The sequence below is a fragment of the Neofelis nebulosa genome, chromosome 5 (genome assembly GCF_028018385.1).
Source record: "Neofelis nebulosa isolate mNeoNeb1 chromosome 5, mNeoNeb1.pri, whole genome shotgun sequence".
NCBI lineage: Eukaryota > Metazoa > Chordata > Mammalia > Carnivora > Felidae > Neofelis > Neofelis nebulosa.
In genome coordinates, this window is record NC_080786.1 from 96,281,366 (window position 1) to 96,353,454 (window position 72,089).

General features: G+C 37.3%; 1 protein-coding gene across 1 annotated transcript in view; it reads left to right on the forward strand.

Moving 5' to 3' along the window:
- The window catches only part of LOC131512516 (dnaJ homolog subfamily A member 1-like), a 1,409-nt gene extending 1,240 nt beyond the window's left edge, over nucleotides 1-169 (forward strand). Inside the window, exon 1 of the mRNA XM_058731338.1 lies at nucleotides 1-169. This exon is cut by the window's left edge and continues 1,240 nt beyond it. Coding sequence (XP_058587321.1) covers nucleotides 1-15 — 15 coding nt within the window. The 3' untranslated portion in view covers nucleotides 16-169.
- Nucleotides 170-72,089: the final 71,920 nt, after the last annotated feature.

Sequence of the window (72,089 nt, forward strand, 5' to 3'; positions counted from 1 at the left end):
TGTCAGACCTCTTAATGGGGCCAGTGAAGAACACTGCTGGCATTTTATATGCAGTAGTGAACGAATGAAGGACTATAATCATAGCTCACTACTTGCTATTATTGTTTTTGTTTTAATATTCAACTATAGTAGTGTTTTAAAAGTTAAATGAAGAATAAAAAATATAAAAGCTCAAAAAAAAATAAATAAAAAATAAAGTCTACCTTACTTATCTACAGTTTCCAAACTCAGTCATTTTAATAATGCAATTGCTGATGGAGGATTAACAACCCTAAATCTCGTGAAGTTGGTGAGCTGTCATGTGGCAAAAGGCTAATTAGAAGAGCCTTGATAGACTTCAGAGGGAAGTGTGGTCACACTTGTAATACCTCTGTGGCAGATCTTGAGTTCCAACCGCCTTAGAGATATTCTGAAATGTTTTGCCATTTGGGAAATTAAAATTTACAGTGACAAAATGGCATATGTTTAAAAAAAGCCAAACAAAACCAAAAGAATGACTTCAATTAATGGGTCAGCCTAGGGAAATGGATTTTTTATTTGTTAAGAACCAAGGGACTGAATAAAGATCCATCAATATACAGTACCAGGTAATTCTAATTAACTACTGTAAGCAAGGAGTTTGTCTCACTTAGTTCAGGAGCCACATGGGAAAATAGCACTTCCTTCTTAATGCACAGGCATTATCTAACATTCCACAAAGGAGAGAATCTTGTCTTCCCTGGAAATCTTTGGTGTTTCTTCTCCAGCTTTTATATATATATATATATATATATATACATATATATATATATATATACATATGTGTATATATATATATACATATGTATATATATACACACACACATATAATATATGTATATGTACATATAATATATGTATGTATATATGTATGTATATGTATATATACATATATGTATATATACATATATGTGTGTGTATATCTATAAAATTTTATTAATCAGTATTTGACTAGGTATTTTCACTTTCAAAATACTTTAAATATTAGATTTTTATAATAAAAACTTTCTTGATCATTATCACTTTCTTCTTAACAAAGTCTGAAAAACATAGAAGGAAGCCAGATCTTGGGAGTGTAAAGGAATTGGCATGAGGTCAATTTGGAGCTTCACATTTTGTGGGCATGTAAAGAAAACTGTGTCACCTGGTTGCCAGTTTCATCTACCTAATGTATTCTGCCAACTTTGGATCTTTTGTGACTTTTTATTGAAATGGCAATTAATTGAAAACTAAGTTTTGAAAATTTAATAAAATAATCATTTAAGTTTAAAAACTGCCCATCTACCTTTTCATTCCCAGACATATTTTTACATGCCCCAAAAGATGACATGACTATTAGCATCTATTTTGTAAGTTTCACTGACCATACCATATATTCTTCCATTTGTCTGAATGCTGATCAGTTTATTGGCTATATCTTATTTTAGCATGTGTTAACATACTATAATTTATTAAATTCTTCATTAATGTGAAATACTCAGATAGTTTCTAGCTCCCCCCCCATGTTATCAGTAACACATCAATGACCATCTTTATTTGCATGCTAAATTATTTCCTTAAGATAATTTCTAGAAGTGAAATTATTGTGTCAAAAGATATAACTGTCCTTGTGCCTTTTTGCTACATATTTTTATTTTTATTTACATAAGAAATGATCACTTTATAATGCCCATAGCAACGAATTAATATATCATATTCACCACAATCTTGCTCACGGTAAGAGTTCTGTAAATATATATGTATATATATATATATACACACACACACACATATACATATATACATATATATACATATATACATATATATACATATATATTCTGTACATATATATATACATACATTTATATATTTATTTAAATACAATATAATGTTTCAAGTTTACTTAAATTTCCATTTTGTTGACAATTAAAGAGTGATAGTAAAGCTAATTAAAGCCACTGGAATCATTAAAGCTATATGGGTTATTATTAGGTTTTGATTCTTTAAGTTTAAAATTTATATGACTGAGTATAAAATTAAGTTTTAGGAATCCATGAATACAACTTGTTATACAGTGGCATATCACTAAATAAAATTATTTATAAGGTTGAACTGCCTCAGTCTCATATAAAAAGTACCAAAAGAACCTTGTTAAAAGAATGATCTCATTCTAAAAAGGCTTGAAATAAATTCATTAGAATCAGGCATGAACCCCAAGGACATGACTGCAGTATTTTCAGTTTTATTTGTCTTTGACTGAAAACTTGATTTATTAATAGCATTTCACTGATTATTTTATCTGTGTGCATGGGATAATTCATTTTCTTCTTTCTTTCAAAAAGGCCACTGGAATAAAAGCTTATTTGTTTTATCTTTCCTTGGTTTCAGAATTTGTTATTGATCTCTATAAGAAATTAAAGAAAAACAGTGTAAATAATTACTAGGAGGTCAACTCTGTCATAGGTACTTTAAGGCAGAGCTGGAAACTGGGAGTTGGGTCACATATTTTTTAGCAGTGATATCTTACAGTTTTGAAGGGACCATTGAATCACTAATGGGACCAAGGATTCAATCCCCTCTGAAGTATTTTTGTTCAGTGGCCACAGAACCCATGCAGAAACATCTGTGTGAAGTAGGGCTCATTGTCCTTTGGTAGTTTTTCTCTAGATTCTTTGTACACTCAACTTCATTTCATCTATGCAGTCATCCTCATTTTAAAAAATAAATGAGAGTCAGAAATGCTGCACAAGCACACTACAGGTATGTATTCACATTAGGATGGTGTTTTGGGTAATATTTGACCCTAATACCTAATCAGTTGAATCCATGTCGTACTGTTTCTTGTCTTTGACGACATATATTACAAATTAAAACACACTTTCTCGTAACAGATTCTCATATATTTGAAGGCATCCATGCTGTCTCCCGTGAACCTCATCACCTGTAAGGTGAAATATTACCATGCTTTTCATCTCTGCCTCATCTGACATTCTTTCAAATCTTGTTTCTACCTTGATTTCACATCACTTTGCTATTTAGCCTCTTAAATAATATGTAACGAAATAAAAGTAGGTTCTTACTAATTGCAAACTATGTGTAGTGTTAAGTGCTTTAAGTGTGATATAAATATTTTATATTTATTTTATAGACAAAGAAGCTGAGACATAGGGATTTTAAAATACACAGTATTATAGTATAGGAATTGGCACACCTGTGATTCTGTCTAGCTCAAAGCTCAAGTTTTTAACTTCTGTCTATTTTGAAAGCTTCTGGGTCTGGTGTTAGCAGTGCAGAGTAAAGTGAGGCAATCAACCCTTTATTATAGATACTATTATCTTATTGTGACATCCAAAATTTCCTTCAGAATTTTTTACAGTTGCATTATTTGTAGGTCCATGTTAGACTCACTATTGCCTGAATTTGCCAAATCCTATCTGTTTGGTGTTATTTCCTACATTTTCCCCATTAAACTAAGTCCTCTACACTTGCTATCTGACACAAGTGAAAGATTTCTCCCTTATCTCATTTTATATATGAAAGTATCTGGGGTTAATACAATTAAAGACACCCAGAGACTTTTACTAAGCTTGAAATCAGATACAAAAACCTCGGGACACTCCTGTCATGGAGAAGATGAAAGGTTTTAAATATATTTTCCAATAAATTGAAATCCTTGGCTGAAATCAAAGTGTGGATAAATATGCACTTTCCCTTGTCAGCAGTGGAGATTGATCAGCTGCCTAGTTTCTTAGGTACCATGATGATTAGTATTGAAAAATATAGTATTAAACACAGGATTTTGTAGCACATAAGTGAAAATCAAAAAAAGAGTGAAAATCAAAACATGATGCTTTATGTTTATTAAGGAAAATCTGATGTTTACAAATAGCTTCAATTTTATTATTGTTCAAGTTGTTGCTTTGTGTACTTGGGTCTTTCCTCACCTTCCATTTTTCTGAGTCTTTTGATAGCAATACTAACTACATGTTTTTCATATGCAACTCCTTCACAAGTTGAAAGAGCATATATGACACCGTGTGCCACATGGCAGCATAAGCACCAGCAATGGGGCTAGTCAGGTAATATTATAGGAAGTGGAAATAATAGTGAGTATCTTGTGATTCCATCAGTAATTCACAGAGGTTCCAGTTCACACCTTCCAGAGTTCAGAAGCAGAAGATGTGGTCACTGTTTCTACCATCTTTTCCTCTCTCCCTTAACCCTCTGGACCAAAGCTTTTTTTCTCAAAACCACACCACCTTAATTCTCCACGTAGATTAGATGAGTTTATAGTGTTTTGCTTTATTTGTGTGTTTGTCTGTCTTTGTTTTGTAGATGAGTTGCTGAGAGTGAGGAGGGTAGGAGTTGGACTTGGGCTAAACAAAAGCTGTGAAAAAATTATAAAATGCACTAGAGTGTGTCAGTTAGGGTTATGTAGAAAAACTGGGAATAGACAATGAGTTACAACTCATACTCAGAGCCAAAAGGCACAGTGGCACACATCTGGATGGCTACATGATTTTCTTTAGCGGGATTTAGCAGCTCTGATGTAGAAATAGAACGTTGTGTGTGTGTGTGTGGAATTGGTACATAAGTGGGAATTTACGTAGAGGTACAAATTGTGGGGCAAGGCACATAAAGTGCTCCAAGGAATGAATACAGGCTGGTGGCGGAGGGGATTGAAATTGGGTGAGAGCTGATAGAAAGAAAATTGAGGTATCAGAAGATTAGAAGTCTCAGTGAGGTCAAATAGTAGATCTGGGTAGACTAAGGAAAAGGCTGGGGGTGGGTAAAAAACTAGGAGCTTGTGATTGGAACAAGTCAGTGAGATGTGTGACTTTGAAATGGAGTGAGAAAGTACATGGAAATCTTGAGAAAGCCCCAAGTGAAGCTCTGAGAGCATTTTGTTAAGATAGAAAGGACTGGAAGATACTCAGATACCCCGGACGCCATGCTATTGAACAAAGAGAGATGGGAAATAGAGTGTTACCTGAGTAGAAAATGGCAAAGTCTAGATATGAAGGCAAGGAAATGCAAGGATTTAGGGATGGCCAGAAAAGAGAAGACACATAGGTAATTTAATTGAAACGGGCAATTTTTGTAAATAAATTTTGCACAATCTTATCCTCCTCTTCCTCTTTCCTCCCCCTCACTTCTCCTCCCTCTTCTTCCTCCTCCCTCTTCTTTTCTTCTAAATCCTTTGATTGTAAGTTGTATGAGAAAATAGCAATTCTGACTTTAAGGCTAGATAAGGCTCATGAATTTGCAGTGCAGCTTTCTAAACAAAGACAAAGCAGGTTAAACTAGAGGGCTGAGTATTGCTATTATTGTTCCAAAAATGACATTGTATGATTGGTTGTATACATTCCCCAAAGTCACTTTGTACAGAGAATACTTAATGGAAAAATGATTCAAAGAATAGTTTATCTATTGCCTTTCTTCCCATTTGGGCAATATAGTAAAGCTCCAGATTTGTAATTTTAGTAGATTACAAAGAAAAATAATAATTTCTAATATGTTGATCTGATGCTCTTCCCATGATGTTTCTAAACAAATATAAACATATCAAGTGACAACTGATGTTTGTTCTCCATGGCCATAGAAAAGAAGAAAATTTATTTATTTGTTATTATTTTTTTATTTTTTTAATGTTTATTTTTGAGAGACAGAGACAGAGCATGAGCAGGGAAGGGGAAGAGAAAGAGAGGGAGATACAGAAGCAGTCTCCAGGCTCTAAGCAGTCCGCACAGAGCCCAACATGCGGCTCGACCTCACGAACCGTGAGATCATGACTTGAGCTGAAGTCCGATGCTTAACCGAACAAGACACTCAGGCTCCCCAGAAAGATAGAAAATTTAGATAATTCACCAGATACCCCTTCTTGTTTTATTCTCATATCTATACATTTATCTATGTCTATATAGCTATCTATGATTTCTAAAATATACTTTAATATAAATAGCAGCTGTTAATCACATGGAATATAGATATATTTATATTATATAAAATATATATAATATATATTGCTGATAGAATTTTGGCTAGATTACTGCATCTTTGGCCAGCATCACTGCATCTTCCCAGATCTGCCAGATATGGCATGTTAGATTTTATTTTAGATATAATTTTCTTGAAGTTTCAAATTATTAATTTTGTTCTGTCTTTTAGTTATCTTCAGGAATAGCAGAGCTCATTTCTTCCCTTAGGAACAGAATAAACTACAGAAATGTTCAAATCTACCCCCCTCCCACCCGCAGCATCATACATGCATACATATGTACATGCATACGTACATGCATACATATAAGCTTTGAGATTCCAATTCACCCCTGGAAGTCCACAACAAGGATGGTTCTCTGAAATCTGAATTGGCATTTCAATTTGGCCCACTTTCACCCTACGGTTAACAAGTCTGTGCTCACATTTCAAAAAGGTTTAAGGTAAGGCTGGAGATGGAGTCTGATAAGCAAATTTTAGGATAGTTCTTCTTGCTCTCTCATTTTTCTTTTTCTCCTTTCATTTTATTTATTTATTTATTTTTTTTTTTTTAATTTTTTTAACGTTTATTTATTTTTGAGACAGAGATAGAGCATGAACGGGGGAGGGTCAGAGAGAGGGAGACACAGAATCTGAAACAGGCTCCAGGCTCTGAGCAGTCAGCACAGAGCCCGACGCGGGGCTCGAACTCACGGACCGCGAGATCATGACCTGAGCCGAAGTCGGATGCTCAACCGACTGAGCCACCCAGGCGCCCCTCTCCTTTCATTTTAAATAATGAAGGAGGTAAGGCTGGAAAGGTCAACTATTTTAGGTTTTGTCAGGCAGTTTGGGATTTCTCCAGTGAAGAATACATCCCAATTCCCTGGAATGTCAAATCAGCAGCTTAGTCGGTCACTAGAACCAGGACAGATGGGATTTCCCAGGAGGCTCGGCCCACTTCCCTTCTTAACTCACACAATTAAAATTTGAAACCATAGATTTATTTGACCTCACATTTGGTTAAAAAGAAAAAAAAATTCTTTTCCACCTTCGAGTGAGTTCAAGCCAAAGACTTGAAAACTCTTCCCCTAGAGAAAGATCAAGAAGGGAAGCAGATGAAGCAGAAGTGGAAGATTGTATTTTTATACAGGTTATTTAATTCAGAAGTTACAAGTACATGCCCATTGTATAAAAAATTGCATGTGGTTGATCATTAATGCTATTGCTTACTTGGGGGGATAATGATTGACCTGAAAAATGTGGCTTGGATGCCTTAGGCTAGTACCCTGACTTGCTATAGGATTTGTTTGCACTGAAAATTTTCACAAGCCTTAGTGTCTTTTTCTTCTATAAATTGTGAATATAGGGACACCTGGGTGGCTCAGTTGGTTAAGCACCTGACTGGTTCAGGTCATGATCTCGTGGTTTGTGAGTTTGAGCCCCACATCTGGCTCCCTGCTGTCAGCACAGAGCTGGCCTTGGATCCTCTGCCCCCCCCCCCGCCCCTCCCCTGCTTGCACTTTCTCTCTCTCAAAAATAAATAAATACTTAAAAAATATATTTAAAAGGTGGAGATAGATAGGACTATAGCATGATTTTAGAAATAGCTTGTGAAGACAGGGTTCTTGTCTAATTGGCTCACAGCAGTGCCCAGCATCATATTTGACACATAGTAGGTTCCAGGTAAGTGCTTATTAAACAGAGGAATTAATGGAGAGTTGATTTTTGGTTAGAACTCTCCAGGTTTGTCATAGACAAGCCAAATGGGTTTGTCCAAATTATTTAATTCCTTTTGTGTAGTTGCTTCTTAAAGTTTCTGTGGATATTAGGAAGATTGATGAGGTATTGATCCAAAGAATGTTAAGAACAGAGTATTTTAATCATGTTAATATTATTTGTGCATGTATTACCATTATTGATAATTTTTGGAGCCCTGACTCTGTCTATCACACTGCCATCTCCGTTTTCAACCAAGACATCTCAACACAGAACTTTTTGAAAAATGTTCTAATAATAGTATCATTTGTATTGCTGTAGCTGTTGTATTATGGTGCAAAGTCATGATATATATGACATATATGTTGTGTGTGTGTATATATATATATATATATATATGTATATATATATATATATATATATATATATATATATATATGAAACACATATATTTCTATGAGCATAAAAATTATTCAAGTCCAAAGTATGTATTGAATATCTACAGCATGTTAATTACTGTTTGGGTCACTGTGGATATAACAATAAACCATTGACAAGATCCCTGAATTTACATTCTAGTTGGGGATGGTGGTGAGTAAAAAATAATAAGGAAGTGAAAAAAAAAGAAAAAATATAAAAGTACATGCTTAGAAGAAGATGGACTGTGAGTACCTCGGTGTGTCTCTAAAGGTGAGAATATGTCTTCTTATCCATGCTTGGTTGTCTTAAAATACTGCGAGGAAGGGGTAAAAGTAAATACATTTCACATGAAAGCAAAGGAAATGGAGTTGAAATTCATATATAACATTAAACATTAGCTCAAATAATAAGTAAATCTAAAATGTGATTTCTAGTAGGCATTTACATTGTTCATTATGAAAATTTCAAAACATGTACATTAGCAAGAAAAAATAGTGTCATGAATCTGTATGTGTCCATCACCTTCTTCAACATTTGTCAGTGTTTCTCCTATATTGTTTACCTAACCCTCATCCAATTTTTGTCAGAATACTGTAAAACAAATCCTAGTTATGACATTGTCTCACACATATACTTCATTATGCTTCAACATGCTTTAACCCACAAGGGCATACTTTTAAAAATGTCACCACAATGGCATTATCACATCTAACAAAAGTAAAGACATTTTAGTCACGTCATTTAATAACCATGCCATATTCAACTCCCTAATCATCTTAGGTATGTCTTTTTATAGTTGATTGGTTCAAACCAAGATAAAAAAAAAAACCCACACACTGAATTGGGTTGTAGTCTCCCGTAAATCTCTAGGGAGATTTAACATAATAGCCCCTCTTCTCCAAATTTTCATTTGTTTAGGAAATTGGACCATTTGTCTTGTGAAATATCCCATATTATGGATTTCTTTGATTGTTTCTTTATGCTGCTATTGAAATTGTTTCTCTGTTGTACATATTTTCCCTAATTAGAGCTTGATTAGACTCAATGTATAATTTTTTTCAAGAATATTTTATAGTAGTAATTAGCATATCTGTATCACATGTGAAGGCAAGCATCAAATAACTGGTTGTCACACTTTTAGTGGTGCTAAGATCACTACTGCCAGCCTGGTCCCATCTAATATAAAGCTTCACATCAATATTTCAATATTTTATCTAATAGTCTTTTTTTTTTTAATTTTTTTTAACGTTTATTTTTGAGACAGAGAGAGACAGAGCATGAACGGGGGAGGGTCAGAGAGAGAGGGAGACACAGAATCTGAAACAGGCTCCAGGCTCTGAGCGGTCAGCACAGAGCCCGACGCAGGGCTCGAACTCACGGACCGCGAGATCATGACCTGAGCCAAAGTCGGTCGCTTAACCGACTGAGCCACCCAGGCGCCCCTATCTAATAGTTTTAATATCCACAGATGAGCATTGTCTAGGCCATCATTTCATTAAAAGGTTATAAAATAGAGGTTTTAAGTTGTATGTATCTAGTGTCCATCTAGAATTCTCCTTCCTATAAACAAAAAAATTTCCTCATCAACTATTTAGTTACCATGAATTGTATGGTAAATTATCATTCACGGAGTAAAGCAAGCCAACTGAGCAGTGCAGTAGATACAAAATGGTGATCTATCCATCTACTTATTTTAAGATGCCACCTCTGCCTGAGAACTTAGGGAAGATTTAGAGAAGCTGGTGTTTGAGTTGACTTTTCTTCCTCTTTCCTCCTCCTTTCTTCTTTCTTTTCTTTCTTTCTTTCTTTCTTTCTTTCTTTCTTTCTTTCTTTCTTTCTTTCTTTCTTTCTTTCTTTCTCTTTCTTTTTTTCTCTCTTTCTTTCTTTTCCTTCCTTCCCTCCCTCTTTCCTTCCTTCCTTCCTTCCTTCCTTCCTTCCTTCCTTTCCTTCCTCCCTCCCTCCCTTCCTCCTTCCCTCCCTCCTTGCCTCCCTTTCTCTCTCTCTCTCTCTGGCCCCTCCCTTCCACCCTCCCTCCTTCCCTTCCACCCTTCCTCTCTCACTGGTATTTATTTATTTTTTTTTTTTTTAATTTTTTTTTCAACGTTTTTTATTTATTTTTGGGACAGAGAGAGACAGAGCATGAACGGGGAGAGGCAAAGAGAGAGCGAGGCACAGAATCGGAAACAGGCTCCAGGCTCCGAGCCATCAGCCCAGAGCCTGACGCGGGGCTCGAACTCACGGACCGCGAGATCGTGACCTGGCTGAAGTCAGACACTTAACCGATTACGCCACCCAGGCGCCCCTCTCACTGGTATTTAGAATAGCCAGATGTGGGGGCTCCTGGGTGACTAAGTCGGTTAAGTGTCAGACTTCAGCTCAGGTCATGATCTCACAGTTTGTGAGTTCAAGCCGTGCTTTGGACTCTGTGCAGACAGCTCAGAGCCTGGAGACTGGAGCCTGCTTTGGATTCTGTGTCTGCCTCTCTCTCTGTCCCTACCCCCACCTCAAAAATAAGTAAACATTAAAAAAAATTAGAATATCCAGGTATTTTGTGATGATGGTGACTATTTTTAAATTTTGACATTTCTAGTGTTTATATAGGGGACATCTTGTGTTTTTAATTCTTGTTTTTTCAGTGGCTAATGGTGTTAAGCATCATTACATGTGCTTGTAGCCATTCATATCTTTTCAACTATTTTATTCATTTTCTTGCTGAATTGTTTGCCTTTTTATAATTGACTTCAAAAAGTCTTTTTTTTATTCTAGACATAATTTCTTTGATATATATGAATATATTCTACCAATCTGTGACTTGCTTTCTGTTTACTCAATGTGTCTTTGCAAATCAGAAACTTTTAAAGTTGATAAAATTTAATTTATCATTTTTTTTTTTTTAATTTCTTGTATGGCTCATGCTATTATGTTCTGAGAAATTTTGACTACTCCACAATCACAAAGATTTTCTCCTAGGGGTTTTATAGTTTTATGTTTTACATTGAAAACTGTAATCCAATTTGAAATAATTTTTGTGTGTGGTGTGAAGTAAGGTAGATGTTCATACTTTTCTGTACAGGTATTTGTTGAAAAGTCTTTTCTTTTCTCATTGAATTACCTTGGTGTCTTTGTCAAAAATCAATTCATATATGTATTTATCTATTTCTGGACTCTCTTTTCTGTTCTATTGATCTATGTCTATCTTTTTGAAAGTACTCAAACTATCTTGATTACTATAGTTTTGTATGTTATAGTAAGTCTTAAAATAAGGTAGAGCAATTCTTTTAATTTTGTTCTTTTTTAAAATGGCTTTGATTAGGGGCGCCTGGGTGGCGCAGTCGGTTAAGCGTCCGACTTCAGCCAGGTCACGATCTCGCGGTCCGTGAGTTCGAGCCCCGCGTCAGGCTCTGGGCTGATGGCTCGGAGCCTGGAGCCTGTTTCCGATTCTGTGTCTCCCTCTCTCTCTGCCCCTCCCCCGTTCATGCTCTGTCTCTCTCTGTCCCAAAAATAAATAAAAAAACGTTGAAAAAAAAAATTTAAAAAAAAAAAATAAAAAAAAAAATAAAATGGCTTTGATTATTCTAGATTATTTGCATTTCTGTACAGATTTTAAAATCAACTTATCAATTTCTACTAAAAAAAAAACTGATAGAATTTTGATTAGGATTATGTTGAATCCATACCCCAATTTGGGAAAAATTGCTGTATTAGTAGTGATATTGAGTCTTGTCAGTTAATTATTGTTAAAAATACATATTAATTAAATGGGAAAAAGAAAGTATTTTTAACCAATCATTCCAGAACAACTATATACTCACAATGGGAGAAAATAACTTCTATATCTACCTAATTCCATGCCCCCAAATCAATTTGAAATGATACCTTTAAACATGAAACCTAGAACTATAAATTTCTTAAAGAAAATATAAGCAAATGTTTGTTACCTTGTAGAAGGAAAGATTTCTTAGATAGAACCCAAAAAGTACAAACTATAATAGGGACTAAAAATCTTGATAAATTAGAGATCATCAAAATTAAAAACATCTGCTCATCAAAAGACATCATTAAGAAAATGAATAAGCAAGCCACAGCCTAGAAGAAAATATTCAAAATGCATTTCACACAAATAAATTGTATCAAGAATGTAGAAAGGACTCCTAAAAATCAATAATAAAAAGATAAACCATCTAATTAAAAATGAGCAGAAGTATTGAACAGACAATTTACAATGGAAGATATATGAATGACCAGTAAGCATGTGATAGGTGCTTAACATCATTAGTCATGCTGGAAATGCAAATTGAAAACCCAATGAAGAATGCAAATTGAAACTCCAAGGAAATACCATTTCACACCTGCTAGAGAGTTAAAATCATAGAAAAATAAGAAAATATGAAATCACATGGAGGGCGTGGAGTAACTTTATGTGCTGGAAACGTGTAAAATGGCACAAGCATTTCTTGAGAACAGTTTTTTTATAAAGTGAAATATACCTCTATCCTGGAGTGTAATTTTAATTCTTATCTCTGCCTGTTGGTAAGAGAGGCAGCCCAGGGCCTTGACATTGTTCCAGGCTACACATAAACCTGGCTGCATCTTTTATTACTAGGAGCTGATTAACGTGCCTCTCTTTTCTCACAGTTCTAGGGCTTCAGTTAAGATTGGGGAGTGGGAGACATTAGTATCCACCTAGAATATTATGCCAAAATATGCTTAGTTTCTACCTAATTGCACCTCCTGGGACAGAGAAGATTCTCAATATGTGATGTGGACTGAATCCCAGGTCATTTCTTAGTTGTAACTCAGGATGACTCTTGTTCTTTATTTACTACTTTTGCCATGAAGCTCTGGACTAACCAGGTTACTGCTGTAGACAGCAGGAGACCTGAAACAAGTTGAAGAAAGCAAGGGTTGAAGAAGGAGAATTGGAGAGGAGAGAAATGAGAAAAAAGGAATAAGAAGGGTAAAGGGAAGAGAGGACCACATGTCTTGGTAAGCAAGGATTCATGCATTTAATATATTTAAAGAATAAAATAAAAGGAAAAGAAAAGGCTATGTTTAATTAGTACTTGGCCTGGGGCCCCTGGGTGGCTTAGTTGGTTAAGCATCTAACTTCACCTCAGGTCATGGTCTCATGGTTTGTGAGTTCAAGCCCCACGTCAGGCTCTGTGCTGATAGCTCAGAGCCTGGAGCTTGCTTCAAGTTCTATTTCTCCCTCTCTCTGCCCCTCCCTCACTCACACTCTCTCTCTCTCTCTCTCTCTCTCTCAAAAATAAATAAGCATTAAAAAAAATTAGTACTTGGCCTAATTAATGGCTTATAGTATTATCTGTTTATTTGAATACAGGACATTTTCCTGTAAAATTCCTATTTCTACAGTTGTGCCACTTTTTTTTTTTTTAATCATGATTTCCACTAGTTCCTGTTAAGCTTCATTTTGTTGATTTCTGATTATTTCTTCAATTTAACAATGCCATTTTGAATTCCAATACCATCCTCTGGAGTGCTACCCTCCTTGAACTTTCCTAGGTTTCATTTGCAAGTTTGGGAATAAACTCCATTACCATTTCATGGTTGGAAATATTAAATATGCAGCTTGAAATGCATAATAAAATTCCCTAAACTATTTCAAGGCTTCACAAACATTAAGAATGATCAAATCCATAGTGTCCTCATGATTTAAGGCATAGAATTTTTATTTTGTACTAAAACACCAGACTCTGATATTGTATAAATTGTTATTTACACAAAGCTAGAGGAATTCTGGAACTCAGTGTCATTCCAATCTAAATCTCACATTAGGGAGTCAGCCTCACTTGATAATTAGGGAATATGAGTAGAGCTATACCTCAAAATCAAATTTATGCAGAGATGTTTGCTAAATAACAAATCAAAACTGCCAAGCTGAAGATTTTACCTTTTTGCAAAATGTAAACAGTTTTTTTAGTGAATTACACTCTATTTGAAATATGCGAAACATTTTAGTTCACATCTGATGTTTAAAATATTTTCTCAGTGAGGAACAGGTGTCCATGCACTTAAGCTAGCAGCTCCATTTGTTCAATATGACAAGAGTTTTAAATAAAAAGGGAAATTGTCTTATTTACCTCAAATTTTATAATGATATGCTGAGAGTCTTCTCCCAGTCTTGCTTCATCTGCTATTAAGACACATAATACTTTCCCACTCTCCCCATCCCTGTCTCCAATTCGGGGCCTTTTCAAGGACTCCTGGTAGAAGAAGCAAGTCATGAGATGGCAGGATTGCTGGTTATTTCAATTGGCCAAATGAATGTATAACTTGTTCAGATTAAAATATCTGAACAATGTTTAAAAAAAATCAGTTGTGCTAAACACTTTCTAAATTTTCTTCTCATGAACTACATTTCTTGATTCATTAATCATTACCCTGATTTTCAAAAATGCAATGGAGTATTATTCCTTCCTACACAAAGCACTACTAGAATATTACTCAATACCAATAAAGACACTCCTGATGACGACGATGATGATGATGATATGATGGTACAATAGCTAAGATTTACTGAATGTTACATACTTGCCAGTGCTCTAAGTAACATGCATATTCATTCGGTCCTCACGCAATCTCATTTAAAGAACAGTGAGATGAGCAGAGAGGTTAAATACCTGTGTAAGTAAGGAGGTGACACCATCTGAAGCTGGAGTTCATGGGCTTAACCAATATACACCTTACGTCTGGCTGATATGGACTGTGGGTCCTAAATTGGTGAAGGTACTTCCTGGTATCTTAAAGTTGAGAGACCAAGGAGCCTAAGTTCAGTAAAAATCTTTCATATCACTTGAGTCTAAAAGGTGTAGGTACCACATCAGCATTTGTGAAGGAAGGTGGGTGGATTGGAGGAAGGACTGACAGGAAGTATCTAGGGAGGGCTATTTATACCTATTTCCTTATGATGCATACAATTATTATGTGGCAAATGGAAGTAAGTATGAAGTTAGATTTCATAATTCTAGTAAGTTACATCTGGATTACATAAATATCTGTATGATCTTGTAGCTACAGTGAAAAGTGCAAAACAAATGGGGCCCCTGGGTGTTTTAGTTAATTAAGTGTCCGACTTTTGATTTCGGCTCAGGTCATGATTTCATGGTTCATGAGTTGGAGCCCTGAATCCAAATCTGTGCGCTCTCTCTCTCTCTCTCACTCTCACTCTTGCTCTCGCTCTCTCTGTCTCTCATAAATAAACATTTTAAAAAGTGCATAAAATGAGAGAAAATGAAAGAAAAATGACGTTCTTTATAAAAATGTGGGAACGCATGCTCTTCTGTTATTTTTGTTAAAATATAATTTGAATTAGCTATAGTGTTCTATTGAACAGATATACCATAACTAAGCAATGGTATTTCTGTAGAATGTTTAGGTCCTTCTAATATTTCACTATTATAAATGATCGCTATAATGAACATTTTTGTATATGGATCTTAATCTTTTTTTGGAGTTATAGAAATGGATTTGGTTGGTCAAAGTTTGTAACACTTCCTAAGGCTCTTAATACATTTTATCAGATGCACTTTGTTATTTTCCTGCAGGAAATAAAATAGTGGCAGTTGTTAAAGTATTAGTTAGCAGGCTAGGTTCAGGAATCTTATGATGCCTGTCAGATGTTATTTGGCATAAGAAAGTTATCTTGCTCTGTCCTTTCGAGGTGAGATTCAATGACCAGGCTTCTTGTGTTCTTGCCAGGAAAGATTACCTGGGGAAATCCAATACAAAACTTTAAACAAATATCTGAGAAACCTATTACTCTTGTCTAGCCACTGGCATTGTATCTTCTCATAGATAGTTGGATATAGTAATTACTTATGCTCTTTCTTTAGATATCTACTTGAAATTTGTCCAATAATTGTACAGCTTCTGGGTAAATACAAAAAGTAATTTGTGTCAATACTGCCCCAAATTCTTTTTGACCCTTATAGGAACTTCAGCTATTGAAAATAATATCGTATCATATGATGTCAGCATTTATAATTAGATAAAGTTATGCCATTTTATACTTTATAAATAATATAATAATTTGAATTAATACAAATGTCATTTATTTATATTTTATTATAAAGATAATAGATTTTGAAAGTATCTTATAAGTTAAAAATAATATAATATCCCTGAAAAGTTTGATTGTTTTATGCCCCTCTTTTACCTGTATGTGGGACTGAGTTTTCTGTGACTAAGTGACTTGCCCAGAGTGCACCAAGTTCTACCAGACTTAGGCATTTGGTTTGGCTGATATTTATACCTACTCATGTATCTCAGAAGCTTCCTTATTTTATGACTACATGTGACTAGCTAAATTTAATTTCATGTTCCAAAGAGAAGTGCAATATTTTTTGAACATAAGAAACCCTTTTAAGAGAGAAGATAGTTTAGTTTCTTTGAGTCATCTTTGTGTTGTTGCAAAGCAGGAAGTTAAACTTGTGTTAAAAGTCAAAACAACTCCTCCTTTCCAAATTAAAATACAGCACTGACATAAAAATGAGTTCAGAGACCAAAGAGAAGTTACATTATTAGATTTAGACTTGAACTTTCAAGATTTATAAAGTAGAGCACATTGGTTTTAAGAACTTGAAAATAAACATGTGAAAAATTGAGATTGACAAATATTGGTAAAATGGTATTTTCAAACTAGATCTATTGGTTTATTTAAATAGGGAAGAATGCCTCAGTTACACCATAAAAGTGCATATCAGAGGTGTTATGGACTGAATGTTTGTGCCCCCTCCCCCACAATTCCCATGCTGAAGCCCTAAGCCCAGTGTACATGTATTTGGAGATGGTGTCCCTAGGGAAGTTATTAAAGTTAAATGATATCATAAGTATGAGGTCCTCATCCAATTGGATTAGTGTTCTTAAAAGAAGAGACACCACAAAGCTTGCACTCTCTCTCCTGTGCACACCAAGGAAAGGACATGTGAGGACAAATCAAGAAGGTGGCCATCTACAAGAAAGGAAGAGTTTTTAGTTCCTTTGAGTCATCTTTATGTTGTTGCAAAGCAGGAAGTTAAACCTACCCTAAAAGTCAAAACAAATGAGCTGCATCCTTGATCATGAACCTCCAGAACTGTAAGGAAGCAAATTTCTGTTTTTTAAGCCACCGAGTGTATTATATTTTGTTAAGGCAACACAAAGAGACAAATACAGGAGGTTCCACAGCAGAGGCAAGAGTCTACAGTTTGGGTTAGAGCTGTGGGATTCTTAAAGTAGGTGAGTTATATTCTATTAGTGCATCCTTGTATCCTTGTGTATTGTTGATAGGTTTGTGTTATTGTCTAATTATGGTAAGAGCACCTTTTTTTGTTTCCTCCTGAGTAGTCCGTGAGAATAAAAGAAAATAAATTAACAATTATGGAAAACTTAACATGTACCAGGCACCATTTCACATGTGTTTTCTCATTTAATCCTTGGAAACAACTTGCAACTTAAGTATTATTATTACAATAATTATAGTTAAAGAGATGAAATTACTTGCCCCACAATCACTTATCTAGTTATTGGCCAGTTTGGGGATCCAATCTTGTCATTTTCCCCTATGATGTCATAGTTTTTACATTACATAATATTCAGGATCCAGTGAGAAAATAGGAACCACTTTGGTATTTCAAATGGAGGGGATTTGAATGCATTGGGATTAGAAGAGTTGAAAGTCCAAATAGAAGATGGTGAAACAACCCAGAGAGTAACACAAGCCAGGCATGACTGCTTCTACTCATGAGCTGGAGGATCTAGGGGGTTAGGTGGTACTATTGGAGCCCTGGAGCTTCCTAGCGGACACTGGAAGATCTACTGGTGTAGATTTTCATTTTACACATTGCAAAACCATGGTCTAAAGAAAGTAAGTTTATTTAGGGAAATTCAGATGGCAAGTAAATAGCAAAGCCAGAGACAAATCCAGTAATTCTAAAACCAAGTCCAGTTTCTCCCCCATTTCACCATGAAGTGCTCAATAAGCACTTGTCAAGTTGAACTGAATTGAATGGACTCAACTGAAGTAATTATGGTGGAAAGGAAATCACAAACTTCCAAAAACACAGCCATGTGTTGCCAATACAGTACTATAAAGACACTGTATAGATAAAGAATATTCCTGGTGAAACCATCATGTTAAACCTTTCTTTAAATTACTGCTCATCTCTTGGGTATTTTTTTCTCTATATAGTTTTAGTCTTTCTTGCAATCAGTGGAAACACAATATTATCTGTATTTTGATTGCTGCCTGATTTGCTTAAATATACCTACTCTAAAGCTGGTGACCCTCAAAACATTATATAAAATGAGAGACACTCCATAAACCAACCACATGTAGAACACGTTTTTTGTCCTTTTTTTTTTCTTAAATGAGTATGATTTGAGCATTGTCCTTGGCTAATCACATCTGAGACTAATCTCCCCTTCTCCTAGCCTCCCAAAATTTAGAGGTCATAACACCCTCCAAAAAGTCCCCTTAACCCAAAGGATAAATATATTTATTTCACCTCATAAAAATTCATAGTAATTTCTTCTCAGCATTCTTGTTATATTTCTCAGTAAATAAGGAGGAGGGGGGTTATATTTGTGTTTTCTGAGAACTGGCTCTAGCAAAGGAAAAGAAAAATGTAAGTTTATTTTGTACCCTTTCTTTGTGTTCTCCTAGCTCATGAGCCCATAATTTCCCAAATCACAGAACATTAGTTATCTCAGGTATGGAACTCTAAAACTCTAAATAGTTTTTTTGTGTACTGCAACTGGTGTATTAAAATAAACCTCAACCTAAGATTTCCAACTTCCTCTTTCTCTCTTTCTGCTCTTTCTGGTGAGAAAACACAGATATATTGCTATCAATTCTGTCCTCAAATTATAGTTTGGGAAACAGTCATGCTGGGTCTATTATGTAACTCTAGGCAAGGTGCCAATATCTTTTCCCTGCCCTCAGACTCTCCTATATCTCATGAGCTCTTCTCTTCATTTCTTTGTGACAGTACAGCGTCGCCCCTGTTGTCCTTCACAGAGGGCTAGTATTCTTTCTATTGTCCGTGGATTTAGGAATATCAGCCTTCTGACTCACTCCCCACCATCATATATACACACACAATTCTTCAGGTCTCCGTCACATTAAATAGTGCTACAGTCCATTTTTATGCAGAGACAGAAATATTTAACTGGAGAGAGTAAGTCTACTGGTTCTCCATACTTCACATTCAAGGGATCACCAGTCATAGAATGGTCCAGGTTGAACTGCAGCCCCATGGAGTTTTGCAATGCACACTGGTTTACACAGACTACAATGAAAATGTTTACTCCCGGGAGTTGTGCCAAAGGGTATCTATTTGTGGGTATAAGTGGTCTTAGGCAATTAAGTGGGATGTAGACAAAATCAATAATGTTTTGTTTGGAATACAGGATATTTCTCATTTTTGTTCTTTTTCTTTTTGGTTTGTTTGTTTTGAGAGAGAGAGAGCACACATGAAAGGGGGAGAGACAGAGGGAGAGAGACAGAGAATCTTAAGCAGGCTCCACACCCAGTGCAGAGCCTAACGTGGAGCTCAATCTCACAAGAATGAAGTCATGACCTGAGGTGAAATCAAGAGTTCAGCGCTTAACCAACTGAGCCACCCAGGTGCCCTGATTACAGGATATTTCTAACTGAGATCCCTAAGTCTATATATATCCTGATGTCTAATTTCCAAGTTCTGCCTAAGGTCCAGATCCTGTTTCCAAGCATCTTGAAAGTCCGTTTTCTCTTTGCATCCAATTTCTCTCTCTTGTTTTATTCAAGATGTATTTCCGTTTTGTAGCTAGTCCTAAGCTTGACTCCTCCTTGTTCTCTGTCCTCCACCTCCCACCAAGCTACCTGAGTTCATGTTCCAACCATTACTCCCACCACATGGAAATATATATTATATCCAGAAAGAAACAAAGGCCTTTATTGCTTACCAGTTATCTATTAACCATTGCTCATATAAGTAATTACATGACAGTAAAGTGCTTATCCCAAATATACATATATATATAATTTATTTGCATATATTTCATATATTATATATATATGAATATATGAGGCCTAGACCTTGATGATTCTGATTTCCCATAACATTATATCATTTACCTTTCTAAAATAGATGTAAACTAAAAAATATCCCTTTCATTTTCTTGACCTGACAAAATCCAATAGAGATCATGATCATAATGATCATAACACATTTTTTCTTCTATTTTGGGGTCTTCATCAACCAGTACTTAATGGGTGGACTATGGGTCAACCTGTGGAATCAGAAACAGTTCTGCTTAGTAAACCTACTCACCTTTCTGTAATCTTCCTGATAACAATGATCAACTGAAGTGTCCTACCATAACATCACTTCTTTAGTTTTTGAGCAACAACTGAAGCATTCTGTATGAATGTCCATACAGAATACTTGTTATGGTCTATCCTATAAACATTTTACATTGTGGTTGGACACTAACACTATCTCAGATACTTTCATCTTTTCTTCCCGCATATTCATGAGAAGCTTTGTTGTTTTTGTTTTATGTTTTTGGAGGAATGGGTAAAGTGAGACCGTTTTCATAATGAAGGGATTTCTTTTTTTAAGGCTTCAGTAGAGAACCACTAAAGTGGCTTCAATAAAGATGCTCAGCAGTCAACTAGGTTCACTTACTGACCATGCAATTTGCTACTGTTGATCAGTTTATGCCACAGTTGTATAGCTTAGCAATATTAAAACATTTTATACATCAATCTCCTGCTCATTTGTGAATTGCCAAAACTGCAAATGTTAAATTCATAAATGCTTAAAGTTTATTGGTTTTGAGCAGGTTTCAAACATATCTTGCATTTATCCTAAATGACCACATCTAGCCTTTTCCTCATTACCTTTTTAGTGTCTCCAAGGCAAGTAACTCTTAACTCCAGGCCTACATTCTACTCATGCTATTTATGACACAGAGCAACAAGACAAAAATTCTTCCTTCCCAGCATTAGCTGTTCTTCCTTGTTCTGGGGTCCTTAAAAAAAAAGTAAACAAACAAAAAATAGAAAGAAAAAAAAAGAAAGAAAGAAGCCTACAGTAGGGAAGCCTGAAGCTGCAACACAAATAATGATTATTCCTGTCAAGGTTTAGCTGTGGTTGCTAAGTTACTGGACTGTTCTGAAAAACCTTGAAGTATGGGACACATTAGGAGCTCGTTAGGTCCCGGTGACTCGCGGTAAATGTACAATTTGTCTCTGTGCTAAACACACTTCAAAAATAACAATAAAGAAACCCACGTGGCTTAAAATTTGTGACCTTTCTTTTTCTTGTTTCATTTCTCCTCTTCCTCTCCCAACATCTCATAGTCTTGTGTTCTTACAAAAGGAGCATTACCGGAAAAGTAAACAGAAGCGTTTTGCAATGGATGGGAGCAAGATATATTAGCTTAAAGCCTTTGGCGTTTAATGAAGGTGTTCACAGAGAGACTCTTTCGAAGGGTTGAGAAAAACTTAATGTAGATTCCGTAATAATTGCTTACAATGCAAACTGCAGGTCTATCAGCGCACCTTCAGAGAGTAACTATGGTGTGTGTAAACCCGGATGCAAAACCTTTTGGGACTGTAAAGCACTTTACTGTATTATCTTATACTTGTATCCACTTTCTGTTTATCCCATTAACGTTTTTCCTATTCATAGATCTTGGAGTAAACCTAGAAACTTCTATTTGCAACTCAAAATTATGATATGTGGGGGATATCGCATTCTTTGTAGCCCAAAATTGATTATAGTTTTGATTCACTAAACATTTTTCATGGGTGGTTGGGCTTCCTCTTCTGGCTTTAGTTACTGCATCCATGTTTCCACTTTCACTATTAGTGTTTCGACAAGATAGTGTTATGAGGACAAACTAATGGAAGGAGAGCAGTTGGGGGAAATGGGTAAAAGAGAACAGTACTGGGAGGATGTGAATCTGGTTAATAGCCACCATCGTGGAGAAAGCCTTCTACTACAGCATAAAGCCCAAAAGAGACAAACAGTAATAAAAGGCAGGCAGCGTGACTCCTGACAGCACAAGATCAAGATTCCAGAACCCGAAGTCCTGATCCCACCAACTCTCTGTCCTGGTTCATCAGTTTCCCCACTCCATATTCTCACTAGCATAGAGGTAGAATATAGTACCCTTAATCTTAAAAAAGAGGTGGGGGGGACTAATTTCATACCATCTCTAACCATTAGCTTATTTTCTTGCATACTCTTCCAAAAAGTTGTCTATAACCACTGACTCCAATTCTACCTATCGCCTTTCTTCTTCTTCCTTTTTTTTAAATGTTTATTTATTTTGAGAGAAAGAGAGAGAGAGAATTGGGGAGAGTCAGAGAGAGAAGGAGACACAGAATCTGAAGCAGACTCCAGGCTCTGAGCTGTCGGCGCAGAGCCCAATGCGGAGCTTGAAATCACGAACTGTGAGATCATGACCTGAGCTGAAGTCCAAAGCTTAACCAACTGAGCCACCCAGGCACCCTTCCCCTTTCTTCTTTTAAAGCTTTAATTATGTTATCCTTGGTTAATTGAGAAGACTATATAAAACACATCTTACATTATGAAGCAGGATAATCCAACTTAAGAAATACAACATTACCAATTCTATTTCATGTGCCCCTGCATTCCTTCATATCCCATTCCATTGCCTCCATTAACTTTCTTCCTAGAGAAAATGTTACCACTGTCTTAAATTTTGTGTATGAAATTCCTGTTTCATTAACAACTTCATCCATATAGTTTCCCATAAACAACAGACTATCTCCCTTGAACGATTCATCAGGCTTTTGTATTTATCTTTTCACTGATACTGCTGTAGACTGATCACCAGTCATCTCCACATTGCCAAATCCAAAAGTAAGCCCTCAGCTATGATTATCTTCACCCATTATCTTGACCCATTATCTTGAGCTCTCAACATGCTTTCTTGTTCCTTCTCTGTTTAATATTTGTTTTGATTTCTCAGGAGGCACCCCTGTATGGTTGTCTACTTGCCTCATTGAGTAATCCTCCTCAGTCTCTTTTGCTGGATGCTCCCCATTTTTCTAACCTCACTGTTAGAATCCTAGGGCTCAGACTTTTATTTTTCTATACTCGTTTCCTGGATGATCTCATCCAGGCCATACCTATAGAGCTGATGACTTCAAAATGTATGTCTTCAGTTGTAAAGTCTTCCCTAAATTATAGGTTTGTTTATCCAACTGACTACTCTGTCTCACTGGGAAGTTCAGGACCATATCAGATTTATTATGTATAAAGTCAAGCTCTTTAGCTCCTCATTCTTCCTCTGCCATTCCATTTCAGTAGAGGGTAACTTCATTTTTTTTCAGTGCTCAATAAAATCTCTGAATCAAACTTGACACCTCTCTTTTCTTCACATTTACACCACACACGCTAACCATTAGCAAATCCTATTTTCTCTGCCTCAGGTATATCCAAAATCCAACCTCTTTCTACCACTCTATTGTTACCACTCTGGTGCAAATTATCATCTTTCTCCCGTTTTACTCAGGATTCTCCATAGAAACAGAGCCAATAGAATGTAGATAGAGATAATATAGCTGTAGACATAGACATAGATGTATATATGAGGAGATTTATTATAGGAATTGGTTCTTGCAGTTGTAGAGGTTGAGAATACCTATGATCTGCCATCTGCAAGCTAAAGACATAGGAGAGCTAGTGGTGTAATTCAGCCTGAGTCCAAAGGCCTGAGAAAAGGGATAGGGGACAGTTGGTATAAGTCCCAACGTGAGTCCAAAAGCCCAAGGGCCAGGAACACCAATGTCCAATGGCAGAAGAAGATGTATATTTCAGCTCAAGCAGAGAGAGATAATTCACTCTTCTTCTACCTTTTTGTTCTATTCAGGCCCTCGAGGGGTTGGATAATGCTCACCTGCATTGATGATGGCAATCTTCTTTACTCGGACTACTGATTCCAATGCCAGTGTCTTCTGGAGACATACTCGTGCACACACAACACCCAGAAACAATGTTTACCAGACATAATGTTTACAGACACCGTATCTCCCTTGTACTATTGTAATAACCTAACTCTTGATATTCTCTTTGCCACTGTCTATAGTCTTTTCTCCACATAGTAAAACAGAGTGATATTTTAAAAATGTAAGTCATCCCATATGTCTTCTCAGCTCAAAACCACTGCTTGCCATCTTGCTCAGAGAAGAAATTAAAATCCTTAACACACCCTAGTATCTGATTCCATTTCTATAATTGACTTTGTCTCCTGCACTTCTGCTTATATCACTGCTCCAGTTATTAAGACTTTTGTACTATTTCTCAAACATACCAAACCTATTCCTGTCTCATGACCCTGGTACATGCCCTCTTATTATTCCTCCTGCATGACGCAGGCTACCTCTGTACTGCTTCATCACTCTCTGCCTCACTTCATTCATATATCTGTTCTTATGTGGAAACTCAAAAGAGTCATTCTTCCTTCTATTCCTATCCTGCATTATTTCCATTATAGCACTTATCAACTTTGAGTATTTCTGTCTCTTTCTCTTTCTCTCTCTCTCTCTCTCTTTACCTATATCCATATCTATATCATCTATATATAATTTGTTTATTTCTAATACAAATTCTTAGTCAAGGCACTATTGACATATTGGCCTGAATAATTCTCATGGTGGCTATTTATTTATGCATTATAGGTGTTTAGCAGTATCCCTGAGTATATTCACTGGATGCTAGTAGCACCAGTTGTGAGAACCAGAGATGTCTCCAGTCATTGCCAAATATCCTTTGGGGTATAAAGTCACCCCAGCTGATTACCACTATTCACACCCAAGTGCGTATAAGCTTCAAGAAAGCAAAGACTTGGTATCTGTATTATTAATTGCTATATGACCAAGATATAACAAGTGCTCAAAAATATTAAGTGAATGAAAATATGGATTCCATGAGTTATCTCAGTATTCTTTCCATTAATATAAGCCAACAAATGACTTTTTGCTTAACTTTGTTCGAAATGATTTTTGTCTTATGCAACTGAAAGATTTGTCAGAATATTTAGAAAATATAGAAAGAAAACACATGACAGTGTAAGGGAGTAAATTTTCAAGATGACAAAGATCAATTGTTTAAAATAGCCAGATTTGTTGGGGCACTTGGGTGGTTCAGTCTGTTAAATATCTGACTCTGTCTCTACTCAGCTCATGATGTCATGGTTCTTGAGTTCAAGCCCCATGTTGGCTATGCATTGATATGGTGGTAGCTGCTTGGGATTTTCTCTCTCCACCTTTCTGTCTATCCCTCCCCCACTCACACACTGTCTCCCAAAGTAAATAAATTAGAAAAAATAGCCAGATTTGTATGTTAATGCACTGGGATTAACATGGTCTTGGGAAATAAGCTTCAAAGGAACAAATTATCTATAGTTAAAATAGTTGGTTCTCCAATGTATATTGTGCTGTAACTCAGAAATGTGACTCATTACACTTCTCTTAGTAAATTTCTTTTGGTAACCTAACAATCAGATGCTTCTCTGGGCATTACCATGTTGTAAAAAAGTCCATCTTTCATTCATTCTCTAATCCTATGTTAACTACTTATAGTACAGTTCTGCTAAAGTATCCTTGATCACTGAGTAATATTCAATTGTGTGTGTGTGTGTGTGTGTGTGTGTGTGTGTGTGTGTGTGTGTTTGTACAAACATACACTCATCTTTGTCCATCTTCTTTATCCATTCAACAGTCAATGAACATTTGGGTTCTTTCCATAATTTGGCTACTGTTGATAGTAGTATTACCCAGTGAAAAAATGAAATCTTGCCATTTGCAACAACGTGGATGGAACTAGAATATATTACTCTAAGTGAAATAAGTCAGTCAGAGAAAGACAAATTTCATATGATTTTCAAAACTGATGAACAGATGAAGCATCAAAACAGATGAACATAGGCAAAGGGAAGGAAAAATAAGATAAAAACAGAGAGGAAGGCAAACCATAAAAGACTCTTAAATACAGAGAACAAACTGCGGGTTGCTGGAGCAGGGTTGGGTGAGGGGCTGGGCCAAATGGGTGATGGGCATTAAGGAGGGCACTTGTTGGGATGAGCACTGGGTATTATATGTAAGTGATAATCACTAAATTCTACTCCTGAAACCATTATTACACTGTATGTTAACTAACTTAGATTTAAATTAAAAAAAATTTTTTTACGTATCCTTGGAATACATACGTGACTAAGTCAACAGCTTGGCTTTTGATTGTTCATAGTTTACTGATGGAGATACACGTGTAAACAAATAGTTAAAATCAACTGTTGGAGATGTTTCACTGAAGATGTGTGTTTATATCTGTATATCTGTATCTACATTTATATTCCTATGTCTAAATGCAAGTTCAGAGGACAACGCTGTTAACTGTAGCTGGGAAGCTGGGCAGGCATGTTCAGAGAGGAGGAATTTGCCCTGGGGTTTTGCACAATGAATAGGTAATTGATGAAAATATGTTCACCTGGCAAATAAAGGAAGTAGACTATTCCTGACAGAACAGCATGTAAAAAGGATTGCAGGTGTGATAGAATTTGATACGTAAAGAGAATCCTGAGTGATTATGTGTAGCAGGAGTTATAATGTGTAAGGGGGAGGCCTGAGAAAAGAAAAAGGTTAGATGAAGTAGGGCAATTCATAAAGGGCCTTATAAGTATCATTAACGTGTAAGGACTTGATCCTAGAGATGAGTTGTATCCATTCCACATTTGTGAGGAAGGGAGTCATATGTTAAGACATGTATTTCTGGAAGACCAATCTTCATCTCTGTGGTTAGTATGTGGTGGGAGAATACACAACAGGAAGGATGTCCAATTAAAACCTTCCATGATCTTCCAAGGAAGGAAAATAAAGAGTCAAACTAAACCAGGAGCAATCAGGATTGAGAGATGAGGGTGGATTTGAGTAATTTTTATACGTGTGAACTTCCTCAGTCTAGGTGATTGACTGAGATATGAAAGAGAAGAGAAAGTAAAAGCTGTCCCTGAGGATCCTATCTTGGGCAATTTGAGACTGAAGTTATTGTGGCAGTGATCACATGGAGAAAAAGAAAGACAACATGCCCATAATCTCTTTGTGATCAGAGCTATGCTTGGTGTTCCTAGTTGCTATGAATGCTGATCACTGTTATTCAAATGGGAAATTCAGATGGAGCAGGAAATAATATTAAACATCTGGGGTGTCTCTGTACCAGTGTCATATTTTAAAAAGACAGTTTGGCTTTGAAAACTTGATGCGGAAATCACAAGTCAGATTCAAAACATCGACTGTCTTTCACTGAATTCTTTTAAAGAAATGACTCTCAGCTTTCCATCTTTATGAACTCCTTCATGGACAGTCACGGCAACTTATTTTCCTGTCTTCAGCCTCTCTCTCTGAGTTCACCACTTTTATGTGTGTCTCACTCCAACTACATTATACATGTGACTTGGCAAGTCCTAGGTATGTGCCTGTTAGTGAGTTAACACTGCCACCTAGCATCTGAAAGGGATCTTTGTCTTCTAACCAGAGAATCCCAGTCTCTCCTCCAGGCATCACTGCCAGAACTCCTACCTTGAAAAGAGCTTGTTTACGATTAATTAGCATTGCAGGTGAAGAGCTTCTAGTTTTTACATCAACATTTCAGCATGCTGTGCTAAGTGTCTGGAGTGTCCGTCTCTTAGAGTGCCAGAGAGAAGTCAGGACAGCTGTGTGTTGTATGTATGCTGTGCATATGCATGTATGTTCCACGTCAGGATGGAGAGAGGAAGTCTGCAGAGGGAAGAAAAAAGTACAGCTGGACATGTGCAGGAGGCAACACCAAAGAATTGGAATAGGTGTCAGGAATGAGAGTATAAGGACAGAGAGGGTGTAGGAAAATGGATAAAAGGGGCAGGAGGGGAAATGGTTTAGGCAGGAAGAGGAAAGGAAATGTAAATATTTTGAGTCCTAGAAGAAGGAAGAACATTTTCCAGATCTTTCCATTTTCTCTCTTCTCCCTTTTCCCCCTCCTCCTCCTCCTCTTCCTCCTCCTCCTCCTCCTCCTTCTCTTCCCTTTTTCTCATCATTCTTTTTTTGGCTGAATGCAAAGGACTCACTGCAGACTTGCTGCTCATACTACCTAGAACCGCCGTTTCTTGGTTAAGACCTGACTTTTTTTTCCTGATATGTATTTCTTGGATTTGAATATAGTGTTTTGTGTCCTTAATTTGTCCATTAATTTGTGTCATTAATTTCTATGTGTGTAATGCTTGCATGGAAGATAATTGTCTAGGTCAGTAATTATTAAACTTGTCTAAAGGTACCTGGGGGTTCTGAACTCCAAGCAGAAAGCAACTGTTAGGATTTTACAGAGATCACAGGAATGTGCCCCTTGTGTATATAGGTGTCTTGCAAAGACTTTTCAGAAAACAGATCTTTCACTTACTTTGAGCTGGGTTTAAGAACATTATTTCTCCCTGCTGCCCTCTGCCGTGACAGTTTGATGTTCAATGTCTTTAAAGGTTTGCTTTAGGAAAATGTGTATAACTCTGAAAGAAATTGCCCTGGTCCTGATTCCTATGGTGTTTTCTTACCAGTAACAAACCCGCACCAAACTCCCAATTTGTCACTGTCTGACTTCCTTTCTGGGTGGCAGCCTTATTTGTTTTCTTGGTTTTCTCCTTTCTACACTTTCTCTAGGATAAACAACCTATTACTTCAGTCACCTAACATTCATATTTCCTGTTTCTCATAATGTACATATTTGTAGTATATGTCTATGTGTGTCTTGGGCAACCATGATGGAAGAACTGATTTTATTCCATAGACCTGGCAATTTCCCATAGTAAGGGACCAGTCAGGGACAGAATTCAGCTAAGTCTATTTACCTTGCTGTTACTATTCCCTATACTGATTGTTTCTTCCATTTCTCCTGTGACTGTCCTTGGGTCTTTCAACCTGTCCCCATGGCATCCTGTGATTTCAGTTTCCCACCAAACTAGCCCAGCACTTGACTTTCTTAATGCTTGAGAAAGCCATTAACAAAATCAAATGCAGGACATTCCTTTTCATCAAGCCATTCCATACTATTCCACATACCATTTTCTTTCTTAGATAGTCTCCTATATGTGTGGTACTTTTTTTTTTTTTTAATAGCATTCAATCAGACTTGTGTTCTTGGGCAAGCATCAATACCACTATCACCTTATGGTCATGGTATACTCAAAAATAAAGCTATGTGTGCCATGCTTTATTGCCCTACAGTGTTACCTTAATCTTACTTCATGAGCAGCAAGCCTTTTCCCAATACTGGCCTTCCCTCCTTCATCCCTGTAATCTCCATATGAAAATTTCACATGACCCCAAGTTCCTATAACCAGTGCTACAGCAAAACCAGCGGGCAGCAGAGTTGTATTGGGCAGTGTAGCAATAAGAATTAAAATCATTCATCTTCTTTCTTTCCATTGGCAGCCAGAGGAAAGCTGGGAGAGGGACGGGGAGGGTGCAGTGGGGAGGTTATGAATTGCAGCATTTCCAAGGCAACCACAGAGAAAAGGTAGAAGGTTGAGAAGTTAGGAAGGTAGTGACACAGGTTAAGATATGGGTCAGGGGTCTCTACCTTTTATGCATGACAATTGTGCACTTTAGTAATTTATGCTTCATTCAGATAAATGTATTCCAGGCTTTCAGTTTGGTATTATACTGACATAGTTTGCTTTATGATAGTGCTACATAGATTTAACCCTTTATGATACCACTTGGACTCCTCTGTTTTGATTGAATCTGGTGACATATTGGTTAATTTAAGAAATATCTTTTTTTAATGGTTTGGGGGAAATCCATTAATTTAAATTACAGTTTCACATTTTCAAATAGGTTTTTAGTGCTGTGGATTGAAGGGGGAGGTGTGACAACAACGAGGCCTCTCTCTTTTCTTCCCCCCACCCCCTAATAATACTCTGAGAATTCTAAACACCACATGGCCTCAGTGCCTACGAATCACTCAGACAATCAAATGTTTATAGTTGAACTCTAGTCAGTCAAGTGTGTCTGTTATGAAAAAAAAAATGGCTCGTTGGAGCTGGAAATTTACAACAGACACCCACAGGAAGGCATACCGCTGCAAATCACATGAGGGCATACAGCTCTTCATGCTGAATTCCTGCAACAAGCCATTTAGAATGATCAGGACCTGAAGACAATACAGAATTCACAGAGAAGGTCCTTCAAAGATTATTTTGTACGTGATACTAAAGCCAAGGGTTCATTTTTCTCCTTAACTTCATCCAGACATCAGGATCTATCCTGAAGCATGAAAATGGAGAAGATTTGCAGTGTTTATTGTATAATGTCTTTTTTTTTCTTTTTTGTTATATACCCTTAAAAAGGAAAGTTGTAAGCATAAAACACAAAATTAGGTATAATTTAAACATCAGGGGTTAATAGTGGGTTTCTTCTTTGTTTAGGCTTTTTAATGCTCCTGAGATTCCTTTTCTTAATCTATGAAATGGAATGAGGATGCTTTCAAATCTTTAGTTACAAATGAAATTATAGATAGTTATGCTCTTTTCTGTGGTTCGGTTATGTTTCTCACATCACCCTTATCCTCTATAGCATGTGCACATATAGCACTTTTTAAATGCAGATGGCAGAGTCTCTAGAGCTATAGAATGAAGGTAGTATTTATCTCAGAATTTCTATAGCTCTGATTACCTAAATATACTAATAGAAAAATTATGCTAAGAAAAAACAGTAACTAAGCAAGATGTTCTAGTCATAGAGAATATTGAAACTTCGGAAAATGTATCAACCAACCTACAATTACTTGGACAAAGGCAAAAGGAAACTGGGTGTAAACAATGATATTTACATATTTCAGTCTTTTGCCGTGACATTTGCAAATGGTGAATTTCTGAAAACAGGAAGATGTACCAGTTTCAGTTAATAAACATGGGGCTCCTGGGTGGCTCAGTTGGTTAAGCATCTGACTTTTGATTTCAGATCAGGTCATGATCTCACAGTTAGTGAGTTTGAGCCCCACATCAGGCTAGATGCTGACAGTATAGAGCCTGCTTGGGATTCTCTCCTTCCCTCTTTCTCTGCCCCACCCCCATGCTGTCCTCTCTCTCAAAATAAATAAATAAATAAATTTTTAAACCATCTCAGATACATGTTTTCCCTGTTTTAGGGCTGGTGTAGGATTGGAAGATATTATCCATGGGTCTCTCACAGTTTTTCAAGTCTTGTGGGCAGAGATACTTTTGTTCCACAGATAAAGATAGTATCTTGCTTCAGAGTAAGAATCAGGTTTGTTTAGTGTCCATTATAATAAAGATCATGTTTCTCTCCAGGGCAAAGGTCAGGCAGGCTTACTGATTTGAGTTTACTGAGCTTTAAATTATGCTTCTAAAGTATGACCTACAGTGTATTCAAGTGTAACCTGAACCCCTTTTTGACCCTGCTGGAAGAGGGGCTTAGGGAAATGCAGGAATGCTGACACTCTGGTTAATGCTATTATTGCCATTAATAAAGTCCTTCCTCTCTTGCCCAGTGGTCCCATATCTTCTGCCAACATTTATGAAACTGAGGCAGGCTAACTTGTTAGCTGACAAGGAGAGTGAAAACTCAGACCCTTCACAGTTCTTGATAAGCAGTAGCGTGTACTTTTCCCTTAGTCCCAGGTCCAAGTCTCTGTAGCTGCTAACCTCACCATTATGTTCTGTTGATCTCTATGTAGTGCTGGCTAAGAGCTCACACTTTGACAGCTTACTGGCTAGACTGGACCTGCAGAGGTACCTGCTTGGAGAGACCAGGTGACACAGTTCAGAATGCAGGAAAGTTAATGCTCCTTAAGGTAGACTTTGATGGAAAGGAGAGAGGAGATGATGGGGGGGAGGGTGCAGAGGGAGCCTACAGATAAATTTATATCCCTATCTCCTCTTACAAAGACTCTCCTGAGATAATATTCTTCTCTTATCACCTTTATAAAGGCAGTTCATATGGCCAGCTCACTAATGTCCCTCTTTATATCTGTCCTTCTTATTACCTTCCCTTGCTCCCTTCCCCCTCATTTCTGCTTCTCTGGGATTAGATTCTTTAATGAATAGTAATATATAAGTTTTTGCCACAGGTTTTGTTTTCTAGAGGACCCTGGTTAAAAGAGAGATTTAGGATTCTTGTACTTCAATACCAAAATTTTTGCATTAAAGTAGCAATGAAACAAAATTGTACTAACAGAAGGCAAATATGTGTGCAAATTGGTAGGCTGTCCATGTGAGCTCTTTACACATGAGAAATCTGGTGGAGGTCAGTCTACAAGGTGGCCTGCCCTCAGGCGCAGCACAAGGACCAACCTTCTTAAAGACTACAGTGTTAATCTTCCTATGATTAAAAACATTGCCAAATAATACTCTTAGTAAATCATTCTCTGCAGCTTTAGAAATCAAGACATGATGTGCTTCATTATTATTAAGATCATTATCATTGTTTTTTTTTTATAATGACTGTGACCCATAAGATAATATGAGCTTCTGACTTATTTAGGGGGAAATCTTTGATTCTGGATTCCAAGATGACCCAGGTATGAATTTTGGACTGTATTCATATTGCCTTTGACACAGATGAGATTTGAAAATTGATGCCCAAGATGTAGATCATCAGAAGAGAGAAGAACCTATATAGATCAGGGGTTAAAATATGGACTTGATGTTTGATAGGCTTGAGTTAAAATGGTACTTTTAACACTTCCTACTTATTGACATTTATCAAACACTTTCATGTGCTGTTACGTGTTTGATTATACCCCCCCCCCAATTTCATACATTGAAGTTCTAATTCCTATTACCCCAGAATGTGACCTTATTTGGAAATAGGATCATTGCAGATGTAATTAGTTAAATTAAGATGAGGTCATTAGGGTGGGCTCCAATCCAGTTTGACTGGTATCCTTATGAAAAGAAAACACTGGAACATAGGTATGTACAGGTGGGAAATACCATTTGAAGATGAAGGCAGGGATCATGGTGATGCTTCTACAAGCCAAGGAATGCCAAATTGTAAGAAAACTACCAGAAGCTAGGGGAGAGGCATGGAAAAGATTCTTCCTTACAGTTCTCAGAAGGAACGAGCCCTGCCAATATCTTGATCTCAGACTTTTAGCCTCCAGAGCTGTGAGACAATAGATGTCTGATGGTTAAGCCACTCATTTTGTAGTACTTTGTTATTGCATCCCTTACAAATTCATACATGGGCTTTCCACCATGCTAAAAGCTAGACATATAGAAGTTAATACAATATAGACATAGTACCTGCTCTCATGGAACTTACAAACTAATATGAAATAATACACAGATAAACAAACAAATATAATATAAGTATAAATTGTTATGTATCAGAAAAAAAATAAAAAAGATACTCGGGGGAAATTGGTGATAAGGATACCAGTGGTTAACTTAGATGTGAAAGTCAGGAATGGTTTTTCTCAGGATGTAACCTCTAAGTTGAGACCTTCCATTTAAAGAGTTTCAGGATTGGGGTACCTGGGTGACTCAGTTGGTTGAGTGTCCAACTCTTGATTTTGGCTCAGGTCATGATCTCACGGTTCATGAATTTGAGCCCTGCATCTGAATCTGCACCGACAGGACAGAGCTTACTTGGGATTCTCTCTCTCACTCCCTCTCTCTCTGTCCCTCCCATGCTTACTTGCTGTCTGTCTCTCTAAAGAAATAAATAAACTTAGAAAAACTTTTTCAAGAGTTTCAGGACTGAGAGGTTGAAGTGAAAGAGATAACCATATGTGAAAGCCCAGAAACCAGTGAGAGCTCAGAATACACTGGAAACTAAAAAAGCACAATATTTCTATTCTCTATCCTACTGTGTCAGAGAGGAAGGGCAAAAAATAAATTAGAAGTATACCAAGGTCGCATGATGTAGGTTATATAGTTGTAAACCATTTGAGGACTTTAAACAAGGACGTGACAGAATCCATTGTACTTATAAAGCTTTTGCACAAAGGACAGATGGGGAAGACAAGAAGGGATGTGACTAGGTCAGTTCAAGATCCATCCCAGCAGTCTAAATGAGAAATCAGGATGGCATTCACTAAGGTGAAGGCATGGGAGATGGAGCAAAGTGGACAGTTGGCCGATATTTAAAAAAAAAAAAATTAATGTTTATTTATTAGAGAGAGAGAGAGAGGCAGAGAGACAGAGCGCAAGCGGGGGAGGGGCAGAGAAAGAGGGAGACACAGAAACTGAAGCAGGATCCAGGCTCTGAGCTGTCAGCACAGAGCCAGAAGTGGTACTCGAACTCACAGACTGTGAGATCATGACCTGAGTTGAAGTCCAAAGCTTAACTGCCTGAGGCACCCAGGCTCCCCTACAGTTGGCAGATATTTAATTTGAAAGAAGAACCAATAGAACTTGGTAATTATTTGCGTTAGGGTAGTGCAGGGGAAGGAAAAATCAAGATGACTTCTAGGTGGTTGGTTTGAGCAGATGGTTGGACAAATGGCGATGTCATTTGCCAAGAGAGAAAATGGAGGAAGAACGAGTTTGTATTCTTGTGTATGAAAGAAGTTGAGGTAAGAGGAGAACAATCAGGAGGTTAGTATTATAAAGTTGAGGTGTCTTGAGACAAGTAGAAATGCCAAGTAGGCAGATGGTATATAAGTTTTGTCTTTAACATAAAGATCTGGGCTAGAGATAATAATTTGTTTTTTATCTGCACATAAATGGTTCTTAATATATGGAAATGGCTAGGAAGAAGTGTAGAGGCAGAAGAGAGAATGTACACTTAGGCCTTGAGATAGATGTTAGGCAAATTATTTAACCCCTTTGAAACTTAATTCTGTTACCTTTAAATGGGAATAACATTACATGCTCTTTTAAGATATGTGTGGGTTAAATGAAATCATATCTATCTGAAAATGCAATGCAAATCATAAGAACTGAATGCATGGAGATTATTATTGTAATCATGATACTATCTCTATTTGGTACTAAAAAGATAGAAAAGATGAAAGTAGGAGACTGAAAAACATTAAAAAAATGTTTCTTGGAAAGCTTCAATAAGTAAATTAATCCTTTTAACATTAAAATGCATATCAGAAGCAAGTCAGGATTTGCCCTGAGTTGTGACTACTGTATTTGGCTCTAAGGTCATTCCAGAGAATTATGTTGTCACAATGGCGGAAATCAAACAGATACAAAGGAGAGAATTTGAGTAGGTTCTTAGGGCAGAAGGCAGTACAAGTAAAGACTTTTCCAAGTAAGATGCATGTGTGTATTGTCAAAGGTTAAAAAAAAAAAAGTAATTTAAAGAGGAAATTGAAAATGTTAAATGATGTACTTGAAGTCTGATTTAATTAATGTGAAAGATACTATTGACATAAGAGCCAGAGACCCTCCCCCTGGGACTGAACTTGGACTCCTATCTTGAGAGGCAATTGATCTTCCATACTGATAGTTATGATGGCTACACTGAGAAGAGATGGCCATTTGAGAATGGGTAGCTGGCTTCTATGTGAGTGTGAAAGGACAAGAGCTGTAAGGATGGTAGAAAGAAAAGAATAAGGGTGACTAACCATGAAGTAGGTGGTAAGGAAGGAATACTTTGTGCCTAGGAAGGACCTGAAGGCCTGAAGTGCAATGGATGAGACCAACAATTGAAAAAAAGTTCAGTTAGTGAGAGGAGAGGCAGGAAAGGAAGGAAACAGATGTAAACACCTTGGTGAGTGAGGTCAGCAGAAATAAGTGAAAGCTTGAGCAGTCATGAGATGACATTGCTACTTAGATCAATCACATTGGTACTGAAACTGGAAGTATAGTGGTAGGGACAGATGACTTTGTAGTTATTCAATTGAAAGTAGTCCAAATGAAAGATATACTTAACTAAGATAATGCATAGGGGAGCTTAAAGCATGGGTTTAGGGCAGGTAGAAATCAACTGCTCAGTGTAAGTGCAAGTGCACACTGAATTAGAAGGGGGTAATAGGATCCCTTGTTCATATGAAATTCAAATTACATGACATTGAAGGAAATTTTTGGCTGTTTTTTAATGATTTACATGGCACAAGAAGAAGCAAATTGACCCTATTCAAAGACTATATCCTCTTTTTATTTTGTATTCCCCATCTCCTGTTAATGTTAGGTACACGGCAAATGATGATTCTGATATGAACGAATGAATACATTCATGCCCTATCTGTGGATAAACTCAAGCACAGACTAGCCAATCACTGGTCACATACTGTGGAAGGAATTTAAATATCAGATGAAAGACAGAACAGTGGGGCCTCTTAATCCATCGAACAGTAGGCTAAAATTCTGAGATACTCTGAATCTAAGAATCAAGGCCAACCTTAGAGTGTATTTTATCTATCATAAAGACCCCAGATATTAAAAACCATGTCCAGACCCAAATGGATGTGTCCTCTAAAACTTACCTAGCAAAGCAAGTTTCTCATCTTAAACTAAAGCCTATACTTAAGAAAGTTTTGCTTTCTCAGGGAATATCTTTTTCTTTAACTTAAAAAGAATGTTTTATTTAGAGCTTTCTATGAGAGAACACTTTTTTTAGAAAGGGGTGTTAAAAAATAATCTAAAATTCTATTTACATTTGACGTATTTTCTTGAAACATGCTTTAAAGCATACATATCTCTTTTGAAAAGAACAGGAAACTCAGGTATAAAAACACTAATAAAACTCTTCTCTGCTTGAAGAACATTCCCTAAATAATATACTTTTTTCAAGAGACCATAGCAATACTGAGTATTCATGGCACTGTTTCAGACTCAGGAAGTTAGTGATATTTTCCTGGTGAAATGTTACATTTGCCACATCAGTCTGTTTTATAGAAAACAATTATATTATTTAAGTTTTAAATGAAATGAGTTAGAATTTTATATTCTTCTACAGCAGTGTTTTCTCTGCCATATCCTTCTTTCCATGGTCTCCTAGCTGTAAGACAAATGTTTTATTAATACAATAAAATGGTATTGAAATTAAAATAGCAGTAACTAATATTTGTATTATACTTTGTAGCTATCAAGTTATACTATCACATCTCACTTAGTATCTATCTTGTGAGACAGTGTTATGATTTTCATTTTTATTTTACAGTATGGAGGCTCAGAAAATGTAGAGTTGCCAGAGGTATAGAGTAAGTAAGGAAATTGGGACTATAAACTTTTCTGGCTACAGTTGTTTTTGTTTTTTTGTTTGTTTTTTTTTTGCTTGTTTTTGTTTTTTCACCGTAGCCATTCATAATTATATCTCTCAATTGGATACCTTTGGTCCTTTCTTTAGACTTCAAAGGCAGAAAACAATTTCTCCTTATCTGAGCTATAAGTGTCACCAAAAGAAAAAGTTAGCAAATAAGTTCTTGAATCTCTGGTAATACAGCATCCTTCTGTTTTGGAGATATTTGAGGGTATACAGAAGGCTAGACAGATTTTTTTTTTATTCCTTCTTAACCTTTAAGCTTTGGTAAGAGATCACCACGAGGCGTCAAACACATTTATTTGTGAGTCTCATAGTGTCTTCTGTTTCCAGGAAGCAGAACTTGGCAATTCTGTCCTTTCTGGAGTACTGTGAATAGTGAACTGAGTACAAGCTTAGGAAACAGATAAAACTGAGTTCACATCCCATTCTCTCCATTTACTAGCTATATGGCCTTGGAAAAACTCTGTCCTTGAATCTCAACTACTTATTTGTGTAATGGACAGTGGAATTTCCTTGGATTGGAGATTTCCTTCCTTTTGGAGTACAGGTGGTCTGTGTAAATAGACCATCATAGGGACTTCTTAGAATGTTCTTCAGAATATAGTGATTACTGGTATTTCTGCTACAGCTCTTGGAAATCACCCTCTTGCTATTACTGGCTTTTTAAAAGTCAGCCCTAAAAATGGGTGGATATTAGCATTAGGGATAGCATTCCATAGGCTCCAAGAGAGTTCTCTTCATTTTCCTAGTTGTCTACCCAATGTCTGTTCCCCGCCCCCCTCCATAGTAACAGTGGGAGATTAAGGGCCACTATCCTCTTTTGTAATCCTTACATGTATTGGTATAAGTGCTTTCATGTGATCTGATAATTCCTTATTACTGTAAGATCATCCCCCAGAAATTTCAGGACCATCAGTAGGCTCACAGGGTGCAGTAAATGCCTTTGTTCATGTTTGATGACTCCAGTGATCAGAAAATTTTTCTGATGTGCTGAAATCAAATGAATATAACCTGGAACTACCTGAACCAAAAAGTAAATAACTCTTTGTGTGTGTTGTTTGCAGCACCACAGCATCACAAAGCAGAAAGAAAAGAAATGAGGCTTGCGATAATTTGTATTGTTGCTGGGTCTTTTCCATTCACAAGATACCTGTGATCATCAGCTGTGCCTGAGAGACACCGGTGGTCCTCAGCTCACAGGGTACAGGCACCACACTGCATAATAAAAAGAGGATCCTAGCAAAGGCATCAAAGCATATGTGTTTTCAGTTTATTTTAAAAAAATGTTTCTACTATAGTTTTTTGTAAAGATGAAAGCCAATAGATTGGCCTTTTAAAAATACATATATTAATGGAACTAATCAGTCCCCCTGAATTCTAATGTGTATTTCATCCTGATTTTGTTAAGATATTGGATAGCGCAAAAACCAGTCTAAGGTGGACCCAGGGCTTCTCAGTATCAGTTTTATCCATTGTGGGGAAAGGGATTTCAGTAGATCAGAGTCTGGGTTTGGGAGTAGGACTGTGTTGTACTAGCTATGGAATCGTGGGCAGGTCACAGCCCTCCCTCAGTCTTAGTTTCTACATGTGCAAAATGAAGATAATTATGGAGCTGTTGTCTGAATTCAATGAGATAATGTATGTAAATAGCTTAATATAATGACAGACACATCTAATATAAGAGCTCAGTTAGCAAATGTCAGCTGCTATGTTTTCAGTCCTTTATCTTCTCAAAAGATATTTATTATATTCCATATATGAATAAAATTTGAAATAAAAATAAGACAGTAAGCCTTTGACCTCAAGGAGCTCACCCTCGTATCTTAAATGCTTAAAAAGTGAAAGGCTTGCCCAGAGTGTGGAGACAAATAAATAAGGGAAAGCTAGCAGCCCCAGGGTGGCAGGAGAGGCTTCCGATTATCCAATATTTTCCTAGTGGGAAGAGAGATAGGGAATCACCTATAGCAGGTGTTGGCAAACCTTGTCGGCAAAGGACCAAATAGCAAATATTTTCAGCTTTGTGGACCATTTGATATCTCTGTTGCCATTACTCAACTCTCCCATCATAGTGAGAAAGCAGCCATAGGCCATACATATGTGGATTGCAGTGGCTGTATTCCAATAAAATTGTATTTACGAAACAGACCTTTATTAGTCAGGGTTTTCCAGAGAAACAGAACCACTTCATTTTAAAGTATAGACTCATGTACTTATGGAGCCTGACAAGTCCAAAATCTTCAGGGTAGCTGGATAGGCTGGAGATCCAGGGAGGTATCATTGCTGCACTTCAAGTCCAAAAGCTGACAGGCTGGAGACTCCAGGATGAGCTGATGGGCAGTTCCAGTCTGAATGCTGTATGCTACAGAACCTTCCTCTTGCCCTTTGTTCCCTTCACATTAAGGAAGGCAACCTGCTTTACTCAAAGTCTTCCAATTTAAATGCAAATCTCACCCAGGATGACACAGAAAATTAAGCATTGTAGGACCTCAGTCAGATTTGACCAACTATAGTTTGCTTACCCCCGAACTAGAGAGATAACTCTTTCTGCTCAGACTACAGTAGGAAGAGATCTTTTTCCCAAAAGCCATTATATCTGATCCACAGTTACTATTAACTAGCCATTGAGTGCTTCCCCAAACCCCAAGGCTTAACCATCAGAACAGGGTGACTAGAAGGGTCTGAAATTGGGTTTTGTTATCCACAGACAACCACATCCTCCCATCACTGAGAATGGAAGGGCCACTTGGCCTGAGTTTCATATCCAAACAGGAAACAGTGGAGAGAAAGAAGATAGAACTCATAACAAGGCACTGCTGTCTCTTCTGATAAATGGGACTTTGGGCAGAGGAGGGAGGCTCACAAAAGCCACCTTCCCAAATGGAGTAAACAAAATCGTGTGGAAAAAGAAGGCCCTCTCTTTAATTCCAACCTCACATTGATTTGTTTAGATTTATACAGAGAGAACTTCATCATGTTTGAGTGGGAGTCTGAGAAGATGAGAATGTTGGTGAGGTAAGAAAAGAGAAAGAAAACAGAAAAGGTAGAAAGGATAGTGAGGGAGAAGAAAGGAAGGGTATAGAGTGAGATGAGACACACCATGGAAAATAAGGGCAAGGGGAGAAAAGCTGAGTTTTTAATTTTACTTTTTAAGCTTAAAACAGACTCTGTATCTATCTTCTTTGGATTTTCTATTTCCAAAACAAGTCTCCTCTAGCTCAAAGAGTGTTATAGGGTTTAATTCATTTAAATTGCAAAGCATTTCAAGACTCATAGATGAAAAGTATCATTGAAGTACAAAGCTCAGGTTCATTATTAATGAAAGCAGCCCTTCACAGCACAGTCTGCTTCAAACTTACTGGCTCCCTGAGAATGCCTAAGGTTAGTGGGAGATGGGCATCATGTAATAAAAGAAGCAGACAAATGCAGGTACGTATGTATTATAACCCCTGTATGAGAACTTTGTCAGAACTGTCTCCAACACTAGCTTGAAGAAAATGTCTTGGTACAGGGGTAGTTGCTGTGTGTCAGAGTTGTCCTGAAAACTTGAATGAGTAGAATAAGTATAAAGCAAAGCACATTTTAAATACCCTGTAGAGGGGTCCCTGGGTGGCTCAGTCAGTGAAGCATCTGATTTTTGATTTTAGCTCAAGTCATGATCTCATGGTTTGTGAGTTTGATCCCCATGTTGGTCTCTATGCTGACAGCACAGAGCCTGCTTGGGATTCTTTCTCTCTCCTTCTCTCTCTGTCCCTCCTCTGCTCATTCTCTCTCTCTCTCTCTCTCTCTCTCTCTCTCTCTCTCTCTCTCTCTCTCTCTCTCAAAATAAAGTTTAAAAAAAGTGTAAATAAATAAATGAATACCCTGTAGAAGTTTATGTTATTCAACCCCATGCCCACCGAAAAATTATGGAAATGGTGACTTCTGATATGTTTCTAAGTAAAGATAATGAGGAGGGGGAGAAGGTAAATTTCATGTCACTGTGTTTTCACAAATGAGGATGATTTATATCACTCCCCTTTAATTCATTTTTAACAGATTTACTGAAGAAATTAAAGGAAGCCTGAAGTAAATTTGAAATTACAACCTCTCTGTTACTTATGGTCAAAGTATTTTTTTTTCTTTTTACTGATTTTTCCTTCTGTCCTGCCCATCTATATTGTATAAATGTTATTTGTACAAAATATTTTAATGATTGTTTGCATGAAATTTTATGTAAAATAAGATGAGATGGAAGTAAGCATAATATAAATTATAGTTGTGTAAGAAATTGGAAAACCAGGGGCGCCTGGGTGGCTCAGTGGGTTAAGCGGCTGACTTCAGCTCGGGTCATGATCTCGCAGTCTGTGAGTTCGAGCCCCGCGTCAAGCTCTGTGCTGACAGCTCAGAGCCTGGAGCCTGTTTCAGATTCTGTGTCTCCCTCTCTCTGACCCTCCCCCGTTCAGGCTTTGTCTCTCTCTGTCTCAAAAATAAATAAATGTTAAAAAAAAATTAAAAAAAAAAAAAAGAAATTGGAAAACCAGCATCTGCCAATCCACAAAAGCAAGCCCTGGTGAATATTTGTGGCAATATCAAAAACCTTATTGTTTTTAATCTTTCTGGGAAATTCCTTTATATTATCTATGAATGTTTAGTGTTCCTTTTTGATCTCTGGATATTCCTTTCTTATAGCATCTTGTTCCTATTTCATAGACTTAGTAGCCTAACTTAGATATGTGATGACACTAGGCTTTTTTTTTTTTTTTTTGCTCTTTTATTGCTCTTCAAATTTTTTTTCTCTTTCTCTTTCTTTTTTTGTTTTGTTTTGTTTTGTTTTGTTTCTTTGTTTTCATCTATATCTTTCAGGTCATAGTCTTCCTTAATATCTGCTGATCCATTGCTGTCCATTCATATTTAAGAACAAAGTACTGGAATTCTCATTGAAAGCCAGAGTCTTTACCTTAAAGTTGTCAGCTGAAGGAGACTCCTGCTGATGGAATCCATAGGTCTTTTCTCCTACACAGTGTTTTTCCTAGGCAGGGAAGTCTCTAATCTCCTGCCTGGAAGTTATAAAGAAAAATGTCAGAGTTTCTCAGAGTTGAGCTGGGTGAGTAAAGGGAACCAGGGGGTTCTCAAAATTCAAGATGTAGATCTCACAGTTCATTGTGCATATATTCATTTAATTCTTCTGATTTAGTATTTCATCCCCCCTTCAGCTCTTTCTGATATTCCATAGCAAGGTTTCTCAAATTCTGCTTTATTGAGATTTAGGGATCAGATAATTCTTTGTTGTATAGACCATCCTGTGAATTGTAGAATACTAGCAGCATCCCTGAGCTCTACTCGCTAAACATCAGTAACACCATCCCCTCAACACCCCAGTTTGGGATAAACAAAAATGTTTCCTCAGAGGCAAATTGAAACTGGTTGAGAACCACTATTCCGAAGGGAACCCTCTTCTTCAGACACTCCAGAAAAGAAGTGCCTTGTCTTTTTCTAGTATGTGTCTGTGTGTGAATGTGGAAGACTGGGCAAAGGGTGTAATGGTCATAATATGCAGGAGTGACTCTAGGGATCTAACTATATATACAGGATTTCAATAAATCTTTACATCTTTATCCAAACTGAATCTTTAGAGATACCTGCTGCCTGGAATCAACTTGTTTCTTGGCTTCCATCTTGAGGGTTTTCACTCTTCTTTCATCTGCTAAATCAGTAAAGTATTGTCTATTTGCTTTTAGCTTCCATTTTTTTATTTTATTTTTTTTAAATTTTTTTATAACGTTTTTTATTTATTTTTGAGACAGAGAGAGACAGAGCATGAACGGGGGGGGAGCAGAGAGAGAGGGAGACAGAGAATCTGAAGCAGGCTCCAGGCTCTGAGCCATCAGCCCAGAGCCTGACGCGGGGCTCGAACTCACGGAGCGCGAGATCTTGACCTGAGCTGAAGTCGGCCGCTTAACCAACTGAGCCACCCAGGCGCCCCAGCTTCCATTTTTTTTAAATATATGTCTTTACTGTAGTTATTTCCTCTCCTATTATTCTCTTTATCTTTGATGATTGAGAGGATTTTTTCCCTTTTAACCCCTTTCCTCTAATTCTTATAAGTTTGAAGGAAACATTATAAATGTGTGCTTACTTCATGCTTCTGCATGGATTTTCAATGTTCAAATGCAAACAGCAAAATGTTTATGTGTGTGGCAGACAGGTCACTTAAGGATATGCCCACAGAGCCTATAAAGTGCATTTTGGTTTTTTCTGGGCATTATTACTAACAGGAACAAGAATCCATTGTATGTGCATGAGTAGGGGTGCTATAGACTGAATGTTTGTATCTACCCCAAATTCATATGTTAAGACCTAATCCCCATAAGATAATATTTGGAAGCCTTTGGGAGGTGATTAGATCATGAGGGCACAGCCCTTATGAATGGGATTAGTGCCCTATTATAAAAGAGACTCCAGAAAGATACTTCATCTCTTCCACATGTGAGGACACAGGGAAAAGAAGGACATCTATGAACTAGGAAGTGGGTTCTCACCAAACTCTGAATCTCCTACACCTTGATCTTGGACTTACCATCCTCTGGAACTGTGAGAAATAAACTTGTTTATAAGTCACCCAATCTATGGTATTCTGTTAGAGCAGCGTGAATGGACTAAAATAAAGGATATAGCTTATAAAGATGGGTCTGGCAGTGGTTTACTTCTAAGTTTTCAGAATAATGAGCATATTACCAATGGCATCATTGTTGTCAGTTCATCTGTTTGATTGATTAATTGCCTAGTTAAATGATTGATCTTTGATCCTTACAATTGATCTGCAAATCAGATGACACAAATATTAGAACCCATGGAAAGTGAGGCATAGAGAGGTTAAGTGAATTGTTTAAAATTACAAAACTAGTTTGTAGCAGATCTAAGACTAGAAACCTAGTTCACTTCTTTTTCAACTATACTATTCTTTGAATAATTAGTATGACACAGGTAAACCCTCAAAGCAAGGATGAAACAAGAGAACTGTCAGTTTTTAGAAAGCCAAAGAAAGTAGTGCTATCCTGGTATTATGTACAAGGCAATGCTAAGGCTTACACAGTAGGAGTAGCCTGTGGCTTTTTGGATGATGATAAGCTCTCAATTGTGTGCAAGCCCTGTGAAGAGATGATAATAACAGATAACACCTATTGGGCATTTTGCAAGGTGTCATTTTATTTGGTTTCTTTATATACTATATCTCACTGTATCCTCACAACTTCTTGAGGTAGGGCTCTGAGCTGGATGACAGAAGCTGAAACTAGAATTTTTATTGTAAAACAGTGCATTCTTCTGAAAGTATTAGACTCACTGTTTAATGAGAGAGAAATTATAATTAAGTCTTTAGGAGTAGAAGAATCTCAAAGTCCCATGCTATTCCCATTAGGTGGTGAGCATGGGTGCTACTAATATGAACTCATTTCAGAAATCAAATTTATGCATTTTGCTTATTAGTTTAAAATTCAATTAGTTCATCTTAAATGTCTAGCTCAAGTCAAAATCCATAATTTTAAATGCCAGTGTGGCCACCTGGATGACTCCATAATTTCCTCACACAAATTTAGAAAATTGAAGTTTTTACCTATATCCTTTAGCTTTTGCTGCACAACAAACCAGTTCAAAACTTAGTGGCTTAAAACAGCAATCATTTTTTTACCTTCATATCCTTCCAGTAGATAATTTAGCCTTGGCTAAATTAGTCAGTTCTGATCTGGGAAGGTACAACTGATTTTACTCTCATGGCTAAAAGTATCTGGGGGTGACTGGTTTAGAATAAACTTTATTGGTCTGGTAGAGTAAATAATGCCTCCTGTTTACAATTATGTGAAGATGTCCACATCCTGATTCCTGGAGCCTGTGAATATATTATATAGCCAAAGTGACTTTGCAGATGTGATCAGGTTAAAGATCTAGAGATGGAGAAATTATTCTGAATTACCAGGTATGCCTAATGATGTCATAACAAGTGTCCTTATAAGGAGGAGGTAGAGATGCTACTACAGAAGAGAAGGTGATATGATAGAAGAAGTAGAGATTTCAAGTGATGAGCTGTGGAGACAGAGGAAAAGGCTGTATATCATGGCATGTAAAGTAGACACTTGAAGCTGAAAAAGGTAAAGAAATAGATTTTCCCTTCAGAGCTTCAAGAAGGAACCAGACCTGCTGACACCTTGGTTTTACCTTAGTAATTCTGATTTTAAACTTCTGACCTTCAGAATTATAAGATAATGGATTTATATTGTTCTAAGCTACTATATTTGTAGTAATTTGTTACAACAGCAGAAGGAAACTAATATAGCTGAGATGGCTGGAATGACCAGGACTTCTCCAAATACATGTCTGTCTGCCCTTCTCTCCTTCCTTCCTTCCTCCCTTCCTTCCTTCCTTCTTTCCTTCCTTCCTTCCTTCCTTTCTTCCTTCCTTCCATCCTTTCTCCTGTCTATCTTTCCATCCTTCCTCATTTCCTTCCTCCTTCCTTCTCTCCTCAATATTCATCCTATTGTCTAGCCGTAATGAACTACTAACAGATCTTACAACATTGCCATAAAATCTAGAAACTTAGAGAAGAGTATTTTTTTCATTATTTATATTTATTTCTGAACACCCTAGCTTATTTTGTATGGGTATGTTAAATGTGATTTATTCAGTGAAAATCAGAGGCATAATTGATCTAAGGCAATGGATCCTAGATGCATATGCAAGGATTAATAGAAATATCTCATTGATGTACTGCATTCATTGAAATTTTGTACAGCCCATTTAACTGCACCATTAATAAGAGGTTTCACATTGAACATTCCATATGGTTTCTTCAAATATTTCATGTATTTTAATGTAATATTAATAATCCATTTGTAAACCTATGTATAATCTTTTATTTTAAAGATATTATAAATAACATGTAAAATGTGCATGATGTTTCATGCCTCCATGCTTCCCTGTGTGGGATGCCCTATCCCTTCTTGATGGCTTTTCTATATCCTAGTTATTCTTTAAGACTCAAATCAAACACAGCTTTCTTTATGAAACACTTCCTTATCACTTAATCTCAGTAACAACAGCAGCAGCATCTCCCCCTTATTCGCTTGACCTTTTGAATTTCAGCAAGAGGAAATTGAAACCTCTTCTATGAAGGATTAATAGCTCATGATACATACATTAAACAAAAGTTAACTTCAGCATCACAGATGCTAATGTGTCAGGGAAAGTAGAAACGACTCTAACTGGGAGTAAACAATAGGAAAGCTAGTCCTCTGAGAGTTAAATTGTCCACATCAGGCCAATAAGTTCCTCTCAGATGATAAAGAATTGCAGAAGTTAAATCATGTTCTTGAGAGAAGTGCTCAGTCAAGTCCAGCACGTGGTTAAAAATAAGCCTGGAGATGTTATCACTATATATTTATTTTTTATCTAGGATCTTTCCTTTAGCATTTAAAATCATTCTCCATATCTTACAATTACTATGATGTCTACATTTACTACAGTGCATCTCTGTTCGATGTTCATAATTATCTGTACTTTATCCATTTTTTTCCTATTTATTCATAATCTTTTGGGGGCAGAGACCTATTTTATGACATATTCATCTAGTGCAGAGTGTATCCACAAAGCTTCATATATAATCATAATAGCAATAATCTGTATTACAGATGACAGATACAGAATTGCTATTTCCAGACCTCAAAATTTCAAATCAGAATAAATAAACTCTATGCATTTCATTAAAGCGTTTCTCTCAAATCTGGTTTGTGGGACATAGATAACAATCTGCCTATTTCTACAATGATTTTTTTCTTTGAAAAAGAAGATATGTGTGGCAAATTCTAATACATGCTCACACCAACTTTGTTTTCATTTAGTAAACAAAGTCAGATGTTTTATAAAAACAGTGAATTCGTTTTATGGTACATGAGCTTGATGGAATATTACATAGCCATTAAAATGATGTATGTAAAGACTATTGAGATACATGGAAAACTATAAACTGTGAGAAAAGTAATACACAGAATGATGATATGATCATCTCTACTATGTACATTAATTGTTATGTATAAAGCTTGGAAGAGGCCACAGAGCAATATAAATGGCTGTTTTCAATGTTTTTACATACTTGAATTTGTTTTTTGTTTTTTGTTTTTTGGTTTTTTTTTTTAATTTTTTTTTCAACGTTTTTAATTTATTTTTTTGGACAGAGAGAGACAGAGCATGAACGGGGGAGGGGCAGAGAGAGAGGGAGACACAGAATCGGAAACAGGCTCCAGGCTCCGAGCCATCAGCCCAGAGCCTGACGCGGGGCTCGAACTCACGGACCGTGAGATCGTGACCTGGCTGAAGTCGGACGCTTAACCTACTGCGCCACCCAGGCGCCCCTTGAATTTGTTTTTAAGGCAAGAGGATTTAAATAATATTTGTTGAAATAAGCTATAAACTTCCTGGTCATATAGATAGATTCTTGTAATTTATGTTATGTCCATAGAAGTAAAAAGAGAACTTTAAAGGCAATTTCTCACCTATAAGATAAGAACTTTGGTTAAGATCTTTTTTGAGCCATCCATTACAATATTACCAGAAAGAGAAGGTTTTCCCTTTATTTTTATGACTGCAAGAGGAAATTGCAAACACTGTCTCTGGAGTCGGACCACAGCTTTCATATTATCCCTCTACCACTGAATAGCCTCTAAATACCTGATCTAGGACACGTTCCTTGACCTTGTTAAATCATGGTTTCCTCGTGATTTAGAAAGTGGAGGTAATAAAACTTTACCTTATAATATTATTGAAATGGTTAAATAGAAAAAAAGCTTGTAAAGTGAGGATTTTTCACAGAACCTGGTACATGTTAAGCTTTTAATAAAAGGTAGTTATATACACATATTTCAAAGCCACAACTGACTTACCAATAATTTTTTTTTTCCCCAAAGAGAAGCCAAAGACAGAATATCCCTAGGAAAAATACTCTGCAACATTTAGGCCATTCTAGATAAAATCTCAAACATCAAGGAGTTTCTTTTATTTGTTTAAAAGAGTTGTTTTGGGGCTCCTGGGTGGCTCAGTCGGTTGAGCGTCCGACTTCGGCCCAGGTCATGATCTCGCGGTCCGTGGGTTCGTGCCCCATATCGGGCTCTGTGCTGACAGCTCGGAGCCCGGAGCCTGTTTCAGATTCTGTGTCTCCCTCTCTCTCTGACCCTCCCTGTTCATGCTCTGTCTCTCTCTGTCTCAAAAATAAATAAATATTAAAAAAAATTTTTTTAATAAAAAAAAATAAAAGAGTTATTTTTATGTATTCAAACTTAATTCATAATGAAAGCAGATTTTTGCATGATGGCTGTAGTAGGTGATCTCTCTGATGATAGGGATTTTGAATAAAGTTGCAGGCATTCTGAGAAAATATTGAACATTTCATAAATTAATTCCTTTTGGTAAAAGGCACTGGAATTTGGGACTAAATGCCTTTAAATGGAATGTCAACCATGATACATTCAATATTTAAATATTTGAATGGATCATCCGTTGGAGTTTGTCATTCTATTCTCCATCCTTCTTCTGTACAGCACCTCTAAATAGAGGGCCTAAATTTTGAGTATGTTTTGTGTCCCCATTCTGAATGTAAGGTTTAGTAGGAGGATGCAGTGAAGGGAAACAAATAGTTAATCAAAAGACTGCTTAAAATATGGTCGTATTTCTACCCAATTATTTGCCTTACACATCTGTCTTAGCTTCATTGTCAATATATTTAGAAAAATCCTCCAACTTACTAAAAGAATGCAATTAAGGGCCTTCTGAAACCATATAAGGGAAAGACTGTTTCCTCTTTCTTATTGAAAAGGTTTCCAGCTCTGTCTTCTGGGGAGAAAGTTGATCTATCCTTACCTCCGTAAGGCCCATTCAGAGAACAAGCAGGCATTCTGAAGGAAAAGTTCTGTCTCTCCAGAACTGGCATTCTCAGATATGTAAGGAATGATTAAAAAGTCTAGGAAGTTGAATAAGAATAAATCATTTGACTTATTAAATAATGAGCGCTTTACCTAGGGAGAACATAAATAGGTCCATACCTATTTAGAAATAGCTTCTTGAAGTTTATAATGGGTGAATTTAAGACAAAGGAAAGGCTGTTCAGCTTTTCTAATCTGCCCCTTCTCTTCAGGCTAGGTTCCTGCTCTCTTTGCAACTCCCATCATTCTCTGTATTATAATAATCTGTCTCCAGACCACAGAGTGAATTTCTTGAGATTAAGGACCAAAGGCTGGTTATTCATCTTTGTTCACCTAGTATCCACATCCTAGGAAACTAACCATAAACACTTGGACTACCTCAAGGGGTAAAGAAGTCAAAAAATTTAATTAGGTTTAAAATATGATTTATCTGTAATGGCTTGAGAACATAGCCTTTAGAGGCTGGTGGCTGTTGAGACTACTATCATGATTTGCAAAAGAAAACATCCTTTATGCTTCTGTCAGAAACAAAACCGGGCTGAAGGTATTCTTTGGTGTCCCCGTACCCTTTTCAGATCCATGGCTTTCAGTAATTGTGTAGGTTGTTTTCCAATAGCTTGGGATATGTGTTTAATGTATAACACTTATGTAGCCTGCACTCTAATTAGCAATCATTTCATTTTTCTGGACTTCGAATCAGTCACCTATGAAATGAAGCCCCAGGACCAGATTGTCTTGAAGATAGGATTCTACTCTCTAAATGTGTTTTACCTGATGATCCAAAGATAAGATTTTCAGGGCCATGTGCTCTTTTTGTTTGTTTGTTTGTTTATTTGTTTGTTTTATAATAGTACCTTCCCCCTACCTCACATCATAACATGTAGACTTTAGTATCCAGCTCAAAACAAAAACAGGGAGAAAAGAATAGAAGCTGTTTTCTAACTGAGTACTAAAATAACAGGGCAAGGCTGAAAATAACTATCTAAGAAAATTGGCAGTTGTGTTTGTATAATTTTTTTCAAGTTTGCATTTTGTAACTCTTTTTTCATTTTTAAGAAAATCATCAAATTGAAAGGTTTTCAATTTTTCTATTTCCTGCTAGCTGGTTTTTTTTTTTTTTTTGGTCCGTTTTATGCCAGAGACTGTATTGAAAGCAATTTTAACAGATGTAACTAAAGAAGGACTAACCATGTGCACATGATGTATGGTTTTATAACCAGGAGTTCTTCTGGATCTCTATTCAGCTTCTCACCTGGATTGCTATAGAGTTTGATCACTCTGTATTGTATTAGTGTTCCCATGGGCGAAATGGACAGAGATGTATCATACATATCTCTGGATGCTGTTGGGATATATACCATAACTAATCAATACTTGTCCAACATATTAATATTCCTTTGCAAAGGCACAGCAAGGTACAGTATCGTTGCATTGCCTATATGTGTCCCTGTTAAAAGCTGATTTGCCTTTAACTCCTGGGGAAATAGGTTTAATTCTGAATTGCTTTGCTGTGGACAGATGGACCTCATGTTTCTTAGTTTGCCTGAGCTAGACTGCCCTCTTGGGAACTGTTTCTTTGTCTTTGAAAACTTCCAAACCTCAGATCTCATCACTGATAACAAAACAAGCAAGCAAGCAAACAAGGTTTAAAAGACAAAACCAATAATAGGTTATCAATGTGAGCAGATTATATTATTTGGCAATGTTACCTATCAGAATGACATGTAAGGAATAAACTGTACATATTTACTACCATGTCATTAACACTGTCTACTCACCTTCTTTGAGATGCAGGAAACAATGAATTGAATATTAACAGTATCACATTCCCACAGGGTGGACACTATGGAGCAAATCAATTCTCCCAGTCATTTAATTCTGTCCAATTTTAGGGCCACTTGTTGTGCAAGGTGTTTAGTAAGTTTACTGAGGCAAATAAAAATAAATGACATGGATTTCTCATTCTTTAACTTTTATTACATACTCCTTTAATATATGACATACCAGGAACAGTCCCAATAAAATATTGAGATCTTCAAGGAACTTTGGAAAAAAAGGAGGACATAACTTGTTCTCTATCTTTGTAAAATCAGAAAACCTTGGTGGAATGGTGTATAAAATATGAAACTGAAGGTATAGAGTAATTTAAAAGCATGGATTTTTAGATGAAATAGACCAAGAGCTGCACTCTGCCAGTGATTTTTCCCAGGTACCTGTGGATTAAGTTGTTTAATTTCTTGAAACTTCATTATCTGATTTAAGCATAAAATTCCATTTAGTAGTTCAAAACTGGCTGCACGTTGACAGGTTAATACATGACTCAACTAATAAGAAGGATGTTTATCGGATGGCACGGGAAGGACATGATTAAATGCCCAGTATTGAGTCCTTGCTGCTGCCATTGCTACTACTGTTGCTTCTATTACTACTACCACCACCATCACTGTCATTGCTACCAGCATCACTACTATTGCTGTTAGTACCACTGCCACTACTTATATGACCACCACCACCACTGCTACCACCACTACTCCTGTAACCACCACCATCCCTACCACTACTACCACCATCACCACTACTGCTGCTACCACCACTACTACCATTACCCCTGCCACTACCTCCATCATCACCACCACCGCCGCTGCTTCTACTATTACCACCACCGCTACCTCTACCTCCACTACTACTACTTACTACTAGTAGTACTTACTGCTACTACAACCACCATCGCTACTGCTCCTACCACCACTACTATTATTACCACCACCGCTACCTCTACCTCCACTACTACTACTTACTACTAGTAGTACTTACTGCTACTACAACCACCATCACTACTGCTCCTACCACCACTACTACTATTACCACCACCGCTACCTCTACCTCCACTGCTACTACTTACTACTAGTAGTACTTACTGCTACTACAACCACCATCACTACTGCTCCTACCACCACTAATATTATTACCACCACCGCTACCTCTACCTCCACTACTACTACTTACTACTAGTAGTACTTACTGCTACTACAACCACCATCGCTACTGCTCCTACCACCACTACTATTACCACCACCACTACCTCTACCTCCACTACTACTACTTACTACTAGTAGTACTTACTGCTACTACAACCACCATCACTACTGCTCCTACCACCACTACTACTATTACCACCACCGCTACCTCTACCTCCACTGCTACTACTTACTACTAGTAGTACTTACTGCTACTACAACCACCATCACTACTGCTCCTACCACCACTACTATTATTACCACCACCGCTACCTCTACCTCCACTGCTACTACTTACTACTAGTAGTACTTACTGCTACTACAACCACCATCACTACTGCTCCTACCACCACTACTATTATTACCACCACCGCTACCTCTACCTCCACTACTACTACTTACTACTAGTAGTACTTACTGCTACTACAACCACCATCGCTACTGCTCCTACCACCACTACTATTATTACCACCACCGCTACCTCTACCTCCACTACTACTACTTACTACTAGTAGTACTTACTGCTACTACAACCACCATCGCTACTGCTCCTACCACCACTACTACTATTACCACCACCGCTACCTCTACCTCCACTGCTACTACTTACTACTAGTAGTACTTACTGCTACTACAACCACCATCACTACTGCTCCTACCACCACTAATATTATTACCACCACTGCTACCTCTACCTCCACTGCTACTACTTACTACTAGTAGTACTTACTGCTACTACAACCACCATCGCTACTGCTCCTACCACCACTACTACTATTACCACCACTGCTACCTCTACCTCCACTGCTACTACTTACTACTAGTAGTACTTACTGCTACTACAACCACCATCGCTACTGCTCCTACCACCACTACTACTATTACCACCACCGCTACCTCTACCTCCACTACTACTACTTACTACTAGTAGTACTTACTGCTACTACAACCACCATCGCTACTGCTCCTACCACCACTACTACTATTACCACCACTGCTACCTCTACCTCCACTGCTACTACTTACTACTAGTAGTACTTACTGCTACTACAACCACCATCACTACTGCTCCTACCACCACTACTATTATTACCACCACCGCTGCCTCTACCTCCACTGCTACTACTTACTACTAGTAGTACTTACTGCTACTACAACCACCATCACTACTGCTCCTACCACCACTACTACTATTACCACCACCGCTACCTCTACCTCCACTGCTACTACTTACTACTAGTAGTACTTACTGCTACTACAACCACCATCACTACTGCTCCTACCACCACTAATATTATTACCACCACCGCTACCTCTACCTCCACTGCTACTACTTACTACTAGTAGTACTTACTGCTACTACAACCACCATCACTACTGCTCCTACCACCACTACTATTACCACCACCGCTACCTCTACCTCCACTACTACTACTTACTACTAGTAGTACTTACTGCTACTACAACCACCATCGCTACTGCTCCTACCACCACTACTATTATTACCACCACCGCTACCTCTACCTCCACTACTACTACTTACTACTAGTAGTACTTACTGCTACTACAACCACCATCGCTACTGCTCCTACCACCACTACTATTATTACCACCACCGCTACCTCTACCTCCACTGCTACTACTTACTACTAGTAGTACTTACTGCTACTACAACCACCATCGCTACTGCTCCTACCACCACTACTATTACCACCACCGCTACCTCTACCTCCACTACTACTACTTACTACTAGTAGTACTTACTGCTACTACAACCACCATCGCTACTGCTCCTACCACCACTACTATTACAGTACCAACACTGTTGTCGCCATTTCTACCACTGCTATTGCTGATATTTGTTATCTTTACGATTGAATCATTACCAGCCATGGTTGTCATCATCATCGCCATGATCATCATTTACATTAAATGAGATGAAATCATGAGCTCCCCAAATATGGGAGAAAAGATCGTTCTTAAATTCCTCTAAATGCTTTGAAAGTTCTCACTCCTGGGGCGCCTGTATAGCTCATTCGGTTGAGCATCCGACTTCGGCCCAGGTCATGATCTCACAGTTTGTGAGTTCAAGCCCCACGTCGGGCTCTGTGCTGACAGCTCAGAGCCTGGAGCCTGCTTCGGATTCTATGTCTCCCTCTCTCTCTGCCCCTCCCCCACTCATGCTCTGTCTCTCTCTGTCAAAAGTAAACATTAAAAAAATTGTTTTTTTTTTTTTTTTTAAAGTTCTCACTCCTATGTTTAGCAGCTTCAACTCTAAAGACTGGTATCGGTGTAAGTCAGGAAAGAGGTTCAACCAGAAACTACCTGTGTTAGAGCAGATTCAAAGTTCATTTGTTTTAAAATTAGTATCAACAATGAAAATCAAATTCAAATTCAGGCTGGAAATTAAAAAGACAATTAAGGGAATACAGGTCAAGTAGAAATAAAGGGAAGAGAGGCCCTCTAAGAAATAAGAATTGAATGCATCTTAACTTTTTTTTTGAATTCCAGTGTAATTAACAAACAGTGTTATATTAGTTTCAGGTGTACAATATAGTGATTCAACATTTCTATACAGTGCTCAATTATGATACATGTACTTTTAATCCCCTTCACCTATTTCACCCATCTCTACATACACACCTCCCCTTTGGTAACCCTTGTGTATTCTCTATATTTAGAATCTGTTTTTTTGTTTGTCTCTTATTTCCTTTTTTCCTTTGCTTTGTTTCTTAAATTCCACATATGAGTGAAATCATATGGTATTTGATTTCAATCTATCCATGTTGTGCAAATGGCAAGATTTTATTCTTTTTTTATAGCTGAGTAATATTATTTATTAGTAATATTATACACACACATACACACACCACATCTTCTTTATCAACTTACCTATAGATGGGTTGATTTCATATTATGGCTATTACAAATAATAATGCAAGAAACATAGGTGTGCATATATCTTTTCAAATTAAAGTTTTCATATCCTTTGGGTAAATACCCAGTAGTAAAATTACTGGATCATCTGATAATTCTATTTTTAATTTTTTTTTTTTTTTTTTTTTTTTTTTTTTTTGGGACAGAGAGAGACAGAGCATGAACGGGGGAGGGGCAGAGAGAGAGGGAGACACAGAATCGGAAACAGGCTCCAGGCTCTGAGCCGTCAGCCCAGAGCCTGACGCGGGGCTCGAACTCACGGACCGCGAGATCGTGACCTGGCTGAAGTCGGACGCTTAACCGACTGCGCCACCCAGGCGCCCCTATTTTTAATTTTTTGAGGAACTTCTATACTGTTTTGTGCAGTGGCTTCACCAATATGCATTCCTACCAACAGTGCAAGAGGGTTCCTTTTTCTCCATACCCTTGCCAACACCTCCTGTTCCCCTTTCTTTCGTTCTTTCTTTCTTTCTTTTTTTCATTTTATCCATTCTGACAGGTGTGAGGTGATATTTTATTGTAATTTTGATTTGCATTTCCATGACGATGAGTGACATTGAGCATCTTTGCCATGTGTCTGTTGGCCATCTGTATGTCTTCGTTGGGGAAATATGTGTTCGTGTCTTTTGCCCACTTTTAATTTGGTTGTTTCAGGGTTTTGTGGTGTTGATTGTATCAGTTCTTGAGTTATATTGAATATTAAACTCTTACTGGATGTATCATTTGCAAATATCTTCCCTCATTCAATAGGCTCTTTTTGTTTTGTCTACTGTGTTCTTTGTTGTGAAGAAGCTTTTTACTTTGATGCAGTTCTAATAGTTTATTTTTGCTTTTGTTTCCCTTATCTTAAGAGACATATTAAGAAATATGTTGCTATAGCCAATGTCACAGAAATTACTGCCTGTGCTCTCTTCTAGGCTTTTGATGGTTTTAGGTCTCACATTTAGGACTTTAATCCATTTTGAGTTTATTTTTGTGTATGGTGTGAGAAAGTAGTCCAGTTCCATTCTTTCACACAATGTTGTCCAGTTTTCCTAACACCATTTGTTGAAAAGACTGTTGTTTACCCACTCTGCTTTCTTGCCTTCTTTGTAATAGATAAATTGACCATATAATTGTGGACTTATTTCATGGTCTCTCTATTCTATTCCATTGATCTAAGTATCTATTTTTGTGCCAAATACCATACTGCTTTGATGACTATGCCTTTGTAATATATCTTGAAGTGGGAATTGTGATGTCTCCAGTTTTATTTTTCTTTTTTTCGAGATTACTTTGGCCATTTGGGGTCTTTTGTGGTTCCATACAAATTTTAGTGTTATTTGTTCTAGTTCTGTGAAAAATGCTTTTGGTATTTTGATAGGAATTGCATCAAATCTATAGATTGCTTTGGGTAGTATAGACATTTTAACAATATTTGTTCTTCCAATCCATGAGCCTGGGATACTCTTCCATTTATTTGTGTCATCTTCAATTTTTTTCATCAGTGTTTTATAGTTTTCTTCTCCTTAGTTAAGTTTATTCTTAGGTATTTTATTATTTTTGGTACAATTGTAAATGGGATTATTTTCTTAATTTTTCTTTCTGCTACTTAATTATTAGTGTATAGAATGCAATAGATTTCTGTATATTGATAATTCTGCAACTTACTGAATTCATTTATCCATTCTAGTAAGGTTTTTTTGGTGGAGTCTTTAGAGTTTTCTGTATGTAATATTATGTCATCAGCAAATAGTGAAATGTCTAATTCTTCCTTACTAATTTGGATGCCTTTTATTTCTTTTTCTTATCTGGTTGCTGTGCCTAGGACTTCCAGTACTGTGTTGAGTAAAAGTGGTGAGAGTGGACATCCTTGTCTTGTTCCTGATCTTAGAGGAAAAGCTGTCAGTTTTTCACCATTGAGTATGATGTTAGCTATCAGTTTTTCATGTAAGACCTTTATTATGTTATGTCCCCTTTAAGCCTGGTTTGTTGAGGGTTTTTTTTTAAATCACGAATTGATATTGTACTTTTTCAAATGTTTTTTTTTCTGCAACTGTTGAAATGATCATATGGTTTCTATCCTTTCTCATATTGATGTAATGTATCATGTTGATTGGTTTGTGAATGTTGAGTCACCTTTGCATTCCTAGAACAAATCCCACTTGATCATGATGAATTTTTGTAACGTATTGTCTTCAGTTTGCTAACATTTTGTTGAGGATTTTTGTGTCTATGTTCATCAGAGATACTGGCCTATAGTCTCCCTTTTTTGTAGTGTTTTTATTTAGTTTTGGTATCAGGTTAATGCTGGCCTTATAGGATGAATTTGGAAGCTTTCCCTCATCTTCTAGTTTTTGGAAAAGTTTGAGAAGAATAAGTATAAACTCTTTTTTAAATGTTTGGTAAAATTCAACTGTGAAGTCATGTGGTTCTGGACTTTGGTTTGTTGGAAGGTTTTTTTGATTGCTGATTCAATTTCATTGCTCGTTATCAGTCTGTTCAAGTTTTCTGTTTCTTCCTGAATCAGTTTTGGGAGGTTATATGTTTCTAGAAATTTATTCATTTCTTCTAGATTGTCCAATTTGTTGGCATGGAATTTTTTCACAATATTCTCTTATGATCCTTTGTATTTGTGTGGTGTTGGTTGTTATTTTTCCTCTCTTACTTCTGATTTTCTGTATTTGAGTCTTTTTTTTTTTTTTTGAGTCTGGCTAAAAGTTTGTTAATATTGTTGCTCCTTTCAAAGAACCAGCTCCCGGTTTTATTGATCTGTTCTATTGTTTAGTGCTTTATGGTGTTTTTTTGTTTGCTTAAATTTTTGTTTTGTTTTTACTTTCTATTTCATTTATTTCTACTCTAATGTTTATTATTTCCTTCTATTAGTTTGGGGTTTTGTTTGTTCTCCTTTTGCTAACCTCTTTTAGGTATGAGGTTAAGTTGTTTATTTGAGGGTTTTTTTGTTTGTTTGTTTGTTTGTTTGTTTTCCCCTTGCTTATGGTGTTGGATTATGTTGCTGTAAACTTCCCTCTTAACAAGCTTTTGCTCCATCCCAAAGATTTGGACTATTGTGCTTTCATTTTCATTTTTTGCCATGTAGTTTGTGAGTAGCATGTTATTTAACCTCCATGTATTTGCATTTTTCCAGATTTTTCCTTGTGCTTGATTTCTTGTTTTATAGTGTTATGGTAAGAAAGATGCTTGATATGACTTCAACTTTTTTTTAATTCATTGAAGCCTAACATATAACCTATTCTGGAGAATGTTCCATGTAAACTTGAAAAGAATGTGTATTCAGCTGTTTTCAGATGGAATGTTCTGAATATATGTTTGATCTGTCTGGTCCAATGTGTCATTCAAAGCCATTATTTCCTTGTTGATTTTCTGTCTGAATGATCTACCCATTAATGTAAATAGGGTAATATTATATTACTATCAGTTGATTACTCCTTTCTGTTTGTTAATAGCTTCTTTGTGTACTTGAGAGCTTCTATGTTGGGTGCATAAACATTTACAATTTTTATATCTTCTTGTTGGATTGTTCCCTTTATTATTATGCAGTGTACTTCTTTATCTCTTGTTGCAGTTTTTGTTTTAAAGTCTATTTTCTCTGATATAAATATTGCTACCCCAGCTTTCTTTTTACTTCCATTTGCCTGATAAATGCTTTTCCATCTCTTTGCTTTCAATCTGCATGTGTCTTTAGGTCTGAAATGAATCTCTTATGAACACCATATAGATTGGGCCTTGCTTTTTTATCTATTCAGTCACCCTATGTCTTTTGATTGGAGCATTTAGTACAATTACATTCGAAGTAATTATTAATAGGTATGTACTTATTGCCATTTTGTTACTTTTTTATGGTTGTTTTTTGTAGTTCTTCTCTGTTCCTTTCTTGTTCTCTTCTCTTCTGGTTTGATGGCTTTCTTTAGTGATATACTTTGATTCCTTTCTCTTCATGTTTTGCATATCTATTTCTGGTTTTTTACTTGTGGTTATCATTAGGCTTATATATAATACCTTATGCATCCAGCAGTCTATATTAAGTTGATGGTCATTTAAGTTTGAACCAATTCTAAAGCAATACATTTTTATTCCTCCCCCATCTGCTACATTTTAAATATTGGTGTCATACTTTTACATCCTTTGTGTGTATGTGTGTGTGTGTGTGTGTGTGAATCCCTTCACTGATTTTTACAGATATAGTTAACTTCACTGCTTTTGTGCTTCCTACTTTTCTATTCCTGCTTATGGTCTTTTGTTTTCCCTCATAGAATCCCCTTTAAGATTTATTGTAAATGTGGTTTACTGTTGATGACTTTATTTAAATTTTGTCTGGGAAACTCTTACTCTTCTTCTATTCTGAATGATAGCCTTGGTGGATAGAGCATTCTTGGTTGCAGGTTTTTCCTTTCAGTACTTTGAATATATCATGCCACTGCATTCTGGCCTGCAAAGTTTTTGCTGAAAAATCAACTGATAGCTTTATGGGGTTTCCCTTGTATGTAACTACTTTCTTTTCTCTTGTTGCCTTTAAAATTCTCTCCTTTTCACTGCTTTTTTCCATCTTAATTACTAGGTGTATTGGTGTGGACCTCCTTGGGTTGACATTGTTGGGGGATCTCTAGGCCTCCTGGATCTGGATTTCTGTTTCCTTTCCCTGATTTGGGACATTTTCAGCTATTATTTATTCAAAGAGATTTTCTGCCCCTTTCTCTCCCTCTTTACCTTCTGGGAACCCTGTAAAACAAATGTTATGCTCGTTGGTGTTGCTGAGTTCCCTTAATCTATTCCCATTTTATTTTTTTTTTCTTTCTTCTGTTCAGCTTAATTGCTTTCTATTCCTCTGTCTTCCAGGTTGTTGCTCCATTCTTCTGCTTCCTATAGTCTACTATTACTCCCTCTAGAATATTTTAATTTCAGTAATTGGGTTCTTCACCTCTTGTTAGTTCTTTATTTTTTCCATGTCTTTGTTTGAGGGTCTCACTGGGGTCCTCCACTCTTTTCTCGAAGTCCAGTAAGTATCCTTATGATCATTACTTTAAATTCTCTATCAGGCATTTTCCTTATTTTTGTTTTGTTTAGTTCTCTTACTGTGATGTTTTTTCCCTGTTCTTTAATTTGTGAGTGACATGTTGTGCTCTCCTGTTGTGGCTGAGCTGCTTTTGCCTTCAGTCCAGTCATCAGCAATTGTCCACTTTGCCTGTTGTGGGCAGAGTTTGGCCCCTGTATTGTTAATGGGCCAGTCTGGGGTCACCTTGGGCTTGAGTTAGGTCAGATCAGACATTTGCCACAGGTATGGTTGCACCAAACTCTAGGGTATTCTCCCTGTGTTGTCCCTTGAGAAGCTTTCATTACTGAGTGGGATCTGTTGTCAGACCAGATGGCTGTCCCCAGCCCACTGCTGGGGTTGTAGTGCAGCTGGGGTGTGTAGCTATCTTCCCCTCTCCCCAAGGCAAGAGTAATGTTGGAATGGTGTTGGCCACTACTGAGGCTGCTTGCACAATGCCATGCTTGTGTTTCCGATTTGGATGGATTCCTGTGGAGGGCAGTTTGAACGGAACAGGTCTGCAGAGAATATGTGAACCTGGTACCCATTGTTAGCATGGTTTGTACTGATACTACCACTTTGGAGAATTACTGACGGTCGTTAGGGTGGCAGGTCCATAGTAGAAGGTAAAGGTGGAGGTTTTTCTTAGTAAGCTAGGTGGAGAGTGTTCATGCTGGTTCCCGTGGGTGTCCGTGTACCTAGGCTGGAGGTGGGAAAAAGAAGTGGTGACCACCAGGTCTTTTGTTCTTGGAGAAGTCTCCTAAAGATTCCTGCCCCTCCAGCACATGTTCTGAGATTAGTAAATAAATCTCCTTCTCATATATGTCAGATGTTTTTTCAAACTGGTGCTCCTATGATGTATCTCAGCATAGCTGTTTGTTATGCTATCTCTTTAAAGCAGGGACTCAGTTTCCTATCCCTTTATGGCTCTCCTGGAGTCAAGCTGCTGATTTTTAAAGTTCCAGGTATTAGGCCCCACTGATTATAAAAACTTGAGAATTTAAGCCCCTCTCATTTTCCTTTTTTTTTTTTTTAAGTTTATTTATTTTTTTGCAAGAGACAGAGACAGCATCAGTGGGGGAGGGACAGAGAGAGAGGGAGAGAGAGAATTCCAAGCAGCCACCATGTTGCCAGTGTAGAACCCCATGTGGGGCCTGAACTCAGGAAACCATAAGATCATGACCTGATCTGAAACCAGGAGTCAGCCACTTAACAGACTAAGCCACCGAGGTGCCCTGCCTCTCTTGTTTTCAAAGCCAAATGTTATATGTGTTTGTCTTCCCAGGGCAGACCCCCTGTTCATGAAGTTCCTAATGTGGTGTCTGCTCCTGTCCTTATTCTGTGCTTGTGGTGGCTCTCCCTCCAGCTAACAGTCTTGAGGGTCAGTTTGGTTCCCTACCATGTCTCTGCCCTCTCTACCATTTTTCATGTGCCCTCTTCTCTACAATTAGCTCTGGAGATTATGTTTTGCCAGTCTTGGGTCATTTTCTGGATAATTTACATTGTATGTGGGTGTTATGTAGGCATATTCCTGGGAGGAGGGCAGTTAGGATCTTCCCACTCCACCATCTTCCCCAGAAGTCTCCAGAGAACACATTTGAAAGATCAAGAATGTGCAACATTGATACATTTATTCTAGTTGCCTTCTGGGGCCCAATATGAGCCATAGTTAACTGTATTAAACATAAATGATTTCTCAAAACATTAGATAGGTTTGATTGCAATAAAGATGACCTGGTTTGTACTGGGCTACAGGGTAGTTTCAAGTAAGTTGTGAGATTCCACTGTTCAATGGTTGTGGGTGGAAGGTAGGAGTACAGAAGTGGTGGTGTGTGATGTGTGAGAATGTGTTTGAATCTGTGTGATGGAGTGAACAATGAGGAAATTTTTTTGTGTTTACAACTTAATGCTTGGTATTTTCACTGTCTTCCTTCCCTACTATTTTCTAAGATATCTGGAAAGATCTGCTAGCAAGTCATTTTTATGTTGGCTTGAGGATGCATAGAGAAGCATTCCAAAAGCCAGTTGTTTTGCAACAATGATAACAAGAAGTACAATCAAGGAACTAATCTATGTTACTTCACATCTTGGTTAAGTGCGTTAAACAGTGTATACTACCGATTTCTTGCACAAAATTTTAAGGAAGTCATTTGCCTAACACACAGCTCTTTGTAATCTTTCAAAAAATTGCATCATTCTCTCCCTACATTTAGTGTAACAGACTTAAGTTATTTACTCTTTATTTCACTTTTTTTTTTTACTTCAAAATGGCCCATATATTTGGTTTGAAAATTCATATAATACTTTCAGGTTAATGATTAAACAAAACAAACAAAAAACAAAACAAAAAACAAACAAACAAAAAAACACACAAAAACCTCTCTTCTCCCCAACTCCCTCTGTTTGCATTTCCCAGAGGCAGCCACTATCAACACTTTTAGTTGTGCAATTTCATAATTATCTCCATATCTCCAAATGACATACTTATATTACTATTTTTAATTGTTTTTTATTTATTTATTTATTTATTTATTTATTTATTTATTTATTTATTTTTTAATATATGAAATTTACTGTCAAATTGGTTTCCATACAACGCCCAGTGCTCATCCCAAAAGGTGCCCTCCTCAATACCCATCACCCACCCTGCCCTCCCTCCCACCCCCCATCAACCCTCAGTTTGTTCTCAGTTTTTAACAGTCTCTTATGCTTTGGCTCTCTCCCACTCTAACCTCTTTTTTTTTTTTTTCCCTTCCCCTCCCCCATGGGTTTCTGTTACGTTTCTCAGGATCCACATAAGAGTGAAACCATATGGTATCTGTCTTTCTCTGTATGGCTTATTTCACTTAGCATCACACTCTCCAGTTCCATCCACGTTGCTACAAAAGGCCATATTTCATTTTTTCTCATTGCCACGTAGTATTCCATTGTGTATATAAACCACAATTTCTTTATCCATTCATCAGTTGATGGACATTTAGGCTCTTTCCATAATTTGGCTATTGTTGAGAGTGCTGCTATAAACATTGGGGTACAAGTGCCCCTATGCATCAGTACTCCTGTATCCCTTGGATAAATTCCTAGCAGTGCTATTGCTGGGTCATAGGGTAGGTCTATTTTTAATTTTCTGAGGAACCTCCACACTGCTTTCCAGAGCGGCTGCACCAATTTGCATTCCCACCAACAGTGCAAGAGGGTTCCCGTCTCTCCACATCCTCTCCAGCATCTATAGTCTCCTGATTTCTTCATTTTGGCCACTCTGACTGGCGTGAGGTGGTATCTGAGTGTGGTTTTGATTTGTATTTCCCTGATGAGGAGCGACGTTGAACATCTTTTCATGTGCCTGTTGGCCATCCGGATGTCTTCTTTAGAGAAGTGTCTATTCATGTTTTCTGCCCATTTCTTCACTGGGTTATTTGTTTTTCGGGTGTGGAGTTTGATGAGCTCTGTATAGATTTTGGATACTAGCCCTTTGTCCGATGTGTCATTTGCAAATATCTTTTCCCATTCCGTTGGTTGCCTTTTAGTTTTGTTGGTTGTTTCCTTTGCTGTGCAGAAGCTTTTTATCTTCATAAGGTCCCAGTAATTCACTTTTGCTTTTAATTCCCTTGCCTTTGGGGATGTGCCGAGTAAGAGATTGCTACGGCTGAGGTCAGAGAGGTCTTTTCCTGCTTTCTCCTCTAGTGTTTTGATGGTTTCCTGTCTCACATTCAGGTCCTGTATCCATTTTGAGTTTATTTTTGTGAATGGTGTGAGAAAGTGGTCTAGTTTCAATCTTCTGCATGTTGCTGTCCAGTTCTCCCAGCACCATTTGTTAAAGAGACTGTCTTTTTTCCATTGGATGTTCTTTCCTGCTTTGTCAAAAATGAGTTGGCCATATGTTTGTGGGTCTAGTTCTGGGGTTTCTATTCGATTCCGTTGGTCTATGTGTCTGTTTTTATGCCAATACCATGCTGTCTTGATGATGACAGCTTTGTAGTAGAGGCTAAAGTCTGGGATTGTGATGCCTCCCGCTTTGGTCTTCTTCTTCAAAATTACTTTGGCTATTCGGGGTCTTTTGTGGTTCCATATGAATTTTAGGATTGCTTGTTCTAGTTTCAAGAAGAATGCTGGTGCAATTTTGATTGGGATTGCATTGAATGTGTAGATAGCTTTGGGTAGTATTGACATTTTGACAATATTTATTCTTCCAATCCATGAGCAGGGAATGTCTTTCCATTTCTTTATATCTTCTTCAATTACCTGCATAAGCTTTCTATAGTTTTCAGCATACAGATCTTTTACATCTTTGGTTAGATTTATTCCTAGGTATTTTATGCTTCTTGGTGCAATTGTGAATGGGATCAGTTTCTTTATTTGTCTTTCTGTTGCTTCATTGTTAGTGTATAAGAATGCAACTGATTTCTGTACATTGATTTTGTATCCTGCAACTTTGCTGAATTCATGGATCAGTTCTAGCAGACTTTTGGTGGAGTCTATCGGATTTTCCATGTATAATATCATGTCATCTGCAAAAAGCGAAAGCTTGACTTCATCTTTGCCAATTTGGATGCCTTTGATTTCCTTTTGTTGTCTGATTGCTGATGCTAGAACTTCCAGCACTATATTAAACAACAGGGGTGAGAGTGGGCATCCCTGTCGTGTTCCTGATCTCAGGGAAAAAGCTCTCAGTTTTTCCCCATTGAGGATGATGTTAGCTGTGGGCTTTTTATAAATGGCTTTTATGATCTTTAAGTATGTTCCTTCTATCCCGACTTTCTCAAGGGTTTTTATTAAGAAAGGGTGCTGGATTTTGTCAAAGGCCTTTTCTGCATCGATTGACAGGATCATATGGTTCTTCTCTTTTTTTTTGTTAATGTGATGTATCACGTTGATCGATTTGTGAATGTTGAACCAGCCCTGCATCCCAGGAATGAATCCCACTTGATCATGGTGAATAATTCTTTTTATATGCTGTTGAATTCGATTTGCTAGTATCTTATTGAGAATTTTTGCATCCATATTCATCAGGGATATTGGCCTGTAGTTCTCTTTTTTTACTGGGTCTCTGTCTGGTTTAGGAATCAAAGTAATGCTGGCTTCATAGAATGAGTCTGGAAGTTTTCCTTCCCTTTCTATTTCTTGGAATAGCTTGAGAAGGATAGGTATTATCTCTGCTTTAAACGTCTGATAGAACTCCCCTGGGAAGCCATCTGGTCCTGGACTCTTATTTGTTGGGAGATTTTTGATAACCGATTCAATTTCTTCGCTGGTTATGGGTCTGTTCAAGCTTTCTATTTCCTCCTGATTGAGTTTTGGAAGAGTGTGGGTGTTTAGGAATTTGTCCATTTCTTCCAGGTTGTCCAATTTGTTGGCATATAATTTTTCATAGTATTCCCTGATAATTGTTTGTATCTCTGAGGGATTGGTTGTAATAAGTCCATTTTCATTCATGATTTTATCTATTTGGATCATCTCCCTTTTCTTTTTGAGAAGCCTGGCTAGAGGTTTGTCAATTTTGTTTATTTTTTCACAAAACCAACTCTTGGTTTCGTTGATCTGCTCTACAGTTTTTTTAGATTCTATATTGTTTATTTCTGCTCTGATCTTTATGATTTCTCTTCTTCTGCTGGGTTTAGGCTGCCTTTGCTGTTCTGCTTCTATTTCCTTTAGGTGTGCTGTTAGATTTTGTATTTGGGATTTTTCTTGTTTCTTGAGATAGGCCTGGATTGCAATGTATTTTCCTCTCAGGACTGCCTTCGCTGCGTCCCAAAGCGTTTGGATTGTTGTATTTTCATTTTCGTTTGTTTCCATATATTTTTTAATTTCTTCTCTAATTGCCTGGTTGACCCACTCATTCGTTAGTAGGGTGTTCTTTAACCTCCATGCTTTTGGAGGTTTTCCAGACTTTTTCCTGTGGTTGATTTCAAGCTTCATAGCATTGTGGTCTGAAAGGATGCATGGTATAATTTCAATTCTTGTAAACTTATGAAGGGCTGTTTTGTGACCCAGTATATGATCTATCTTGGAGAATGTTCCATGTGCACTCGAGAAGAAAGTATATTCTGTTGCTTTGGGATGCAGAGTTCTAAATATATCTGTCAAGTCCATCTGATCCAATGTATCATTCAGGGCCCTTGTTTCTTTATTGACTGTGTGTCTAGATGATCTATCCATTTCTGTAAGTGGGGTGTTAAAGTCCCCTGCAATGATCACATTCTTATCAATAAGGTTGCTTATGTTTATGAGTAACTGTTTTATATATCTGGGGGCTCCGGTATTTGGCGCATAGACATTTATAATTGTTAGCTCTTCCTGATGGATAGACCCTGTAATTATTATATAATGCCCTTCTTCATCTCTTGTTACAGCCTTTAATTTAAAGTCTAGTTTGTCTGATATAAGTATGGCTACTCCAGCTTTCTTTTGGCTTCCAGTAGCATGATAAATAGTTCTCCATCCCCTCACTCTCGATCTAAAGGTGTCCTCAGATCTCAAATGAGTCTCTTGTAGACAGCAAATAGATGGGTCTTGTTTTTTTATCCATTCTGATACCCTATGTCTTTTGGTTGGCGCATTTAATCCATTTACATTCAGTGTTATTATAGAAAGATACGGGTTTAGAGTCATTGTGATGTCTGTATGTTTTATGCTTGTAGTGATGTCTCTGGTACTTTGTCTCACAGGATCCCCCTTAGGATCTCTTGTAAGGCTGGTTTCGTGGTTACAAATTCCTTCAGTTCTTGTTTGTTTGGGAAGACCTTTATCTCTCCTTCTATTCTAAATGACAGACTTGCTGGATAAAGGATTCTCGGCTGCATATTTTTTCTGTTTAGCACACTGAAGATATCGTGCCAAGCCTTTCTGGCCTGCCAAGTTTCAAAGGAGAGATCAGTCACGAGTCTAATAGGTCTCCCTTTATATGTGAGGGCACGTTTATCCCTTGCTGCTTTCAGAATTTTCTCTTTATCCTTGTATTTTGCCAGTTTCACTATGATATGTCGTGCAGAAGATCGATTCAAGTTACGTCTGAAGGGAGTTGTCTGTGCCTCTTGGATTTCAATGCCTTTTTCCTTCCCCAGTTCAGGGAAGTTCTCAGCTATAATTTCTTCAAGTACCCCTTCAGCACCTTTCCCTCTCTCTTCCTCCTCTGGGATACCAATTATGCGTATATTATTTCTTTTTAGTGTATCACTTAGTTCTCTAATTTTCCCCTCATACTCCTGGATTTTTTTATCTCTCTTTCTTTCAGCTTCCTCTTTCTCCATAACTTTATCTTCTAGTTCACCTATTCTCTCCTCTGCCTCTTCAATCCGAGCCGTCGTGGTTTCCATTTTGTTTTGCATTTCATTTAAAGCGCTTTTCAGCTCCTCGTGACTGTTCCTTAGTCCCTTGATCTCTGTAGCAAGAGATTCTCTGCTGTCCTGTATACTGTTTTCAAGCCCAGCGATTAATTTTATGACTACTATTCTAAATTCACTTTCTGTTATATTATTTAAATCCTTTTTGATCAGTTCATTAGCTGTTGTTATTTCCTGGAGATTCTTCTGAGGGGAATTCTTCCGTTTGGTCATTTTGGATAGTCCCTGGAGCGGTGAGGACCTGCAGGGCACTTCCCCCGTGCTGTGGTGTATAACTGGAGTTGGTGGGCGGGGCCGCAGTCCGACCTGATGTCTGCCCCCAGCCCACCGCTGGGGCCACAGTCAGACTGGTGTGTGCCTTCTCTTCCCCTCTCCTAGGGGCGGGATTCACTGTAGGGTGGTGTGGCCCGTCTGGTCTACTTGCACACTGCCAGGCTTGTGGTGCTGGGGAGCTGGCGTATTAGCTGGGGTGGGTAGGCAAGGTGCACGGGGGCGGGAGGGGCAGGCTTAGCTCGCTTCTCCTTAGGTGATCCACTTCAGGAGGGGCCCTGTGGCAGCGGGAGGGAGTCAGATCCACTGCCGGAGGTTTGGCTCCGCAGAAGCACAGAGTTGGGTGTTTGCGCGGAGCGAGCAAGTTCCCTGGGAGGAACTGGTTCTCTTTGGGATTTTGGCTGGGGGATGGGCGGGGGAGATGGTGCTGGCGAGCGCCTTTGTTCCCCGCCAAGCTGAGCTCTGCCGTCCGGGGGCTCAGCAGCTCTCCCTCCCTTTGTCCTCCAGCCTTCCTGCTTTCTGAGCAGAGCTGTTAACTTATGACCTCCCAGACGCTAAGTCGCGCTTGCTGTCGGAACACAGTCCGTCCGGCCCCTCTGCTTTTGCCAGCCCGACTCGGGGGCTCTGCTTGGCCGGCGAGCCGCCCCTCCGCCCCGGCTCCCTCCCGCCAGTCCGTGGAGCACGCACCGCCTCGCCGCCCTTCCTACCCTCTTCCGTGGGCCTCTCGTCTGCGCTTGGCTCCGGAGACTCCGTTCTGCTAATCCTCTGGCGGTTTTCTGGGTTCTTTAGGCAGGTGTAGGTGGAATCTAAGTGATCAGCAGGATGCGCAGTGAGCCCAGCGTCCTCCTACGCCGCCATCTTCCGGAACTTCCTAATTGTTTTTTTTTTTAATACTTATTCACCCTCTATAATCCATAATGCCTCAAGTCACATACACTTCCCTTTTTTCCATATAGGTATAACATAATTTGGAGTTAGGTTAATAATTATTGCATTACTGCAGTTTTTTAAAAATTTTTTTTAATATTTTATTTTTGAGAGAGAGACAGAGACAGAGACAGAGATTGAGCAGGGGTGGGGCAGAGAGAGAGATACACAGAATCCTAAGCATGCTCCAGGCTCTGAGCTGTCAGCACAGAGCCCGACATGGGGCTCAAAGTCACAAACCATGAGATCATGACCTGAGCCAAAGTCAGACGTTTAACTGACGGAGCCACCCAGGCACCCAGCATTAATGCAATGTTTAGTGTTTGCATAATTTTGACTCTGTAGCTACTCACTGTTGAGCCATATAGTCTACTTGAATTCCATTTCCTGTTTTGGTCTATCAGAAAGCTTGCTGCTTCTCTTTTCCCATTGCTAGCATCCATTTCAGCTTTGTCCCACCTGCTGAGTAACTTACCACTGTTCCCCTGATTTCTAGTTTAAAATACTATTCCTTTCATTAATAATAACTATTATTATTAATGTTTATTTTTATTATCTTTATGTGTATTTATATATTAATATTAACATATGTATCTATATCGTATTGATTATATATTAATAATATGGCAATTGTTCATATTAATTCATCTATTTAATTTATAAGTTTTTATATGTTTTTAAAATTTATATATAATTATAATTTATAAGTTTTAGATATTATATATTAACTTATCAACATCATTGATTAATAACAATAATAGCTTATTTTCTGGGTACTTTTTTTTAATGTCCTTTGCTAAAATAATCATTTTTATTGAATTACTCTTGTTTTTTTTTAAGTAATTTCTATCCCCAACATGGGGCTCAAATTCATGACCCTGAGATCAAAAGTTTCATGCTTTATCGACTGAACCAGCCAGGCACCCCTCTATTTACTCTTGTTGTCATAGTTTTAGAACCAAAATGGCCACATGAATTTCATAACCCACATTTAAACAGAAACTCTTGTGTCTTTCTATGTCAGTTTGTCAGTTCTACATTTGGTACTTCCTTGTTCATTGTGTGGTGCTTTGGCTTCTGTTTACTCCCTTAAAGAAGGTAGAGTAAGTGCCTAGAACATGTTTACATTTGTAAATTTAACTATATATTATTAGTTGATAATATGATTATTATAGCTAATGAAAATGAAAACTATCCATACTGCAGTGAATGGCAAGATTTCATTCTTTTTTATGGCTGAATAATTTTCCATTGTATATAGATACCATATTTAACACCGTATGTTAACTCTACTGGAATTAAAATAAAACAATAAAACAATGGCAATAGAAACCAAGCAAGAAAATGAAAAGCCATACAAAGAGTAGTTCTTGAATTAACTGAAAAAGTATAATATCTATATATCTATATCTATATATCTTAATTTGAAAATTAGGGAAAAGTGTTATTGTTTCTATTTACTTGGTATTAACTAAATGACAGGTACGATGTTCAACACTTTATACAATGATCTTATTCAGTTTTTTTTTTAATTTATTTTTTATTTTTTATTATTTTTTTTAACGTTTATTTATTTTTGAGACAGAGAGAGACAGAGCATGAATGGGGGAGGGTCAGAGAGAGGGAGACACAGAATCTGAAACAGGCTCCAGGCTCTGAGCTGTCAACACAGAGCCCAACGAGGGACTTGAACTCACGGACCGCGAGATCATGACCCGAGCCGAAGTCGGCCGCCCAACTGACTGAGCCACCCAGGCGCCCCTTATTCAGTTTTTGTAATAACTTAGTGATACTCTTTATTTTCTTTTTCTTTCTTTCTTTCTTTCTTTCTTTCTTTCTTTCTTTCTTTCTTTCAAAAGAGCACAAGTAGGGGAGAAGGACAGAGGGAGAGAGAGAGAGAGAGAGAGAGAGAGAGACTCCTAAGCAGTGCAGAGCCTGATGCCTGGCTCAATATCATAATCTGGGATCATGACATGAGCTGAAACCAAAGAGTTGATTGCTTAACCAACAGAGCCACCCAGGTACCCTGCAATATACTTTATTTTATAGATAAGGAAACAAAATAATTAAAGAAAAAACTTGCCCAGTAGCAGAATTGGTTAAAATCCAACTAGTACTCTATTATACCATGTTATAATAGGATGATAGTGATTAAGCAAAGGAAAGGTTTTCTTACATATTGCTGAAGAAAGTGTAAATTGATATAATCCCTATGTAATCCCTATGGAAAATTTTGAGAAAGAGAGTGTATGTGTATGATCAGGGGAGGGGCAGAGAGAGAGAGTATCCCAAGCAGGACAATTAGCACAGAACCCAACGTGGGGCTCAGTGTCTCAAACTGTGAGATCATGACCTGAGCCGAAATGAAGAGTGGCATAATTAACCAACTAAGCCATCCAAGCACCCTAGGAATTCCATTTTTGAAAATTGATTCTACAATCTAGGTATGCACATATGAACTGATGTAACATCAGTTGTAATAACAATTGACAGCATGTGTTGACATATTACGCAGATGAAAAAATAGACACTCTTTATATGCTAATATGAAAAGATCTTTGTTAACTTAGATGTATGAAGCAATGGAAACAAATAGGAAAAGAATGCTATTTTTACAATTGTGTTAACGGGGATACAAACTTACTCAAATGCAATTATGTTTTCCTAGGTGAGCTTTAGCAAGATAAGAAATTAGTAATATTGGACATATTTAGGTGGTAGGGCTGACAAATGGTTGGATGTGTGGAAAGTATAAAATTGTGACCTTATGAAATGTAGCTTTATATATGTAAAAAAAAAATTTAGCCAGGTGAGTATGTCTCATGTTCAAAATGTATTAAAGACACTGTTCCAGTTTTTGCTAATTCACATGGAAACAATAACTATGTTGCCAAACAAAAATATATACTAAGAGTATATGTATATGCCTGAGGATGCATGTAATTCATATATTTCCTAAAATTATTTAAATACTATTAAAATAAAAATATTAAAAGTATTTATTTTTAGGAAGACTTAGGGATATCCCAACAAGAGAAGGAAGGGGGGAAATAACCTGAATTGGGAAATGGGTGTTGGGAATCCTTCTTCCCAACTTAATCTACATCAGTGTTTTTCTCATGGCATGTTTAGGTATACCATGTTTAGTACTCCATCAGAGAAAGGAGTTCTCTGAACCAGTTTCTACATAGCTAACACAGGACCCATTTGAAGTGTTCAACACCCCATCAACTAAGATTTAAAGCTACAATCAATGAATTGACCAACCATATATGTGTCCAAAGTTTGGGG